Source organism: Enoplosus armatus, chromosome 4 (genome assembly GCF_043641665.1).
Source record: "Enoplosus armatus isolate fEnoArm2 chromosome 4, fEnoArm2.hap1, whole genome shotgun sequence".
NCBI classification, from domain to species: domain Eukaryota; kingdom Metazoa; phylum Chordata; class Actinopteri; order Centrarchiformes; family Enoplosidae; genus Enoplosus; species Enoplosus armatus.
Genome location: NC_092183.1, coordinates 11259901 through 11330483, shown reverse-complemented (window position 1 = coordinate 11330483; position 70583 = coordinate 11259901). Strand labels below are relative to the sequence as shown.

At 41.3% G+C, this 70583-nt stretch overlaps 6 protein-coding genes across 6 annotated transcripts; 3 read left to right on the top strand and 3 right to left on the bottom strand.

Moving 5' to 3' along the window:
* The first annotated feature begins 12528 nt into the window (after nucleotides 1-12528).
* smarcad1a (SNF2 related chromatin remodeling ATPase with DExD box 1a) lies at nucleotides 12529-23580 on the top strand. The gene is made up of 21 exons (XM_070903819.1): nucleotides 12529-12652; nucleotides 12948-13017; nucleotides 13381-13472; nucleotides 13934-14029; nucleotides 14999-15077; nucleotides 15187-15875; nucleotides 16813-17009; nucleotides 17263-17353; nucleotides 17835-17934; nucleotides 18611-18670; nucleotides 19155-19230; nucleotides 19429-19564; nucleotides 19666-19803; nucleotides 20252-20347; nucleotides 20660-20777; nucleotides 20884-20999; nucleotides 21232-21420; nucleotides 21522-21640; nucleotides 21899-22081; nucleotides 22355-22464; nucleotides 23304-23580. The coding sequence occupies exons 1-21, from the start codon at nucleotides 12599-12601 to the stop codon at nucleotides 23363-23365; spliced, it is 2871 nt and encodes a 956-aa protein (XP_070759920.1). The 5' UTR covers nucleotides 12529-12598; the 3' UTR covers nucleotides 23366-23580.
* Nucleotides 23581-25462: 1882 nt separating this feature from the next.
* On the bottom strand, nucleotides 25463-28051 carry prf1.5 (perforin 1.5). The gene is made up of 4 exons (XM_070904972.1): nucleotides 27791-28051; nucleotides 27299-27570; nucleotides 26537-26678; nucleotides 25463-26350 (listed from the first exon to the last, which is right to left on the bottom strand). The coding sequence occupies exons 1-4, from the start codon at nucleotides 28049-28051 to the stop codon at nucleotides 25463-25465; spliced, it is 1563 nt and encodes a 520-aa protein (XP_070761073.1).
* A 2995-nt stretch (nucleotides 28052-31046) lies between these two features.
* mpeg1.1 (macrophage expressed 1, tandem duplicate 1) lies at nucleotides 31047-34014 on the bottom strand. The gene is made up of 2 exons (XM_070903949.1): nucleotides 33565-34014; nucleotides 31047-33327 (listed from the first exon to the last, which is right to left on the bottom strand). Exons 1-2 carry the CDS (start codon nucleotides 34012-34014, stop codon nucleotides 31648-31650), a joined length of 2130 nt encoding a protein of 709 aa, XP_070760050.1. The 3' UTR covers nucleotides 31047-31647.
* A 4016-nt stretch (nucleotides 34015-38030) lies between these two features.
* Nucleotides 38031-38860, bottom strand: LOC139283884 (protamine-like protein). Its single transcript, XM_070903950.1, has one exon. The coding sequence runs from the start codon at nucleotides 38826-38828 to the stop codon at nucleotides 38265-38267; it is 564 nt and encodes a 187-aa protein (XP_070760051.1). The 5' UTR covers nucleotides 38829-38860; the 3' UTR covers nucleotides 38031-38264.
* Nucleotides 38861-41914: 3054 nt separating this feature from the next.
* On the top strand, nucleotides 41915-48694 carry tspan36 (tetraspanin 36). Its single transcript, XM_070903694.1, has 7 exons — nucleotides 41915-42086; nucleotides 45346-45537; nucleotides 45793-45867; nucleotides 46005-46100; nucleotides 46824-46976; nucleotides 47236-47319; nucleotides 47817-48694. Exons 1-7 carry the CDS (start codon nucleotides 42027-42029, stop codon nucleotides 47895-47897), a joined length of 741 nt encoding a protein of 246 aa, XP_070759795.1. The 5' UTR covers nucleotides 41915-42026; the 3' UTR covers nucleotides 47898-48694.
* Nucleotides 48695-57706: 9012 nt separating this feature from the next.
* mapk4 (mitogen-activated protein kinase 4) lies at nucleotides 57707-69652 on the top strand. The gene is made up of 8 exons (XM_070903693.1): nucleotides 57707-58073; nucleotides 58492-58667; nucleotides 64260-64404; nucleotides 66374-66456; nucleotides 66738-66816; nucleotides 67054-67273; nucleotides 67785-67950; nucleotides 68705-69652. The coding sequence occupies exons 1-8, from the start codon at nucleotides 57707-57709 to the stop codon at nucleotides 69650-69652; spliced, it is 2184 nt and encodes a 727-aa protein (XP_070759794.1).
* Nucleotides 69653-70583: the final 931 nt, after the last annotated feature.

Here is a 70583-nt window from a genome sequence, read left to right as displayed (position 1 = left end):
CCAATAGGCACCGTGTCTGTGAATAAACAATAACAGAAAGCTCCTGTTTTAATCACATCCAAACCAAAATCCCTGCTCTTCATTTTCCCACAGGAGAGAAATAAAAGCTCGAACAATAACCAGCACCTACATGTGTCTCGCTCCATAAACTCCACCACACACCGTGAGCTAAATTGATGGAGAGTAACCCCAGAATGAAAATTAAAACACTGTCACCTTGTTTTTGAAGATGAAAGATGCCGAGTAAAAGAAAAGTGAGAGCGGCGCTATTGGATTAGCCGCCGACACAATCGCATCTGTGCAGATTTGCCTCTGTGCTGTAAATGTGATTGTGGGCAATAACATGTCGATTAGGGGGCTGTGGCTGGACTATTGGAGGCGTTGTGTGAGTCTGCAGAGGAGGTGATTAGATTAGTGAGGGCAGGAGTGGGAGGCCTGAGGGAGAGGGAGTGAATGCTGATGAGAAGGTCCAGAAGTAACCACTCCAAAAGTAACACTTTTTGCACGTTATATTGGTTTCTTTCACTTCTCTTCAAAAACATCAGAAGGCACAGACACAATGTAGTGACTTACTGTTGTGTTGGTTTGTTTAGTTTTGGAAAGGATGGACACTAAGTGCGGGAAGATGACAGACATCATAGTTTCTAATAGCTTTTACTCTTTTCATCAAGCAGCAAGCACCATTCTACAGATGGGACAAGGGTCAAAAGAGATCTTGTCTTCGGTAAGTAATACCACTTTCACACATACATATTGTGTTTAACAGGGGTAACAATCCCGCATTTAAACTGTTTGACATACCATTGCTAGATCCAAGTCTGTAATTTAGTTACAACAGCACTATTCCAGAAGATGTATGTTTACAATGCAATGTTTACAGTAGAGATTATTGTGTTGTTTACATAGCAAGTGTGCAATTAACTTGGACAAGCAACACAAAGGTTATGATTTGCGCTTCAGATATTTGTGCTGTTAGTATTTTCAAACATTAGATTTCACTCTCATAACAGAAAAGGCTTCAGGATGAGGACAAACTGAGTTTGACAAGTATCTCAGGTAAACTTTCCCAAATCCACAACAGAGCTATAGTTGCCCTTAACTTTAGCTTCGCTAGCAGCCTCTGGGGCCGATGTTATACCAGCTCCCACAGTGGATGTCTTAGTTCCTAGAGGGGGTTTTTCCCACGTTAACTTGTAGCCCCGCAAAATAAAAATGATAAGTTAGCTATGTGCAAACACTCGCCTTACCTGGAAGTACAGCTAGCAACCACTGTAGTAAGTAATGTGAGTTAAGTAGTTTGCCAGGCATGCTAAATTTAGTGGGTTAAATTAAAGCAAATTCCATTCCTTACACTTTTGTCTTGTGTTTTTGGTTTGAAAAGACAAAAAGAGACACAACCCTACCGAATATCACTCTCACTGCAGCCCAATGTTCACCGCTTCAACATGTGAAGAAATCCTAAGCTTGACACAGTTGCTAATATATAATTGAACAGACTAGGACAGTTGCTGTGTGATGGAGAGATTTAGCGATCAGTCACTTGGACAGTTTTTCAGTTAAAAAACACGTGGCCTCAGCTGAAGACATGAATATTTCCTCTTGGCAGTGATAAAAAAACATCTACCTTTCTTTCTGCATGCTATACCTCTTTCCACCTCATGTTACTTCTTACCCTTCTCCACCTCTCGATCTCCTTCCTCCATCTGTCTCCCTCAGACGACCAAGAAAAGGCCTCTCTGATTTCCACCTGACAAATTGTCTTATCGGTAGCCAATTGGGGCGAATGAAAACATGACCTTTCTCAGACGGGGTCTCTAACAGAGAACTCTGGGTACACTGATCAGGACTGATAAAAGCTCAAGGAAGAGGATACTGCACATTCACACAGAGACTTATCTCCAGGTACACTGATCGGCAATGATAAAGCCAGAGGAGGATAAGGGAGAGCAGTGGAGTGGCAAACAAGCACCATTATAGGGTTATTCTATTCATACTTAGACAGAGAGAGAGAGAGCAGGGGAGGCAGTTAAGTGGCTAACAAGACCCATTAGTACTACTCAGACTTTCAGAGTGATGGTTGGCAGACAGACTGACTGACTGACTAGCTTGCTGATTGACAGGAGAGGATGGGGGACGAAAGGGAGGGGGACAAAAAAGGAAAGACTTGGCAATGGAGCGCGAGAGAGAATAACTTTGCATGCACATAAATAACTCAATCGGTGTGAACGCCTGGTTTAGTATAATTAATGTGACTAAAAGGGAAAATTAAGCTTATGAAAATCATATATACATGAGTACTCTGCAAGTTGATTTTGACTTGCACTGGAAAATAAGGTCAAGTTTTAAAAATATAAACTTGTTTACTGTTCACTATTGCCTATAATGAACATAAAAATGTACCAGTGAGAGCCCAGTTTGAGTATAATGTCCATGAGTTTGAAGGCTTTTCAGACACTGAAACCCTGCAGAGCTATAAAGCAAGATTTTACAACTCTACAAAGATAATTTTCTGTTATCATATCTATGTGTTGATGTGAACCAGGAATGTGCCGATGCAATGCACCTTCAGATGATCACATTGCATTCAACTTTTTTGCTGGACCACACTGCATTTTTTTTTTTTTTTTTGCGAAAGCACTCTGCATCCATGTTGAAATGAAGGAGGGGCTGCATTTACATTTGGGTTTACATTTAGTACTTTTGTTGATCTGAATGCAACCGAAGTCTTTTCATTTCGTTAAACGGATGTCTGACATGAACAAAATGTCTCATGATATGTGGATATCTCTCTTGCAAGCTCATGTTGGCTGCATGCCTCCTGCGCATGATCCTGAAACACATAAAACAAAATTATTAAAATCGAATCTGTCTGAAATGCACAGGAATTAAAGGATCGGGGAGCTGGGTGGAGAAGAAAGGCAGGTGTAGGTGGCAGTGGGAAGAAAGAGAAGGATCGGTGGAGGGAGGAGAGTGCATGGGGATACAGTGCAAAGGGCTGGCTAACCTTTCAGATCCGTCCCATTGTCCCGCATTAAAAGCATCAGCGTCCATTGTGAGAGCACGGGGGCAAGGTCTCCCCACGAGCAGAGGGAAGTTGGACGAAGAAGAGATAGGAAAGACGTAGAGAAAGACAGAAAGTTGGAAAAAGTAAGAGGATGACCTGAGCATAAATCAAGTGGAAACAAAAAGTATGATGGGGAGAAAGGGAGGAAAGAAGAGGGGGGTGAAGGTAAAACAAGTTGGATAAATGGCCCCTCCTCTTTACCTCACGCTTGGCTGCTCCGGGACGGAGAGAGAAGGAAAGAGAGTGGGGGGGATAGAGGGTCACACTAGACAGTGGGGGCTTTGTGGGCACTTATCAGAAACTGATGGCAAAGCAGTGGACCCAGAGAGGAGAGACAGTGAATAGAAAGGGATGTAGGTGTGTGTGTTTCTGTGTGTGTGTTGGACTGGGGAGGTGGAAGAGAATGAGGAATGGAAGAATAGACGGATGATGCAAATAGAGGTGAGACAAGGAACTGTGAAGAGCGAAAAGGGGTAAAATAGAATGGGCGAGAATGGCAAGAACAACAAGTAGCAGCACAGCACCCTGTAGATCACTTTACCAACCTGAAAGCACCTTCAGGGGAGACAGGGGAAGAGAGGGAAGGAGGGAGCACAGGGACACCAACAAAGAGCGAGAAGGTCAAGGAGAGGTATATGATATGGAGGGAGAGAAAATGGAAGGCGGAGGAAGGAAAGGACCTGAGAAGATTGGGTTACACAGCAGGAGAAGTCCAGTGTCATGTCCATCAAGGTGGTGTTTCACAGAGAGAGGGACTCTGCTGTGACTGTCAGAGAAATCAGGGTTTGTGGTGAAAATGTACCGGGACACTGAAAGAAGTTCAGTTCTTTTTTTTGTTGTTGTTGTTGTTGCTGCTCACTTTCTAACTCCATCTCTCTCCTTCACTTTCCCACTTACACACACACACACACACACACACACACACACACACAAACACACTCAGTCAGCGGCAGCTCCCAGCTCCCTGTGGTGCGCCCGCTGAGAGGGGTCATGTCAGACATCAACTCCCGTCGCGTCAGCTCTTTTTCTCCCACAATTCAACACAGCTGAGGCTGTCACCACGCTAACCTCCCTTCCCCCCAAAAAAGGCCCAGACACTGGCCCCTAACATTCACGGAGCCACACACATATTTCTGATGTACACACATAAGTCAAAATGCACGCACACACGCGCACACACACTCATTCACACGCCTTATCAAATACACACATTTAGATGCAGCGGCGTCCCAGAGGAGACAGACCCCCAACTGGTGTCCACCAGCAGGGTTGCTGATCCTGTGCTGACATTCCCATCTCAGTCGTCTCAACCTCCCTGTCAGTTTGCAGAATAGAGAGACCAGGACACACACACACACACACACACACACACACACACACACACACAGAAACACACACAGTCACAGTTGTCTCAGCTAAAAAAAAAAAGCTTAACAAGTTTTTCATTCTCTTCCTGTCCAGCCTCTCTTCTCTTCTTCTCCTCAGATATGCTAACTTTGTGAATGTAACTTTGCACATTGTTGTGCATCTGCATATGCATTTATTAGACCTCCTAAGAAATGTTCATCTACCCTGATTGCAAAGTCTCTAAAACTGCTGTCAGATATGATGATGCAAGCACATGTCAGTATACTCACTGTGACTCCAGATATCTCTGTTCAATGGAATCCCAAATGGAGGAGCTTTTGATGTAGTGGAAGGAGAATAAGAAGCCAAAAACACCTAAAGACTATTTCAGACAGACAGTAATAATTTACCATTGGTGAACAACTGCAGGCAGTGATGTATTGTAAGCCATAAACAAAGCTGTGAAATGTCAAAACAGTCTGGCTAGCCAGCCTGCACACGCTGCAAGTGAATAAAGCCAAATCTTGAGGTAAGTTTGCCATTTTGCCTGTGCTTCAAATTTGAGTTTGAAACACTTCAAACACAAATAAAATTTAGTTACAGTCCACTGGTAGAATTTAAAGTAGCCATTGACTTCAGGTTTGTCAGAGAAGGCATGCATGTCTACATCTCAGGGCCGATCTAAACTGGAAAGACAACAGTGAGAAATGCTAAAGCGAGTAGATATCTTGATTCTCCGTATTTTGAGCATGATTACTCCGAGCAATCCAGATAGGACACGCATGGCACTGTTAACTATATATTTTTTCCAAACCACTTATGTCCCAGACAAAGTAGAATAATGAATCATATAGCTCACAATATTATATGCCTAAATGACAGAGACATAATTGGCATCATTTGATTCAAACAATCGCAGACAGCAGGACAATGCAAAGGCATGCAGCGCCAACAAAGCGCTGTCTGAACAACGTTCTGTAAGGCAGCCTGGGGATCAGTCATTGTCCCCCTGTCTTTCTGCACGTCTCCTTCTCCTTCTCTAATTAAAACACTGTGATAATGTGACAGACCCAACAAAGTTGACTGCAGCCACTGATCTCTGCTGCCATAGAAAAGAGTGACAAACAAAGGGCAACCTTTAGTTAAACCACACTTGAGGCAAATGTCTTTTCAGCCATGATTGTAAATAAAAATGATAAGCCACAATCATAGCTAAGGATGCTACCATGATAAAACAAATGAGCAGTTTACAGCATCAAAACACGAATGCATGAAAGAAACGTAAGCATCACATTAGTGATATAGACAAAATTAACATTGTTTGATTCAGGGGTGCAAACAGGAGGACAAAACAGAGGAATGCAGCGCTAACAAAGCTCAGTTTGACTGATGTTCTGTAAGGCAGCCAGGAGGATCAGTCATTGTCTCTCTGTGATTGGTGGGTTGTCTCGGCTGCTCCGCAGCATCACCTCCAGCAACATGGGAATTCTCCCCTGCTGCTGTTTCTCTTTGCCTGCAGAGAGAGAGAGTGGTTACATGAGTGATGACTAAACAAAAGCGGTACAAAAGAAGTCAAATGAGTAAGTTATCTGACAGCAGATATTGAAGAGGATTTGAGAGTGTTTGAACAATATAAACATGGAAGCGTGTAGATTATGGAGGCATCCAAAGGAAATGTTGCTGCTTCTTTCAACTATATGTACAGTGCATTGCTGCATGCCCCAAACTCTCTGTTGAACAGACTAAAGTCCCTTCGGCCAGCTTTGTGCCCAAAAGTAAATCAATAATCATCCTGTTCATCCGACTCATACATTAGCTATGCATAAACTACTAAACTATTCTTATCAAACACTCACCCCTGTATGCTTGAAAGGTGGATGGTGACAGTTAGTGGTTTCCTTCTTCAGAGAACAGCAGTTGTGATCAGCTTGACTTTTGTCAGTTACAGTGGATTGCAAGTTTTCACAGCAGAACAAAGAGTCACCACATCTATAAAAGCTTCTCACACAGCTCCTGCAGCACTTTTCCACCATTCACCTGTATGCCCAGTATGTTACAAATGCTCACATTTATACTTATTTACTTTCTTCTTTTTAGCAGCCATGTAAGAACAAATGAAGTTGCGAGCAAAAAACGTAAATAGATAAATGTGCAAGCACCAGGTGTAGGATTGTTTTGGCTATGACATAGTATCACTCCTTACTTAAATCTACTGGATCAAAACATAAACAAAGCACACTAAACTCCTGTGGATCAACCGGCTCTGACATAATAATAATAATAATAATAATAATAATAATAATAATGTGTTAGTTTATTTATCTCAGCCAAATTCTTTTTGGTCTCAGTAACAGACCAGCACCACTGGAGCTGCTAGACATGTAGTGACTCTTCAACAGGCTAGATGATCTCCAGCAGCATAGCACTGTGACAACATGGGTACTCTGGCTTCTCAATTTGGAATTCCTCTATATTGTCCAGCAATGTACACTGGTATGTATTTGGAATTTTCAATGTTTAAATTTGGCCAGTGATAGCTTACGTTATATGTTATCTCTATGGTACCTCGTCTGTGTTATTTCTCCTTGGTGTTATATTGAATCACTAGCAAAAAATAACTTTTGGATAACAGTGTTTTGTGTATGCTAATGATCATTTTCTGGGATTAAGTCCATACAATAAAAAGGGAAATATACAAGAACCACTGAGAAAAGTTTTGGGTAAACTTTGCCAGTCTATTTCATATTATTTTCATATGACAGCAGTGGAAAAATGTAGATTTTTGTCGTAATACAAGGGCTCAACAGAATTGGTTGTAGTGGCATCAAAGCAAGTAGATTATTGCAAATTCATGTGAAGCAATGATACTGTGCTCAAACCAATAACATGCCCCCAGGCCTGTAGTGTGGAGTAGGGTTTTGGCATAAATGAAAGTGAAGCTACCAAACTGGATTATGAACTGGTTAATGCTATCTATCTATCTGTCTATCTAGAGTGAATTTCTTTGTCTTTCTCTCACCTCAAAACCATATCGGTCAGAGTCGATGGCTACAATTATTTTGAACATGAAATGTCTTCTGCCCTTAGAAAGAGCCTTCATATGTGTGTGTGTGTGTATGTCTCTCTGTGTATTTCTTGGGGGTGCGGGGGGTGGTTACATCCCAGACGTGTTACCACGGTGACAAGGTGCTCCCTGCCGCCGTCGGGTCTCGGCCAAGTTGGGCGCCATGGTGACTGGGTGGTGACAGACTTTGTGACGAGTCCGCTGGGACACCATAGTTGGGTCAATCTTAAAAGCACACCCATACACAGACACACATGCAATGCATGCACTTACACATGCGCTTGACGCAGGCATTTAATATAAAAAGGTTAGGCGCACATGATTAACACGTAGGATATACAGATGCAAGCTTTTTACATATTGCATGCACACATGTACAGTACAGTATGTACAGTATGAAAAGCGATCACACAGTGCAGTATCTACCAGTACCAGTGTTTGTCTGTGTTAGTGTGGGTGTGTGTGTGTGTGTGTGTGTGTGTGTGTGTGTGTGTGTGCGTGTGTGTGCGCGCATGCATGCATTTTGTGTGACTATTGATGTTAAATTGAAAATGTGTTTTCAAAAACAGCAGAACGTCATATCACCTGCTTCCCTTTCGCAGCAATATCCATTAAAACATCAACAGTACTCATCTACTTTTGTTGATGCTACCACTGTGTGTGTGTGTGTGTCCATGTTAATGACTTGCCTCAGCATTGGGACGGCCTAGTGATTTATATTTCTGTGTTGTTGCGTATGCGCCTGCTTGTCTGTGTGTGTGGGTGTGTGTGTTTCCATACACACATAGACTCCTACATAGTAGACAGACACATACGCAGCAACCCTGACAAAACAAAACAAAGGGGGGAAAAAGTAAACGTCTATCCTAATGCAGATGTAAGACACACACACACACACACAGACACACACACACACACATATATATACACACAAAACCTTGACCAGGAGGACAGGAGAAGGCAAGGAGCCACAGTTTGAGCTTCCTGCTGTGAGGGGTCATGACCCCTATCAGACTCTGTGTCAGTCTGCCTATTGTGCCCTGTGTAGAGCACAAACACACACACACATACACACATGCATTAACTTACATGGTCTCCATGGCGATGGTGGGGGCGACAGTAAGGCGGCAGGATGGCGCTGTGGTGTTCTGATGACAGGACCCAACCTAATCATCATAATATATTCACTGTATCTGAGCAAAATCTACAGGTGTAAGTACATTAGTGATGAAGTGTTTACACATCTGTGAAAAGTGGGTTAGGACAACATGCAAATAGTGTGATATATATACAGTACATTATATATACATTTTGTGCATTTTGTGTTTTTAAATTAATCACTGTGCAAATAAAGTTGGCTTTTCCAATTATTCCAGAGAAGTGGATATCAAAAGATTTAAGTTTGTGTACAGATAAGCACAAGTAAGCAAGTAAACTTTTTTCAAGCTTTGTTCCAGGTCAGAAACAAATCAGTTTTACAGTTTACATTTCTGATTCTGAAATACAAAAAGGCTTAAAAATCAGCGACCAAACCACCAGTGAAAATAATTGCTTTTTTTTTTTTTTTTTTATTATTTTGGAAATCTTGAGAAATGTCACTAATACTGAGGAATAAGAAGTTCAAGGCAGTCAAGATGTGGTGAATGTCTGCTTGTGTGTGTGTGCGTGTTTGTGTGCGTGTGTGTGTGTGTGTGTGTGTGTGTGTGTGCGTGCGTGCGTGCGTGCGTGCGTGCGTGCGTGCGTGTGTGTGTGTGTGTGTGTGGCAGGGAAGGGGGGTATCTGCCATTGACTTTGACCATCAAGACCAAATGAAGAAAGGAGATACAATGGCCGTGGTGGCCTCTGAGGGAAGTAATGCATTATTATTATTGTGAGTCCGTTACCATCAACATTGTAACTCTGATATAATCCTGTGTAAGAGAATGCCATTTATTTGAACATGTTATAATCTTATAATATACTAATCTGTGTTTGTGAACACAACTCTTTCCTGAAATTAAGGCTGTACCTTGCAATGGGGTACAGAGACCCAGTACACAAGATTTCTTCTGTATGAGCATGTTATCAACGGAAAGGTACAGGACCTCAGACACAGTGTATAATTATGGTTGTTCTGTATTGGTCCTCACAAAGTGATCATCAAAGAGGGCACACAACACAAACCCACTCACAGATGAAGAAGTTTCAAAAGTCAGTCTTCAATACTTACTGGTAGACCTCGTCACACACCCTTATCCCATCTCAGAGAATGTGTATCTGCTGTCCCCTTTTGATCATTAATTGTATGACAGTCTGTGACTAGAAAAGTATGGTCAGTTTCTCATTTGACTGTGGCATCTAGCAGACAACACACAGATACAGCTGAATTTGACTAAAATAACAAGGAAGAGTAAGGAAGAAAAACTGTAAAACTGATTTGTCAAACAGAGGTGAAACTAATGACATTGTCAATGGCTGCATTCCATTCAGGTGTGCTATTGCTATTATGGTTTACTGGCACACCTAAATGGAATAGAGCCGGTTTGATGAGTCAAAACATGCTGTGAGAACGGTCTATTGAAAGAGATTAGTGACAGCAGAGACTGATGTAAATTGAAATACATTTGAATACAGGAAATGTGCCAGATTGAATGACAAAAATATTAAGAAATCAATGTTAAAATGTAATGACAATTTAAAATGATTTACTTTTATTATCCAAGCTCTATTTTCTGTCTCCCAAGACAAACGTGGGATGCAACTGACTTTTGTTTCCTTGACAAAACCAACCACCCCCTCCGAGGCTGCCAACCAACTTTTTTTTATTATACATCCATGGATGCAACTGATTAAATTCTTACAGATTCAGAACAGTTTACCTTCCCAATCTATAGCTCTTGAAAAAAAATCAATGTTCCTGTTGCTGAGTTGCAGCTCTTTTGTCATGCACCCACAAAGGCTTCATTGTAGCATAGGAAAAAAAGTCATTTTGTGGTTTTTTTTGCAAATTCCACCCTGTTTACTCAACATGGATTTCCTCGCAGGGTGAAGGCAGTTGAGAAGGCCCACTGTTTCTAGATCTCTGTGAAGCCTGAACACTGAATATAGTTTCTGAACACATTTCACGGAAATACAGTACATGTAAATTAAATAATACATTATAATCTCTCCATAATTTGATGTCTTTGCTATGGAAGACCAGTGGGCGTGGCCAAAGTCTCCTGTCATTTAGACGCCACTACTCCAGCATCAGAACCAACACCACGATGAGGGCACCTTACTTTCAGAAAACAACGTACACATACAGTGAATGATCCACAACTACAAGTAACGTGGTTACATCAGGTGTGACCAAGTCCTACAAACTATCTTTGTCTTAATGTAGTTCCTTACATCACCACCTTGCAGGTTTCATAAGCGATGTTGGCTTGACTGTCAAGATAATTCACCTCTTATTCGTATTCTCAGTAGAGAAATATACCGTTTATCACACTGTAACACCATGAGACCACAACACCTTATATATTAGACTACGCTAAGTAAATCACAGGAGTCTTGGGGCAAAAAATACCAGCAATTAATGTATCCCTGGTAACGATTGCGCCTTTAAAAAAGAATGTGAACAGAAACGGAAGTAGACTACAGTGTATTATCTTGAATCAGTCGTGAGTTTCCGCCCACCCCCTATTCTAACCAATAAGCAGAGCCGGCACAGCATCCTCCAGGGCCGCTGGAGTTCGCGGGAAACCGGCTGTAGTCGTGATACAGCAAGCCAAATTGGACTCCGGATTAAACAACTGTTTTTTATACTAAATCACCGTTTCATTGACGACCGACTATTCAGGTTAAAAACGGAGCAGTGACACAGCTTAAAATCGCCGTCTTTTTTAGGACTGCTGTCCTAGCATCCGACGCTAGTTAGCCTGCTAGGTTGTCACATCGGCTAACAGGAACCCTGTGCTTCATACGATAGGACAGAGAAAAATACTGCTGGCTCGAAAGAGACAAAGGGCTGCCCCTGTCAGGCAAGAAACAGACTGTAAAATGAGTGTTTTCAATCTTGACCGTTTTCGTTTTGACAAGAAGGCAGCGACGACAACAAACAAAGACGAGGATAGCGGGTCCAAAAGTCCAGAGTCAGAGAAGGAGAACAAGCCAGGTAACTAGCAGATGTTAAAGCTAGCCCACAATGCTGGTAGCCAGATGTGTCAGGCATGCTATCGTTAGCAGTAGTTAAGTAACATGGTTGTTATAAACATGCTGCAGGTCCGAATGACCGTTCCCCTCAGTAATAGTGGGGTAGACGCTGAGGGAACCAACATCTTTGTTATTATAGTGAGAATATGCGCCTGTGTTGTAGCTAGCTGGGCAGTATTGACAAAATCAAATATTAACACAGTGCTTTGAAGGCAGTGTGTCAGTATCATTAATGTGAAGGTATTTTAGAAGTGGCTGTTGGAGGTTTGAGGCAATGTCACTCTACTCTGCATCCTTTAAGACCAGAAAAAGATTACTCTCATCCTGTATAATAATGAGATCTCCCATGTCAGTATATCACCTACCTGTAATCCAAGAAGGTCGAAAAGGGAAATATATGGGTATATGGCACAATCTAGCAATTGATGCATGACCTAGGTCTCTTACCATCCACCATTTAATTCAGTATTTGAAGGAGGCAGATACCCAATACAATGATGTAATTTAATTACACTGGAATTATTATGCCATTACTTTGAAGTTTGATAGTGACTTGTGAAGACATGGCCATTATTCTCAAATGTCGCTCTACTTGCTGTTATACTTGCCGTGAATGCATCTGCTAACTTGTCTTTACCATTTTGCTTTCCAGCTCAGATGAAACCTGTCAAAGCCCCACCAAAATCCCATGCCCGAGGAGTAGTTTTTGAGGAAGTCCTTACCATTGACTTGGAGGAGGATGAGCTCCTCTCTGATACGAAGACCAAAATATCATTATCCAGGAACTCCAAGTAAGTGTAAACTCATATGGCGAGATTTTCACTTTTTTTTCCTACATTCATGCTGATTGACTGTTGACTTTCTTCTATAGGAATCCCATAGGGAAATCATCCAAGAATGTGGAATCGGATCATACAGAAGACGAGGACAGCGAATTGGAGGAGAAAATGGGCAGACTACTGGAGATGTTTCCTCAGTTATCGAGGACGGAGCTTCTGGAAGTGAGTTGAGATGGAGCAGAGGCTTTGCAACTTTTCAGCACAGAACACATTAGTTTGACTCCAGGGATATCCCTAGCCAATTTTCAGTATCTGTATAACAGGCTTACCTGCTGTCAAACATATTTTGATTGATTTTACTGACTTTGCTGTAGACCAACCTTAGGCTAAATGCCTTGTCATGATAAAATATTTAATTTATATATCATTTGGCTATTATAAGGACACTGTAAGACGTAACTCTTTTAATCTCCTGATTTTCCCTGTTCAAAGCACATTTTTCTGTTTTCGTTTTCAGGTCATTGGGGGCACAACCACATTGGATGGGGCTGTAGCTGCTTGCCTTTTAAAGTTTGGTGATAAAGAAGGTAAATACTTACTAGCATAAAGAAAGCATAGTTTCAAGTTATATAAAAATCATCTGCCTCCCACAAAATCCTGTAAAGTAAGGAAGGAGGAAGAGTTGTTAATTTGCTTTCTTTGTGTTTATGATGTATTCAACAATATTTGGTCTTTTCTCAGGGCCATAAAGCAAATTCAAAACTCGATGCAATAACTTATTAATGAACATGGTGTACAGCTGGAGAACAGTAAGAAGTAATTCCAAATATAGGAAAAATGTTGCAGTAAAAAACTCAGTGCTTTGCATAAACAAATTATACCTGCATAGCTGGCTACTTCTCTCAATCAGAAGGCTACTTTTAAGAACACTGCCTCTTTTGTCTGCTCAGCCTTAAACCAAGGAAGGAAGAGAAAGCAGGATGGATCCAGCAGTTCTCAGTACAGTGATGAGAGTCAACCCAGCAAGAGGAGGAGGCCGTCAGTGGTAAGATTACTTATGGTTTAAAACAACGGCATGACATGTTCACATTTTCAAGATCCTGTCATTTTAATTTAAAGTACAACTAAAGCCATTTTAAGTGATCTATCCAACATACACTGCATAAAAACAGTACTGTTGGTTTGTTGCTCATTATGCACCATAAGCTGTTTGTCTTTTCTTTTTTGCACAGAAAGAAAACACAGATAAATGTTTGCATATATTGATGAGAGAGACACAAATTATTATTAAATGGCGGCTGATGCACAACAGACCAACTGTTAGTTCAGCATAAGGATTATCATAAGGATCATGTTTTGAAGGTGATGATATAAACAATCTGTTTGACTGTCTTGGCTTTCCATTCGCTGCCAAATGCAAATCTCAGTAGGTTTTTGTCGAATTGAAGTGGTGAGGGTTTCCTCTCAGCTTTGTATTTACCTTTCTTCTATTTAAACCGAAAGGTTTCTGGTGAGGACGATAATGAAGAGCCAAGCTGGGAGAAGCAGGAAGCCATGGTCAGAAAGCTGCAGAAAAAGTTTCCTGACCAGGACAAGGAGGTGAAGACACACAGACGCTTTGTCCCTGTCTGTAACACATTAAGCCAAGTCATACAGAGATTCATTTTAGTCCAGTCATCTAAAACTGTATATACTTTACATAACATGATAACACTAAGCTTATGAGTTTGTGATGTTACATGATACAGCATAATGTCATGTTACTCAAGTCCAGAGGAAGGAAAGGGTATGACCGTCCTCTCAGTTTTACCTTTTGCCTTTCAACTTAAAAAACTCACTCAACACATTCAGCTCCATCAGATTTTTGTGACAACTCCCACACTGCTTTTTTTGTTTTCAGTGTGTCATCTGTAGACCATCATAGTCTGTGAGCGACTAAATTATTCAGCAAATGAAAAAATTGTGAGTGTGAGTGTTTGGGCGATGTAATTTGCTGCATCCCAAAAAATCAAAACCTGATTATCAACTATGAAATCTAGACATTGAGGATAAAACGATAAACCATGAATTTCAATCAGCGTGGCCTATTTATATGACAGTATTTGTAGAATATCTGCCTTATCTTTTCAGTTGAATATTGTGAAGCAAAAAAACAATGATGGCCCAAGACGTGTTTGTCCAGTGATGCCGAAGCTAAACAGAGTACTTGTCTATCATAAATGAATGGTAAATTATCTCACTTATATAGCGCTTTTCAACCTTCACGGTTCCCAAAGCTTTATAGCTAAGTCTCATTCACCCATTCACTCACACACCGATGTTGACCAAGCTGCCATGCAAAGTGCTGGTCTCCATCAGGAGCAACTTAGGTTCAGTGACTTGCTCAAGAACACTTCGACATGGTGGGGGGAGCAGGGGATCGAACCCCCAACCTGCTCTAACCAGCTTTACCCCCCGTGCGACAGTGCTAACCACTGCGCCTCCATGCTGCATCTGTATTACAGCACTGTAGAAACCGTGGATCTTGTGTTTTATCTCTGACTCTTGCTCATGTCTGTCTTGTTGTAGGAGCTGCGGATGGTGCTGCAGGAACACGACTGGAATGTTGAGGATGCTCTGCAGGTTCTACAAATGTTCTCAGACCCAGGTGCAAACACAACAGCTGCCATCTTTTCACTGACCTCGTATACTGTATATTGGCTTTCATGTTCTTGACTGATTCAGGCTCAAGTTGTTGTTTTTTTTGTTGTTGTCAGATAATACCAGCTTCAGCTCACCTGAGACGGAAGAAAAGAAGTCCAGTAAATTGAAGAGCAAAGACAAGTCAAGCAGGGACCACAGAAAGTTGAAGCGGCACAAAGATCACAGAGAAAATAAAAACAGGAGAGATCGTAAGGACTCCAAAGACCGTAGAAATATTAGTGAAACAGAGGAGGACAGTATGGATGATACAGACGCTACAAAGGACAGTGAAGACGATTCAGACTTGGAAGACAGCTCCAAAAACAAGAGTAGTAACACTCTGTCTTCATGGCTTAAAAAAAGTTCTGATTCAGTCTCCTCATCGTCCTCTGTCAAGAAAACAACTACCTCTTCCTCCCTGAAGCCGTCGTCCTCTTCCTCTACGGTTCAAGTGCTGTCCAGGTTTGCCAGTGGTACCAGTATAGCCAAGAAGCAGGCAGCAGAGAGAAAGAGGAAGGCGCGTGCCTCAGATGAACATGTCAGTTCTGAGGGAGAAAATGACGAGGAGGACGCAGTCAGCAGCGAGTTTGAGGATTCTGACGAAGAGCTGGACTCTAAAGGTGGCATGACAGATCTGAAGCAGGAGATACTCACTTTCTTCCAGGATGCGTCGATAGATGAGCTGTCGCTGATCCCTGGGTGTTCGGTGAAAAAAGCCCAGAAGATTGTGGAACTGAGACCCTTTGATAGGTGGCAAAGCCTGGTGAGAGAGAGAGAGAGAGAGAGAGAGAGAGAGAGAGAGAGAGAGAGAGAGAGAGAGAGAGAGAGAGAGAGAGAGAGAGAGAGAGAGAGAGAGAGAGAGAGTGTGTGTGTGTGTGTGTGTGTGTGTCTGTGTGTCTGTGTCTGTGTCTGTGTGTGTGTGTGTGTGTGTGTGTGTGTGTGTGTGTGTGTGTGTGTGTGTGTGTGTGTGTGTGATGCAGGTGATTCCTTTGTGTCAAATAAAACAGTTTGCACAAGTTATCAATGGGACAAGTTGTGAAAAATCACCTGTCTGAAATCATCCTACCAAACACCTGGAAAATGACTTTGTGACCTGTTAAGCTTCATTCACATGTATTTACTTATGTATAGAGACAAGACATTCCTTACAATCTATTGAATGGCAGTACTCTTCACCTCCTGACATATCTCACCTCATGCTCTCTTTTATCACATTTTCAACAGTTTTGTTTTCTTTTTCCAAACATCTATCTGTCAACAGAGAGTAAATAACGGTAATGGTGCATAATAATTATGGATGGATGTCGTGTTGGCATGACGGCAGTGGAATATTTAATATCTTTGTATAAACCAAAGTCAATGATAAGGTAGTGTTGTTAGCACTTTTTGTTATGCATGTTTGGTTTTATAAGATGTTCCCCAAGATGGGCTTAAAACCATTTAGAGTCGCACTTAAGATGTGTTTGTTGTGTTAGTTCAGAAAGTCCTCCAACCATATATTTAAGTTAATACAACTGGCTTTTATAACTTTCCAGTTCACAAGAATTATGTGTTTTGTGGCAAGGCATGCTAATGCTACACATTTTTTTGTGCAGATTTACAATGAATGCCATTGAGCTGGATGCCAAGCAAGCATGTAGCCGGTCAGTAGATACTTGACATATTGTGTGTATTATAACCGTATGTTCTGTTCTCTTCAGGTTGATGTCTTCCATAAGAACAATGGGCTGTCAGAGGACTTGCTGCTGGGCTGCAGAGTCGTCCTCAAAGAGCGGAAGGTTGTCCGGGGGCTCATGTCCAAATGTGAGACCATTTCCTCAAAAATGGTCAAACAGGTCACAGAGGTGATGGAGAGGGGCACAGGGGCCATGAAACAGCCCAGCATACTCAACAGCCAGTGAGTGAAATGCACATATACACATATTGTACTTAATGAATAGTCCATCAAATGGTTAAACTAGTAGATTATAAAAAAAAAAAAATAATAGGTGCAATTATATTAACAGTTTCACTGATGTTACAAGGGTAACAGTTTTGCATGTTTGTTGTCATAATTGATGCATCAGGACTTATCAGTGACTTACAGTATGTTTTTACAAACAAATAGGCATCCCATTCTTTTTCTAAGTCTGTTATTGGTTGTCTTTCAGGTTCCAGCTGAAGCCCTATCAGCTGATTGGTTTAAAGTGGCTGCTGCTTCTGCATGAGCACAAACTGAGTGGTATCCTCGCTGATGAAATGGTAAGGCAACCAGCCCAGGACTTGTGGGAAGTGAGTCCAAAGTCAAAAACAAATGAAAGACCCTAAATGTAAACATTTAATAAGCCAAGCACAGGCCAGTAGGCGCTTACAGCTTGTTTAAGTTACCACTCGATGAGTGTTACTGTGTCAAAGAGTGTTTTGTGTGGATATGTAGCCATCCTGCAGGTGAGTAAACAATCAGAAATTAAAGTGAAGAAAGAGACGGAGTAAAAGCAGCAGTGAGTTAAATTTGTTGTTTTAGCCCCAAGACGTTGAGAGAAGTGAGAACTGTGATTTGTATAGTTTAGTAAGGCGGCAGTGCTGTTGAAGTCTGTCAGGATTTTTGCTGTACATGGTCTGAAACGCAGATGTTCAAATATCTGTTTTGTCTGTCCACCTGGCTCTTTCTTTATGCCTTTATCTTTGTGTTTGATATCTGACAGCCTCTGTATCTCTCCACCTCTCTTCCTCTTTCTCTCAGGGTTTAGGGAAAACTATCCAGGCTATAGCGTTTCTGTCCCAGCTGTACCAGAATGGAATAGATGGTCCTCACCTCATCACTGTGCCGTCCTCTACACTGGGTAATGATCTCCACAAAGCACGCACTTTGCTACCTTGTCTCACATTATGCAAGCTAACAACATTCACTTAGATAATAGTGTTTAGCATAGCGGCATGGAGTGTCTGTTGTCTAAGGTCATGTTTACACATAGATATTTTTTGTTTGGAAAAAGCATTTTGTGAGGAGGAAAAAAAAGTAAATTATGGATGCAGGTTCAAGGTTCAGCTTTATTGTCATTATACAAAACAAGACTGCACAATGTATTGCAGTTGTAGCCCCCTCCACGCTACACACACAGTAAATGTATAAAAAGATATTCAAATATTTAAATTAGAATACAATAGAATTATAAAATAGGCAATAAAATAGAACAAAGTATATCAAAGCACTAATGGAAGAAATAAAAAGGAAAACTAAGTTATATTTACAAGGGAGATATACAGTTATGTATACAATATGTATGTGTCTGTATGCATAACAGCAATGCTCTTGTCACCTCACCTGTTGGTCTGGTGTATCTTAACGAATTGCTTAAATTTTCCATAGATAAGTAAGTAAGTGTGCATTCAGACTGCAGTATTTAATTATGTGTTTCTTAAACTTCTTCTCATTTTTTTTTGTTTTGTAAAGTTGGCACTGAGAAAGTCTTTTGTTTATTTGTGTTTCATGCTGATTGCATTGTCTCCGTCTTGTAGATAACTGGGTCAGAGAGCTGAAGCTGTGGAGTCCAAGCCTCAAAGTTCTGGTTTATTATGGTAAGACTCCTCATTCAGTTTTCTTCCTTCTGTTAACCCTGCAATTGATCTGGGAACCTTTTCTAAATGTTCACTGGGATCAAGCGCACAGAGATAGCTGAAGAGGACTCAATGTAGTGTTTGTGCAGAACAATGCCTTAGCCCATGTTCAGAACAACAGTAGCACTCTGGCAAAACCCAGCAAGAGGCTGCGTTAGTATGGGTTCTAGGTAGAAGATGAAACATAAACCAGAAAGTCCAGTTCAGGGAGCCACCACAGTGCAGTTTGTGTTCCTTTGAGGTAATATATTCATCTCTGGAAAGCAAGAATTTTGCCCATATATCAAGTATACTGCCTGATGTGTGTGCTTGAACTTTTTTCATTGTTGGTACCTTCTGTGACTCTGTGAATCCCTTTTTTAATCAATACGAGGGCATGTATTTTTGATGCAGAGCTGTCGGTCCCTTATTCAGGGCATTTTCACTGTTTTTATGTTCTTTACAGGATCTGTGGAGGACCGCCGCTACCTCAGACATGACATCCTCAATAAAGATGTCGAGTTCAACGTCATTGTGACCACGTAAGCAAACACACATGCGCACACACACCGTCTATCGTATTATTTAGATTATTACAACAAAGGTGCTACTGCAAGACTAAATCAGTGCTGGTGAATATAGAGCCACGAAGAGCCTCAAACAACTTGTCACTCGCACCTAAACACAAAGTGAAGGAGTGCTTTTGTCTGATCCTGTTTTGCTTGTGTTTGTTTGTACAGGTATAACTTGGCCATAGGAAACGATAACGACCGCAGCCTTTTCCGTAAGCTGCGTCTGAAGTATGCTATGTTTGATGAAGGTCACATGCTGAAGAATATGAACTCTCTGCGCTACCGCCACCTTATGGCTATTAACGTTAGTTCACTTTAATGTATTTTCTCCCACCACCGCCTCTCTATACTTTACATCCAGAAGTATTGTACATAACAGTTTTTTCTCTCTCTCTTTCCCTGTAGGCAGAGCACCGCTTGCTGCTCACAGGAACTCCTTTACAGAACAACCTCTTAGAGCTTATGTCCCTCCTGAACTTCATTATGCCCTCTATGTTCTCCAGCTCCACTACACAGCTCTCCAAAATGTTTTCTATGGTAAGTGTGTGAGTATGTGTGTTAAAATCATAAACTCAGTTTGTTAAACAGATGGTAGCTATGCCATTTGAAGGGGGATGCCACCAAATAACTGCATGCACACCACTTGGAAATACAAGCCTGTCCTCTTCCTTTTTATCTTCTAAACTGATTTGGTGTGTCAGACATTCTGGTATGAAAACTTGGATTTGAAATGCTGAAACACAGCTCAGATTATAGCAACGCTCCTGGTACTTCTTAAAATAGCACACTGTGAGAAGATGTCTTACTGTGATTGCATCCTGGCCCTCCCCTGTCCTTCAGTCCCTTTAAAATTATTTATTTCATGGGTGTAAAAAACAACAGAAATGTTTTGTCTTGCAAGTTATACAACCTGCCCAGAAAATCTAATAGTTTTGTAGTTGTTTTTTGGCCCATCTGACCAAAGTGTTTAACATTGTGTGTTATGTGTCAGAAATCCCACGAGGAGAAGAGCCGCTTTGAGAGGGATCGTATTTCTCAGGCCAAACTCATCATGAAACCCTTTATCCTCCGAAGAGTCAAGAGCGAGGTGAGTTGATCTGGCAAAGTTACACATTTGTATTGTGTAAATATTATGTATGTAAAGGTGTGTTCTGTAGGAACATTTTATTTGGTTCCCCTGCATCCACTATGTTAAAAACTGTGATAGTAATATATTCCAATGAACATTTGAACAACTTAATTTTTTCAGTTACTCATTTCAGTATTCTGCAGACTTAAACAAGGGTTACACAACATTTTCTAGGGCATGATCATTTGCTAAATAATGGTCATAATGTGAGTAATCATAGTTCCAACCCTGTTATTTTGTAAATAACTAATGGTCTTCCCTTTTTTCCAGGTCCTCAAGCAGCTGCCAATCAAGGAAGAGAAAGTGGAGTTCTGCTCAATGAGTGAGAAACAGCTTGTTCTCTACCAGACCCTCATAAAGAAACTCAAGACTTCCACCAATGGCGAGAGTAAGCCTGATTAACTGCCTCCTATTGTACATCACTGTATTATTTTGTACTGATAACAGAAATGAATGTCTGGCTAGTAATTTTCCCTAATGCCTTTTCTCTGCAGAGCGCGAGTTGTGTAATGTGATGATGCAGTTGAGGAAGATGGCCAACCACCCTCTGCTTCATAGACAGTACTACACCACAGAAAAGCTCAAAGCCATGAGCAAACTCATGCTCAAGGTCAGTCCTAAACACAGTTAAATAACATAAATGAACATGGAACATATTATTAGTGCAAACTTTCCTCCAGCACAACAAGATAGAGATAGCAACGCATTTTTGTTATAATCTGAATTATTCAATGTTTAATTTGTTTGTTATTTCACACTCGTCCCTCTGTAATATTTTTGGGGTATTTCTCTGCCACCTCATGTTAAATGTTTCCTCCATTCTCTTTTCTCTCCCTCCACAGGAGCCAACTCACTATGATGCAGAAGCTGCTCTGATCCAGGAGGACATGGAAGTGATGTCAGACTTTGAGCTGCATCGTTTGTGCCAGCAGTACTCCTCCATCAGCTCCTATCAGCTTGAAACCAATCTCCTGCTTGACTCCGGGAAATTCCACCACCTCTCAGAGCTGCTGGCCTCACTTAAAGACAAGGTACATACAAATGTACAGAACCATCTCTGTGGTTAATGCAGGAGGAGTGCAAACTGCACAGATAAAAGATCATGTTGCATAACTTTCCTTTAATTGTGCAGGGAGACCGAGTGGTGTTATTCAGTCAGTTCACCATGATGCTGGACATTGTGGAAGTGCTGCTGAAACACCTTAAGCACCGTTACGTCAGACTGGATGGATCCACACCCATAGCTGACAGGTCAGAGTTGCACAGTACAGCATTTCATCTTATTAATTCAAAATCTGGTAAAAGTCCTTTTAGTCATCCCAACAGCAAACTGCATCCTTTGCAGTGTGACTATTGCATATGCGTACATTGTGATTTTGATGCTGAAAAGATATATTGGGTAACCCTCAGCTGATTCAATGAGTGTCAAATTGGAAGCAATGTTTGGTATTCAACTTAATCAACTTAACATAAACTGTGTCTGGCTAAAATGATTTCTTTGTCCTGCAGGATTGTGTTGATTGATGAGTTCAACACGGATCCTGACATATTTGTGTTCCTGTTGTCAACACGTGCTGGTGGCCTGGGCATCAACCTCACCTCAGCTAATGTTGTCATCCTACATGACATCGACTGCAATCCCTACAATGACAAACAGGCAGAGGACAGATGTCACCGCGTAGGCCAGACCAAGTAAGACTGAATCTGTAAATATGCTCTGCTCTTATGGGATGAGTTTTACCCGATGAGGTCTTGTAATTGGAGTTCCCTCTTATCATGTCAGCAGTTGGACAGAAACATTTCTGCTATATACATGCAGATTCTGATGGGATTCAAATCTCCGAATAATACACTAGGTATTAATTGCAATCACAGGACATCCTCAGGTAAAAATGCTCCCTTTCAGAACCGTGCTTAACGAATTGATTTACTGTAGTGACTAAAGTACCTCACTGTGGGTGTCAGGACTGTACAGGTGATTAAGCTGATCAGTAAGGACAGCATAGAGGACTGCATACTGCAGCTGGGCCAGAAGAAACTAAAGCTGGAGCAGGACATGACCACTGCTGAACAGGGTAAGGAGATATGTACGCATACATACGCTTTCTTGACTGCATGCACACAATTTCTACTAATTTTACTATGCATTCTAAATTATCAAAACTGCAGTGATGATTTCTTTAGGTAATGCTAGGTATTGTCTGTTATAGCACAGTAAATATTCACCTAGTTAAATGAGAGACTTTTGCAAGACTTCAAGGCACAAGTCAGTGATACAGAGTTCATCAGTGAGGTCAAGCAGATTTCAGCACTGCTTCTTCTGGCACTGTTTATGAGGGTCCACTGCGTCCTAAACCCTGTAGAGATGGCAATAATGACATAATTTTCCTTAACCCATAAACAAGTACTTAAAAAAAGTCAAAAATTGTGTAATGTATATTGTATAAATGTAATATTCAAAATAGTTGACCAAGCAGTTAAACTTGGAAGATCTAATGAAAGTCCCAGGAATTGTAAAAAAAAACAAAAAAAAAAACCAAACCCCAAAACAAATCCTAAGTTAAATAATATCATGAGGAGTTACAAATCAGTTCAGGAAGAGCAAGAAAGGCGGCATCCTTCTTCCAGCACAGACAGGCAATAGATGTTGTGTATACAGAAATAACAGTTGTAAAATTACAATGTGGAGAAACAATTCACAATGTTATGTAGATAAAGTACAGATATGTATGAAGAATAAGGATCGGAGAAGAATAAATCTAAAGCTTACGGGCACTGACCAATCGTATGTAGCGGCAAGTTGGGTTAGCCATATTTCCGGTCACACAGTGTTTGAACCAGTTGACTTGCTTTTACCCTGACCTTCTGAATTATTTACAAATGAAAAAACAATAAAGCATCCTGTGTTCTTTAGGTGATGAGGGGACCATACCTGAAGATATGGCATCTCTGCTGAAAGCCTCACTTGGACTGTAATACGCAAATGCATGAAACTTGAGACTTGAGACGCATTTTTGATGGCATTCCTGTAATTCTGGGCAGACTTGAGTGTTCTGACTGAACACACACACACTCGTGTCAAAACTGGAAAACTACTGAGAACCACTTGCTGCCATGGAAAAAAAAAAGTTCTGATGTTGAGATCTGATTTACTGTGTAGCATGGTAGCTGTGCCTAAAACACTATTTTTACATGCACAGTTTTTGCTCCTACTTTTGATTACGAGACCAATATGTAAAGGCAAAACAAAAGTCTTGCCTGTTTAAATATTATGCACTCCACATGTTACGCAAGGGTCTCAAGCTGTAGAAACTTGAAAGAAAGTGGTATTGTAGAAGTTTAGTATGTATTGGAGTACACATCGAACGTGTTTGACTGAACAAAAGTATCATCATTAAGTTCACATAAACCACGTGGTATTATATTGCTCACATTCAGATAAAGGTAATGTATGCGGGTAAGGAAAATTATGCTTACTGGCAGTCTTTGATGGATAAAATACTCCAAATTCTAGTACGGAAATTGTGCTTACATACCTGAGGAGGTGGTACATGGAGAATGGAAGATTTTTTTACCATTCGTCATACCAGACAGTGTTGCATCTGGCCTGTTGTACATGTCAGTTCTTAAAAAAAGTAGGACAAGTATACTGAAAATGTTGCTATGCTGTCACATCGATTTCCTCTGCTACCTGATCAAACATTTCTGACAGTTGTGGTTGCATCAGAAGGTCAGCCAAGTATCTGGAAAATTGTATTCTCTGTCACTGTAAGCGTAATGTGTTGAGTTTCATCCTGATGCCATGTTTTAAGTCAATTTTTGGGCTAAGGCACGACTGATTGACCTTTGGGTGTGGGTGTAGTCAATGAATACAATACACAAATATTATTTTTTCTAGTGTGTCAAACTAGAAAAACTAAAACTAAAATATGAAACAGAATGTCTTTAATAAATATGGTGCTTGAATTGGTTGCTTCTACTCCTTTAAATATCTAATGCCAAGCAACACAGAGAAGATGGTGATTTGAGGAAGCAGCTGTATAACTATATAAGTGGCTAATGTGTTGTAAGTGTACAAGTGTTACTGTAAAAGCTTTTATGAAGTTGTTTGTATGTTTCTAAGGTTCCTGAACTGAATAATAAAAATTGGAATAAATGTTTGTGGTCATGCCTACAGCGATTCAGCAGGAGGAGCAGTCAATAAGAAACATTTCTCTATTTATTTTGGTCATACATGAACTATTCATCTGCTGCCAAACCACTGGCAGTTAATATTAATATATATTAAGAAATATGTAATGTAAGATTGCCCCTTTTGAGTTTGGTTTTTGAACAGTCTATTAAGAACATAATTAAAAAGTGATTAAAATTTCAACGAACACTAATTTAAAAAAGAGGTCTAAATAATGTAAAACATGAATTACAAATAACTAAAAATGTAATTGTACTCTACATTTTAATAACGTTAAGGGTTAACATTTCGATCTAGAGACTAGAAGATATGAAATGAATTGGACTTAATCCAATTGATCTGAAAGGACCTGTGAATCTGTTCCTTTATGTGAATGGTGGCATGTTTTTTTTAGTATTTCTATTCTCTAAAATTATAAAGTGTTCTCAGTTGCTTTTGTATATGGAAGACATCTGCCACTTCAAAGAAATTAGTACGTTTATAGAAATGGTGAGTGTATGTAGCCCTTGTGGTTATCAGTGCATCATCGATATACATCATTGCATCAGCCTTAAGGTGTCATACAACAGTAAATGTCCCAAATCAAAATCACTTTATTTTGTTTTGTACAATGGATGCACGAGGGCTTTGACTTTGGTTAGCTAATACTAAAACAAGACATTTACATAGATGACAACTATTTTCTTCTCGGATAGACTCTTACAGAATTTTACATTATGAAATTGTATGTGAGAAAAAGGGGGACGAGTTTGTTTGGCTTCCAAAACAAATGTCTCCAGTTAAGGGAAATTACATGATAAAAAAATCAAATACTTGAAAGTTGTAACATTATGTATCAAGAGAATGCTAAAATCTACATTAACACATTGTAATATGACAATCTACTCAGCATTCGGGGAGTATCGTCCACACCTGAAGCCTGTCAAGTGAGCGTCACATTTGATGGTGTAGGTGAAATAGAGAACGCCTTTGCTCAGCTGACAGCTTAGAGAACGAGTTCCTCGCTCAGGAAAGACAACACATCTACCCGCTACGTCATTGTAAAGCACGTCTCTATCCCAGACTTCAAACCTCAATTCCTGACCCAGTTCCACTGATCCAAAGTCATAAGTCGCATTCCACACGGGGTCATTGTTGTCCATCACCGTCTCAGTCTCCTCGTATATGCCATGGTAGAAGATCTTCACGTAGGCGTCTGTTTTCGTGAAGGTGTCTGCCCTCAAACCTGCAGCTCTGTGGATCTCCAGTCTGAGAGTTCCCCTGCCAGAGCGTAGAGGACAGCAGTTATGGTCCAGGTTGGAAGTCGGGGAGCAGTTCTTGAAACCAAGCTGGTCGTCCTTCAGCTGGTTCTCTTTGATATACTCTGTGATAGTGCTTTTTAGATTAGCACTGATCACTGAGTCCTCCACCAAATGATGCAGAGGAAAGATGGCGTAAGAAACCACATCGGGGTTGTCATGGAGGCTGTTCATCCAGCTGTGGTAGGCTTCAGATGGGTCCTGCTGGTAGAGGATGTCAGGGAAGTACCTCTCCCCTCCGATAACCTCGATCTTATGGGTCATGAAGCCTTGGTAGAAGCCCATGCTCATGTTACCCTTCAGGAGGTTGTCACACTTGTTGGAGAAGGATGCATTGGCAGGGAGGAAACCAAGAGCCATTCGGAGTTCAGCATTCAGGCAGTTTTTGACCTCGGACTCGGAGAAGCCCTTCAGTGTGGCCAGGCAGGTCCTGAAGGCAGTGATTCGCCTCACCTTACCACCAAGCTGGACCTAGGAGAAACAAAGAAATAATGAAATGATGGCTGAAAACTCCCTTTTGGCTTATGAGTAACAAGGTTCATCATCCCTCCCAGCGTCATTATCTTCAGCATTATTTTGAACTATTCCAAAAAGACATTCTGCAGCATAAATACTACAGTATAAAACAAAGGAAGTACACTGTTTTAACCACCTGACCTGGTGTATGTAGTGTGTTCCATAGGTGTCTATCAGCCGTCTATATAGGGCTCTGTCCTGGCTTGTATTTAAACTCTGTGGGAGTCTCTTCAGATGCTTTGTGAACTCTGTACTCAGCTGGGGATGATCAGCCAGCCTGTAGCTGAAAAAACAAAAGGCATGTGGAGTTCAACCATAACACAATGAGAAGATAATCTTACTCTTATGTGGCAAACAATAAACAGTCAAGTTCACCGTAAGGTCTCAGCTTAAGATGTTGTAACTTGGAACTTTGCAGAAGTTTATTTTGTGTACCATATTCCTTCATTCATTTAAAAGCTTCCAAAGCAAGTTATCTTTCGAGATTTAACCTATTTTAAGCCGTCACCTATATATATGCTAACAATACATTTGCCTTCTTTACATGCAGGGGATGTCAGGAAAATACTATGAGTATCTGATAGCCATTACTCTAATATTAATTTTGCAACTGGCATCTTTTGAGCCACCTTTGAAATGTATTCCTGTTTTCAATGAATATTGGATTGAGGTTTTCTTAAGCCAATGATAATGATATCCGGATATAACTAAACCAGAATTCCGCACATGCTCCGATATGTATATGGATGTAACAATACTTCATTGCAAGCCATTTGCCATCATTAGAACATATTTTGGTGCTGAATGTCAGTCCGATTTATTTAACCATCCCAGTAATGCTATCAATCAGCAAATGACATATAATTACAAAGCACCATTGTTACCAACCCCACTCCTCTTTACCTGTAGTAGGTGCAACTGATTTCATGGGTGGCAAAAGTGGCCTTGTCCACACTGTGCTGCGAACGAGCAAACTTTGCCAAGTCTGAGCGGCTCCCTCCCAGCACTGTCTTGCCAATATTCTCTAAACTCAAACCCAGGCCCCAGTTGTTGTTAACCAGGGAGCTGGAGCTGCGCAGCAGGGAGTCCACAGAGTGGTGGAGGGCACTAGACAGCTGCTTACTGCAGCGGCTGAAGGGACGCCAGTCGAGCACTGCTGCTGGGAGTCTCTGAATCTGAGGAGGAGAGCATAGGCAGGATGTAGGGTGGGATGCAGATGGAGGAAGAAAATAGTTGAAGGACGTGTGGAATAGTACAAAGGGAGGAAAAACACTGTGCAGGAGGAGTAAAACAAGAGAAATATGGTTTGGATGGAATTAAGTGAAGAGAATTTAGACTGACTGAAGACACCATGGAAAAGAGAGGGAAGAGAAAGCTGAGTTTTACAGTTTTCACCTCTCCTTTTTGGAAGCGGTTTGGACACAGTGTACAGGTGTGGTTGTCAGCCAGATGACCCTTGACATTGATGACATATGCTCCTGTTCGACGCATCCGCACCACATCAAAACCCTCCCCTGCCAGGTTGTGGCCCGGGACAAAAGGGGCTTTCTCACACTCTGACCCTGAGCCAATCCGACAGCCCTGGATCCTGTAAACCTCCAACGTGACCAGTAAAGCCAGGACGAAGTTGCTCCGTTGGTATCCTGCAGCTCGCATGGTTACCTAAATATAAGAACACATGGAGGGTGAGAAAGTCTATGTTTTAATGATTACGTCTTTGCTATGAAATACTTCCTTCAACATGAAAACAGTGTCTGATATGAACCCCTTTTGTGGCGGTTACAGTATTTGCCTTATAATAAAAAACACATTTCTACAGGTTTACCAGTAGGCAGACTACAGGGTTGTTTCTGGTAGCAAACGATCTAATGATGGCAGATGAATTATGTGTGTTACACAGTAAATGCAGATGAGCTTCTAATCCTCCCTGCTTTATAAACTGCAGTAATCCTGCCACAGATGTTGTGTCAACTCTAAAAACGTGCACAACAGACACATACACCATATGAGGACATGCACTCTTACCTTCTACTGTATTCTATTTGTCGTTCTTCAGATTGTGCCCTCGTCCTCCTTTTAGGAGTTGTCAGTCGGTAGCTTTCTTTGTCCACTAAAATTCCTCTCCAGATTTTAACAGCCACGAAAAATACATTTGTTGTGCCGCCCTCTCTTTGCTAACTCCCATGGATGGCACAGCTCACTGTCAATGATGGACTGCAAACTGACTAAATGCTTGATCCTGCTGGAAATTAAATCACGGTTGAGAGAGCTTTGGCTGTGCGGAGAGCCTGCTGGGTGCACTCCTTTTGTCTGTCCGCCGCCTTATGAAAAAGACAGAGGAGGGAGTTGCCCTGCTTCAGGCTTATGAATCTGTCTCTCTATCCCTCTTCCTCTCTCTCTCCCCCTAGGCCTTAACAATTTCCTCAGCATGAGTGGGTTTGTTTTCATGTCCATGACCCAGCTCTATGAATCCCTCACAGCTGTGTATGTGTGTGTGCACATGCATGTGTGGGGGAGGGAGATTCTTGTATCGTGACGAGAGAAAAGATGCACGTTGGTATGAGCACTCTTTATGGGAAATGGCTATGTGTATATGTATGTACGTGCGTGCGAGTGTACAGTGCATATGTGTATGTCTGTTGGAGCGACTGTGTGTGTTTTTGTCTAGATAAAGTCTGAGCCGGCCTGTCTGTGTACTGATAACCTTACCAACACCATGAGGTCAGCTTTGCCATTGTCTATTTATGGATGTGGGTGGAATGTTGGTTTTCTCAGTATGGTCAGTGTGGAAAAAAAGTGTCTCTCTGCACTCTGTGTATGCAGTTTGAGAAAAAGGGAGATTTGTTTTTCAACCCAGCCACTATCTGTGGGGAATATGAGCTGTTTTGCTGTTTTATTTAGAGAACAGTATGTGCTTCTGCGCCACGTTTACAAGTTTATTCATGCTTACATAGTGTGAGTTCACTTCATCTGTGACTTTTGCATTTTGCACTCACCTCAACACTATAGTGTAAAAATATTTTTTGTTATGAAAATCATACACATCATGCAGACCCCTTACAAGGCTGATTACTTTAAGTGACCCGTGGCAAAGGTATTTTTAGAGTCTTTAGGGCGTTTCTAAAGTTTTACATGAACAGAGCCATACTAAGCATGAATAGAATATACAAACGGAGACATGGATCCATTAATTTGTTTATATTACTTCGATCAGTAAATAAGTGCAGTGCAGAAGAGTTTAATTGACATACATTTATAACTCCTGTCAATTTTAGTAGCATGATACAAAAAGTAAAGTACAAAAAGTAATAAATCCTTAATCTAATGATTCTTTTATTCAAATAGAGTCTTTTATCCATAGGATATTTAGAAAAAAAACATGTTTTATGAATGGTACTTGGAAAAGAAAATCATACAAAGCATTCAAGTCCTTGAACGGGGAACAAAATTGCCATTTAGTGATTTCAAAGGCAGATTGCTCTCATATGTTTCTTACACCTAACATAATATGATATTGTCTAAAGTTTGTAAGTGCAAAATACAATGTTTACTTATGCTAAAGAACAGCTTGAAGTAAATAATTGTTAAAACTATTACATTTACCATCTATAGCAGTTGTTAAACATTAAACGTGAACATTTTCCATCATTAACCGTCAGATGCATGATAGCGATTTCTGAGTTGATAATACACAAAGTTAAAAACTAAATCTGTCACACCAGATTAATCTCTCTGGGTGCGAAGCGTCTTATCTGTGTTTTTCTCAAGCCTCATGTTGCTGTGCCTCCCTCTCTTCTTCACCACGTTCAACCTCTCCACTTATTTCATCATAGCCTCTAACTGTCCTAAACCCAGACAGCTTCCTCCTTCTCTTCACCAGGAGCACTGCCACTACCACCAGCAACATCATACCTATCACCCCAAAGGCTACCCCTGCCTTTTGCCTACTAGACATCTGACTCAGCTCCCGTACAATTTCCCTGATTTCCTAAAGTAGTGTAGGGGAAATCCTGACCGATCAATAGCTACCAGGTTGTTCCTGGTACTTTCCTGCCACTTCTGCACAGTGATGCCTGGATAGAAAGGTGTGCCGCCACCATGGCTTTGGATAAGAGAGTACTGAATATTGGACTGATACGTTTGAAGTGAATTATCTTCCAAATGTATGGCTAAGCTTATTTTCTATTACAGAAAAATAACTTAATAGTATAATAGTCATATTTAAAGGCAATATCATAAACCTGCAATGGGAGATTTTTTTTGGTGAGAGCCATAAACCGGTGTTTTATATTTCTGATTCTGATTCTGATTCACTGGAAGAGTTTTGGTAAACTTGCCTGTAATCTACAATATGTTTTGGTCCAGTTTCACACTGTGTCCCCCTCTCATTTTCCCCCCACCCAACACTCAAACTGCAACAATTCAAAAGCTAAGTAACAGAAAAAAATAGATCCATTAAGTCGTTTTACATTACTTTAATCAGTATGTTATGTTATGTGTAAGGCAGAAGAGTTAAATTGACATACCTTTTTAAATCCTGTCAATTTTATTGGAATGATACAAAAAATAAAGTACAAAAAATAATAAATTCTTACTCTAATGGTTCTTTTATTCTTATGTTGAAAGAAGGGCTCCACAAACTGCTAAGCAATTGTCTGTAAAAAATATTTATTAAAAACAAGTTTTATGAATGGCACATTCAAACAATGTCATTCAAAGCATTCAAGTTCTTAAACAGGGAATACAAATGTTTAAATACAACATGGCATTATGCATTTTGGCCTCATGAGGGCAGTATTAGGTCACTGTGACCTTTGGAAATCACTTCTGCTTTGTGCCGTTTTGTGATTTCAAAAGCTCTGGAGTCACATGTTTCTTAGGTCTTACATAATATGATATTGTCAAAAGTTTGTAAGTGCAAAATACAAAGTTTACTTATGCTAAACAACATCTTAAATGCTATCAGGAAAAACCACCTACCAATAAATGTATTGTTAAAAGTATTACATCTACTATCCATAGCAGTTGTAAAAATGTGAATTACTAATTAGTTTCATAGACATTTCAAAAGAATGATAATTAATACAAAGTCCAACTGATTCAAACTAGGAGCCCTTAAACGTGAAAATTTCCCACTTAAGTAAAATGTATGACAGTGATCTCTGAGGTGACAATCAACAAGGAAGTTAAAAACTAAATCTGTCACACCAGATTAATCTCTCTGGGTGCGAAGCGTCTTATCTGTGTTTTCCTCAAGCCTCATGTTGCTGTGCCTCCCTCTCTTCTTCATCACTTTCAATCTCTCCACGTATTGTATCATAGCCTCTAACTGTCCTAAACCCAGACAGCCTCCTCCTTCTCTTCACCAGGAGCACTGCCACTACCACCAGCACCATCATACCTATCACCCCAAAGGCTACCCCTGCCTTTTGTCCACTAGACAACTGACTCATTTCTGGGTTAAGCTTCTGTACAATGTCCTTGATTTCCTCTGGTTTGGCCAGTTTCCACGCCTTTGTCTGCCCCACTCTGACCCAGCTCTTATCTCCTTCAGTCATCACCATAACCGTGTTCGTGGCCTGCATGCTGACAAGTGGAGGTTTACTGAAAGGAGGCAGATGGATCGGAAGCAGCTGTCCACCTGTGAACAGTCCTGACTGGACACAGTAAAGAATTTCACAGCCGTCGCTCACTGTAGCAAGGTGCTGACTGAACTTGGGAGGGCAGCGGCGTTGGGACCCTGCCAGTGGGTTGCTTGACTGACAACTGAAGAGGCCTCCGAATGGTACGGAGTATCTGGTCCCAGTTTCATAGTCTTTACTCACACAGATCACTTGGCCGTCCGAGAGAAACTTGACTGGAATAAAGTTTGGAGGGCAGCTTTTGGCATTGGTGAGGGGGTTCAGGAGAGAGGGAGTGTATAAGCCTCCAAACAGATACCCTGAATTGTCTGGGGCCTTTCCGTTAACAGAGCACCAGTAGGTGTCAATGCGAGCAGAGCGAACGTGGTAGTTGTCCTGACACACTTTACGATGGCAATGTGAAAGCCAAAGAAACCCACACCGATGGCTTTGGTCATAGCAGTCATACGAAGTGTAACCCTGCTGTCTCACTTCTGATCTCAGTAAAGTTGGGGAGTAAGGCGAACGACAAGAGAAGTCACCTGTTTCAGGGTTTTTCTGGGCCAGAGCATCACATAGTGGACCTGCATCTGAGCTGAGCTGAGTACACTCTTGGTACACACCACCAAAACTGAGGTTTGTAGCGGGGCCCTCACAGGATGCATCATCAACATTGGCTTGGAAGTTAAAGTTCGTGGAGTCGATGTTGACACACCCAGGCCGTGTGTTGACCTTGTAGTATCGCTCTATGGCCTGACTCACTGTGAGAGCCACTTTGCCAACTGTAGGCTGTGGCAGATCAGGGATGGTGTTGGTGTTTATAAAGTAGTGTAGGGGAAATCCTGACCGATCAATAGCTACCAGGTTGTTCCTGGTACTTTCCTGCCACTTCTGCAGAGTGATGCCTGGATAGAAAGGTGTGCCGCCACCATGGCTTTGGATAAGAGAGTACTGAATATTGGACTGATACGTTTGAAGTGAAGAGCTCTGTTGGGTATTTTGACTGCTTATGTCAAACTTGAGTTTGTCAAAAAAGTTTAACCCTGCCTGTGCTTTGACAGAGGAACTTTCTGACACGCTGTCCGACACATATGAAGAACGGAGGTAGTCTTCCTGCACCAAAGTAGCCCCGGCATCAACACTAGTGATAACATGGGTTCCATAGTCCAACACCATCTTCTCTGAGAGATAGTCTGCATTCCTTGTTTGGTTGTTTTCAATTGCATCAGCTATCTCTTTGGCTTGTTGAGCAAAGCGTGTGTCCAGCGTGAAGTCTGGATAAGCCTTAACTGTGTAGATGAAGTTACGAACCTTTGAGGAAAAAGATTAAATATCATTATGTTATAGTTTGTTTTTGTTTGGGGAGTTTTAACATCTGCCATACTCATTTCAGCTTTTTACCAAATGTATAAGTACTCTATGGAAGAGTAGTGGTTCTTTTGTACACAAAGTATCTGGGAGATTATTTTAGCTCTTGATCCACAATTGCTGCCTCGGCTATATGTGCTTTTATTGTAAACATCCAAACTATAGTAAATAAAAACTTACTTGCACTCTGGCTGTAGTTGAAGCGTCTTTGACCTGATGGGTTTTCATCCTCTGGTTCTCTGTAGAAAATTTGCCATTCAGCACAGAGAGGAAGGATATGTCGGCATTTATGGTGTGAGAAGTGGAGCTTTTCTGCTCCAGCCAGGAGCTGATTATCTCTGAGTTTGTCTCCACACCCGTCTCCTTGTGAGGGATGACAAACACCTCATCTGGGATGAGGTAGAGCCCGTCCTCCGTGGTCTGGCACTGGAAGTAGCTGAGGTTCATGACTCGACCCATATCCATGTTGCGGAGGTTGTCCCAGCCTCCGCCTGGCAGCACCTCCAGTGCTGTGATGGAGAGGTTGGTGGAGGCACGACATTGTCTGAGCCAGTTGGTGGGGCGGTCGACAGGGACTGAAGAGCAGACATGAAGGAGAGAGAGAGCCAGGAGGGTCACTGCTGCCTTCATGATGGCTGTGTCAGAGAGGGCTAATATGACTGAACATAAGGTTCAAGCCAAGTTCCTCCTCCTCTCACGCAGTTTATCACATGACAAACAGGAACATCTTGTTTAAGAATGCGTGGGGTGGGGTGAAGTTTTACTTTCATTTGAAAGTCATTTGTTTACCAAAAGTATATACTACGATCTTCTTATTAACTGAAAAAATAACTCAGTTGGCCGTGTCGAAGGGTTTAACCTGAATACTCTTCAGACTATGACTTATGACTATGCTTATTTTCTATCACAGAAAAATAACCTCACAGTATAATATAACCACATTTAAGGGCAATATCATGAAACCTACAATAGGAGATGTTTGGGTAGCCATAAACCTGTATTTTATATACTACAATTACTATGATTTATGTTGATCCGTCAAGTGATTAAAATTTTCCAGTCAGTGCATGTTTGGGTGATAAAAGCACAGTGTGTTGAAATGAAGTAAGTAAAGGTAATAAGAAAAGTAAAGTGAAATAAAGTAATAAGTACTAATAATGTAATAAGTCATAAAAACCTGCCTAAACCTGTACATTTTGTAAGTAAATGAAACTACCATGCAGTCTGAAGACGAACACATTAGACGTGTTTTGTGAGAGAAAAAAACAAAATTGCCAAGAGTTTTTTCATGTACACCAGAGCAGTGCACTCACAGGAGGAGTTTGGGTAACTTGCCTGTAATCTACAATATGTTTTGGTCCAGTTTCACACTGTGTCCCCCTCTCATTTTCCCCCCACCCAACACTCAAACTGTTACAATTCAAAAGTATACTTGAATTAGTAGATATGTACTGTGCAGAATAGTTTAATTGACAAACATTTTTAAATCCTGTCAGTTTTATTAGCATGATACAAAACGTTAAGAAAAAAACTATTTATAAATAACTACATGTTTTATGAATGGCACATTCATACAATGTATTCAAGTTCCCCAGGAGCACTGCCACTACCACCAGCACCATCATACCCATCACCCCAAAGGCTACCCCTGCCTTTTGTCCACTAGACAACTGACTAATTTCTGGGTTAAGCTTGGCCAGTTTCTACGCCTTTGTCTACCCCACTCTGACCCAGCTCTTATCTCCTTCCGTCATCACCATAACTGTGATGCCAGGAGGGTCACTGCTACCTTTATGATGGCTGTGTCAGAGAGGGCTAAGACCACTGAATATAAGGTTCATGCCATGTTCGTCCTCGTCTTATGCAGTTTATCATATGACGAACATACAGCAAAATCTTGTTTAAGAATAGGTGGGGCACGATGAAGTTTTGCTTTCATTTGCAATTCCGCATTTTTGTTTACCCCAGCGTATACATACTATAAGCTATATACAGAAAAAAGAACTCAGTTGGCCAAAGTGGGATTACCTGTCAAAGGGTTTACCTGAATACTCTTCCTAAATTAGGACTATGGTTATTTTCTTATAGTGTAATATAACCATGTTTAAAAGCAATATTATGAAACCCTACAATAGGAGGTGTTTTGATAAGAATCATAAATCTGTGTTTTATATACTGTCATTACTATGATTTATGCCAATTTATGTAAAAAAATAACTTGCTCTGCTCTTTACATGCTCCTTTTCACACACATTTTTATACTTGGTATACTTGGTAAGATTGGTAAAGGTAAAGTAAAGGTGTTCACTGACTTCCTCTTAATAAAGGGAACAAAAACCAGACATGAAAACAAGGTCCACTTAATGAAGGGGAAGTGGCTTTGTTTTCTCATGAAACTGTCACATGAGTGTACATCACTTGGAGTGTCCTGAGAGTTTCTGACTGAGTCATCACCTGACCTCACCAACACCCACAAATCAAGTATAAGCTTGAACGTTTGGCAAACTACAAAAGATGAGTAAAAACAATTCATGTAGGAATAAACTGCAGAATTATAAAATAACCAGTTTAACCATATCTACATGTCCTCTATCTGTCTTCATAAAGGAGACAAGTGACTGAATTACTGGTCTAGAAATACTTAAATAACAAAACAGACACTGATTTTTCAGAACAATAAAACAAATTTATCTGCACTACATGTTCTATTATTTAATAACAATTACATTTTTTTTATTAAATAATACTTTTTTCTTATAACTACTCTATATTATAACTTATATATAATAGTAACACTTTATAATACAGCCCGCAATTTATGGTATAATTTCGTTTTATAAATCAGTACATAAACTATACTTACTGGTTCCTCTGGTACCTGGTAAATGTAGGTATAGTGGATGAAAACCAGACAATGGAGAAAGAGCCAGTAACAATTGGGAATTTCAGTTAGTAACAGCAAGGCCCGTGGGCTGGATTATACCAAAATAGCTCATTACAAAGTAGAGCTCCTGTATTTTATGGTCTTTTTTTTTTTTATGGGAAACACCAAGTTAAATTTGAGTTGCATTCAAGGAGAACATCATTTTATAAAAGTAGGTCCAGAGTTTTACTTGTAACAGTAAAATATGACCGTAATGAAAACTGAAATGAGGTGAACCTCCCCGGCTAACAGTCCTTACCGGCTGCGGTTGGTTGCAGAGCCCGACCAGTAGATGGCAACGCGAAACCATACAGCTGATGAACTCCACAGCCGTGTGAGTCACCACATACTGCACAGAAGGCCTTCACTTTACGGGGTTCAAGACCTCATTACTTCAGCATATAGTATCCAAAGGCTAAAGTTGTGTATGAATAGGGACGATAGCTTTTTTTCATGATTTTTCTCACATTTTCTTCATTGATTTGAATCAGCAGTATAGTCGAAATCCCACCTCTCTTTTCACCTCTACTGTTTCTCACGTCAGAATCCCTCAAAGTTACCACCATGTCATCTCCTGTCTCTTGGATGAGATGAGGATGGTATGTCCATACTCATCAGCCGGACATAACTGTCGCTTCAGCCGCACTGAGACCCTGTCGTGTGTTTTTCTGCTGGAGATAAGAGGAAAGTCAACGTTCACGGCTTGTCACGCCCGCCAAACCTCGCTGTTGTTAATGATTATTAGCTGCGTTTGGCAAGCAGCTGGCGAGTGTCACCAGTTGCTGTTTTACTCGCAGTCTGGTCCCGCCCAGAATTCTGCCGATATCAAGCTCCACTTGAAATTGGCGCAAACAAAACAAAACAGAAACTTTTTAAGTTGTATTAGGCTGTTAAGTTTCGAATCCAGGTTATATTTCCACAAACTCTTACCAGCATCTGTCTGTTTCAGACAAAAGTTGTATGCTATTGTATGTCAGATTCACCGGCTCTCTTTCATATACAGACGACAATTCGTGACCACAATAGATGTTTGTGTCCGCCACATCACAACAAACGGCTTGGTCCCCGTGCGTAAACGCTGCGTAAAAGCGCCACTCAGAGACGTTCCGGGCGTTCTCCTGCGTCACTGTGCATCAAGCGAATCAAGACTGTGTCCGAAATCACCTCTTTGTTCACTCAGAAAGTACTCATTATGTAATGGACACTCAACAGTCCACTCAGTGGTGAGCAGACACGTCTTTCCTTTCATCGGGGAATTTTTGAGGACACTAGCTAAAATACTAAAGGCTATAGATTTACACACTCAGAACATGGACACGCAAATAACATGGCGGACAGTAAAAGTAGTGCACTATGTAGTAAATAGGATCATTTAGGACACAGTCAAAACCTTTACTTTTTTGATAGAAATGAACTCTGCCTGTTCAACCACAGAATACTTTTTTTCTGAGATACTGAACTGAACTTAGTGGTGTTGGATGACAAGGTAATGTTTTAGAACCAAAAAATGCACTTTGTCATAAATGTAAACATTGACTGAAACATGTGTGCCTGACAACAATAAAGGCTAAATGAAGTTTGATTTTTCTCAGTTTAATATTGTCTACAGCAGACTGTGCTCTTATCCAGAGTAATTGCACAAACAGGTAATATATAAAATGCTATATATATATTTGTCAAAGTTTTTGTTGTTCAAAACTGAGGTAAAATAACACACAATGTATAAATTAGAATGGGTTTATTGTTTCCAACAATTGCAATTCAATTCTTAATAGACCACAGCAGCTGGTGGCAGTGACAGGCACGTAAAAACAGCAGGTTCAATATTTTGTGTTGTAGAAAAACTGCAAAATAGCTAAAGCAAAGTCAACTTCTTAGGATGAATGCAGTAGTTTAGTCCACACATGAGCCACCAGAAAGATGTTTGGTCAGCATTCAGTGTTCATTAGGAGAGGTTTCACTTCTTGGCAGCAGCCCTGGTCCTGGAAGACTTGGTGACCCTGCGTTTGGCCTTCTTAGGACTCTTTGCCTTCTTGGGCTTCTTGGCCGCAGCAGGTCTCTTTGCTTTCTTGGGACTCTTTGCCTTTCTCTTTTTCTTGGGTGACTTCTTGGCTGCAGGAGTGGCACCTGCGGCTGCTTTCGTGACGCTGGCCCTCTTGACCCTTTTCGCTTTTGGCTTCCTTTTCACCACCTTCTTCTTTCGAGGTGTGGGGGGCTTCTTGTTCAGCTTAAAGGAGCCCGAGGCCCCGGTGCCCTTGGTTTGAACCAGAGATTTGTTTGCCACCAAACGCCTGATGGCGGTGAGGATTCTGGCTTTGTTCTTCACCACGTCGTATCCTCCGGCCTTCAAAGCCTTCTTCAGGGCTGCCAGGGACAGGCCGCCGCGCTCTGTGGATGTGGACGCGACCTTCAGTATCAGGTCTGACACTGTGGGACCCGTCTTCTTCCTCTGAGACTTGGCTCTCTTCTTGGGAGATTTGGCCGAAACCGCCAAGGGCAAAGTAGTCACAGCAGAAGACATTGTAATAGCGCTAATGTCAGGTTCAAGTGAGTGACACCCACAGAGTGATATCTCTGCTTGACAGGTTCAGGTTTTATCAAGCCCTGATGAGAACCGTGTAGAGTGAGCCTTGCCGCCACAGTGCGCCTCTTCTCTCCCTCTCAAACTGGAGAAAGTTTGTGTTTTCTCCAGCTGGATTATTCTGTAAAATTCCTGCGTAAAATGTTGGAAATCCATACAAAAGGCACATCACAAGAATCAGCGTGCTCTTAACTGTGTATATCTATATTTTTATTTGGGGATTTAACAAAATATATTAAAGTTTGTTAAAGTTAAATAACAAGCTGGCAATTGTAAAGAGTACCGTGAGACGTGAATTTTGATCATTTTAACAAAGATACACCCTCTAAACAATCCAGTACCGAATTTTATAATCAAATAAGCGTAAATAATAATGTGTCTGATATACTGGCTCCAAAACTCCGTTTTATTTCAGCCGTTTTTGCTAATTAAATTAATTTAAAGATGACCAAAGAAACACAGCTGCCTTGCAGACCCAAAATATAGTGACCTCAACATAGATATGAATTCCTGAAACACAGAAGCAGGACAGTTTTAATGAGACTGTGAGGTGAAAAACGTTAAATAACAAAACATGTTTTATGTCATTATATGTTATAGCGAAAATATTATTGTAGGCTACTGTATGTCTCTTCTGTGTGGAGGGAGATGGACCTCAGCCAGAATAAGAGTTATCAGCCTGTAAGGATGGGCGGCAGGAGAAACGAATTTAAGATTAATTTCCCCGGTCTTTTTGAACTTTTTGATTCTTTATAAAAACAAGTGAGGGATGCCCTCACATTAGTATGCATGTATGTATATTCTAAACCAGTTTCTGTCTTGTTAAAGTGCCAGTCTATGGTTTGACAACCACTTTAATCATTTTATAGGACACAATGCCATAAAAAAACTTCATAATTCCATTAAGAGCTGTGTCTTCTGCGTATAAATAGATTAATTCAATCAAGTGCAAAGGAATGAAGCAATGGCATCACACTGCACTGAATATTCCTCCGACTGCATTTCTTCAATCTGCAGTGCTTTTGGAACATGAACAGCACAAAATGCTCTAATGTTCGGTATAGTAGGTTAGTATAGTGTAGAGGACTATTTGAAATATGAAGTTCAGTCAGATTTTAAACATAAAACAGTTTTTACTTTATATTTTTTGTAACCATTTTTGTGTTCTTTCACATGTTTGTCATGTCATCAGTAATATCATTTTGATCGAATTGTCATAGATTATATGATTCAATGGTTTGACTTATTGGTGAGAAATAATTATGAATGATTATAAATGCAGGTCTGTTTTCTGATGTGTTTACAAACATTATGTATGAGAACAAATCTTTAACAACAGAATAAAACAGTCGTAACTTAGATTCATTTGTTGTGGTAGTCCTTAAAGGTCACAGATTGCGCCTTCAATGCACTTTGAATTTCATTTGCATCGAGCTTGAGATACGATTTGACATTGTTTAAACTGGAGGCGATTAGTGGACACATGGAGTGGAATATCAGTTTTGGACATACAGTATGCTGCTTCGAGAATACTTGAATAAATTGCTCAAAACATAGAGAATTTATCTCTGTCTCTCTTTCACGCTTTCTCCGTCTTTTTCTTTTTTCTTTTTATCAATATGAGATAATGTGTGCATTAGTGTGTGTGAGGGAGAAGATTGGCAAATGTAGTCCTGCCTTCTGTGGTGCACTGATAGCACGGCCTCCTGTTACACACATATACAAACACACACAAGCACACTACATATTACAACAGAGTGAGTAAAACTTGTTTAAATATAAATCCAGTTGGCCTGTCACTGGCAAGTTAGTGTCCTCTTAAGTAGACCCACATTTGAAAGTCCACTGAAGGTCATGTGTGTTTGGCACCCATTAAAAAGTATCTGTAATCTTTTCTCTGTAGATGAGGAGGAACCTTTAAATCCATCCTGAGACTGGGCTGAAGTGGAGACCAGAGAATGAAACAGACACATCAGATCAGATAAAGTTGTAATAATCTAATCTGATAGGGAACTTGAATCGCCCCTTTACCTTCTTTAACACTATACTGTATACAGCTTGGATTCAATTTTGTTGATTTTAATTGGTTTAATTTAATAATTAAACCAAAACTTTTACTTCCTCGAGCAAATAATTACTGAAACTGTTCAGGGTTCAGGGTTACATCTACAGGAAAAAGTAAGGAATTTATTTCTTATAAGTGACTCCTTTTAGATTATGTGCTGTTGTGATTTGGAAAGTATCTTTGTATGTGTCATGGTCAGAAGAGCAGCTGTTACCTTGTGTTGTGCTCCCTCGAACTTCCAGTGACCAGTATTCAGCCTACCGGTACCTCTGAGATACAACTAAGGTATTCACTTGAGCAGATAAAAGGCCTCCACCGCCCCCCCACCCCCTTTGAAACTGTGCTAATGAAGCCATTGTTTAATAGCAGTAAATGCCCACTGTGATTTATTTCCACTTTGTGTCAAATTAGATCATAATAATTTCTGTCACTGCTATTAACTGCTGAGGAGCCGAAGAGCGGGCTGTCATTGTTATCCAGTGACCTTTTTTGACTTTTTTGAATGGATCCACAGATTCATGACAGCCTGGCAACTCCTGTGAAAACATTACTCAATCACGTAGTCGATAAGTGCACATATACAGTAGCTTTGTGGCATGATTGTTGTGTCATGGATAACTTCTGAATAACTGTAAAAAAAAAAAAAAAAAGTTCAGTTTCCAAATCAAAGTGGATCCCAAGGTTAAGGCTATGAAATTAAACGCCAGAATAAAGTCCCTTCAATACTGAACAATAGCCTCAGTTTTACTTTTCTTATGAAGTCTTTCGTACATCTTTGTAATGTCTCTGTGGGGATTTCCCCCTCCTCTTTGAGTTAGTGGTGCGTGATGTGACGCAGCTTCCCAGCGGGGGGGGGGGCTGGAAGGCTGGAGGACTCGCTCTGTTTCATCTCTCTCCTCCCCGAAACATGTGACCATGTGATCACAGTCACCGCAGTCGGACAGATTGAGAAAACTTGTGACCGAAGCAGCAGCAGCAGCAGCAGCAGGACCAGCTCAGCGCCCTGCGAGATCAAAACAGGACCGCAGCAACTCCACAATCCTCCTTCAGTCCCCTCGGCTCCGTCAGACAACATGGACTGCGGGATCTTCACGTCCAAGACCGTCCTCCTCTTCCTCAGCTTGATATTTTGGGTGAGTCGCGGCGTTATTTCTCCACCTGCAGAGATTTGACTTCATCTTTACGGCTTTCTAGGGTGGAGAAAGGGGAAATGAAACGCTCATTTGATGGCTTTGAAGGAGTACAGCTTTGCCTTTTTCTGCGAATCATCGCTATTTGTTGTTATTCTGCAGTAGTTTTGAGTCCTGTGTGCTTTAAGGTTTACACCCTGTTAATCAGAGTAATGACTTGATAAACATCTTGGTAGTCTACCCCAGATCTCTGGCTAGTCACCATCACTGTAGGTAGCCAACTGTACTTCCTCATTCCTACCCCACCTTAATATAGGCCCAGCTCAAATCTGCGTAGTTCTTTTAAAGAAAGCCAAGTGATTCCAGAAACATTATGAGTGACATTTCCCAGTAATGTGAATTTCAGCGGAACACTGACTCGCTGGATTTTGCTGTAACATTGTCAGCCAGCCAGCTTGAACTTTGACCCATTCAAAGTTTGCAAGGGTTCATTGTTTCTTTCCATTTGGCCTCGCTGGCAAACAGATATCAGGGTTGTGAAGGGACTGAGTAAACTGTGTAATTTGATTACTGTTAGGGGGGAACTGGCCTGTTTGTGTGTGTGTGTGTGTGTGTGTGTGTGTGTTTGCACGGGAAAACACAGGCATGGTTTATATCTTTGATTCAAACATCCACATCCACTTTTTTACTTCCTTATCTTCCATCTTCTTCCACTTTGTCTTTCTCTTTGCTTGATAGGAGTTTGATTGATCTGTCTGTCCTGAATGATTTTTCAATGTGTGTAGGGTCGATTGAATTCCTCCGTCCATCATCATATTCCAAAAATCCAGAAAGTCTTTTCTGGTTTTTCTCACCAGCTAGGCATTACACACAACATATCCCTATATGAATTCACCTCTCATTTATAAAACTCATATGTCAAAGCGTCACACAACAGCTGAAGTTCAGTTATGTAGTCTGTCACGCCTGCTAAGCTAAACAAGCTACATTTTTCCTCTGATTCCTGCCCAGAGTCTTAAACAGCGGTGTGAGTTATATTCCCACACAATGTCCCTGCTGTTCGTCTTTTTGGGACGTTTCTTTCATCTTCGCTGCCATCATTATTATTGACTATCCTGATATTTCAAGAGGACCAGTGGTGGTTTACGCTATGAGAAAGTGCACATTTTGAGCAAGATTAAAGCTAACATAGGAGAGTCAAAAAAATCATAATTCAGTCAAAATTATCCTTTTATACTCTGCCTGACCCACTTGTAGGTCTGTCTTTACAAAATCATATTGTGCAGCTAAACATTGTACAAACCCACAAAAGTTTATTTAAAGCCTTTTGAAGATCCCAAAGTTTCAAAAGGCAGATATTTTGTAGTGAATTTAGTGAAAATATATTGAAAATCCACCTAACAATTAGAATATTTCCATTTGATGTATTTGGAAGCACATGAGCAGACACCTCATGGCTGCTTTCTGTCCCAGTTTGCAAAACTTGCATCATGTCTGCCCCCTGGAACCTGGTCTAAGATACTGTACTAGTGTGTTTCGCGTGCGGGGACTAAAATCCTCCCCACAAGTCAGGAAACATCGCCCCAGAGGCTTCTCGCATTCCAGAGAGGTGGCACCGTGCATGGACGCTATATGTTGTGTAAGCCTCTTTGTGCTGCTTCTTAGGCACAAGATCAGAATTTCTGGAAAGATTAAGGGGTGAGCGGTTGGGGTGGGGGGGGGGGTGGGGGGGGGGGGGTGAGTAACTACCCCACAGGGATCCCGTGACTATGGAGTGATCAAGAGAAGTAAGTCATGAGGCTGAAGTGGAGGATGAATGATTGTTAGGCCACACATAGCTCACACATGAACAAAGACAAGCACACAAGCTATAACTCAACTCAATACAGGGGAAGTAATACTGAGAATGATGCAAATCACAGACACACATTTCTTTCTTCTGATTTTCCAGCCGGCCGTGCCACCGGCATATATAAACAGGATTTACACAAACAGCTTTATTTGAGTGTAATCTCATTAGCTTCTGAGGTGTTATTTATGTGGCTCTCATCTCTCAGCAGTTGATTTTGTTTTGTGCACTTCCCCCCCACACACTATTGGGCTTCTTTTACAGCAGACTTGACTTGTCAAATGTGATACAGCGAGTTTCAAAGGTCAAAGAGAAGTCAGGAGTGCTGATAATGAGATAAATACTTTAGAGCCATTGTTTTCTTGACAGTTGTCTCTGTTGAAGTTTCTACAGTTTTGACCCTCCAGACTTTTGGGTTTTTAGACCAGATGGTTAAACAGATACGGCGTAATTTTACAATAATATGAGAAATCATTTTTAAAGTGGTCCATATACATGCAGTCTTATGATTGATGAGCTCACTATAAGCATGACTTGTAGAAGACTCATGATGATGGTGTGACTTAAGGCTTAATCCACATCTTACTCCACCAGGACAGACCATCAGTGACCTTCTCAGCCTGTGTTCATCACATGGGCGGATAATTACAGGAGACCAAATCTCTTTGTGCTTTATCTAACAGTGTTATAACAAGCAGCTCTCTTCTCACTTCATATTTGATGGTGCACATGACTATACGTATATTGTTGTTGACAGAACATGACCGAACTGACTGACTCTGATCTTACATCTGTGTTCATGACTGGGAGGTTAAAAAACAGCTGTCCTCTCAGTTTATGGCTGTTTAATGTACAGAATGTGAACATGACGCTTTCAAGTGCAGCACAGAGAGAAAAAAATCAATGTATGTTCATTTCTGCAGCACCTTGATTTGTTAAAGGCAAAGTCTAAGTATGCCGAGGTTTTAAAAGCGGAATGATCTATGATTCATGATTGTTGACTCTTTTGGCACAGACCTAAATAACTCGAGCGGAGAGTGTGCCATAGTTTAGCTCTTATCTCTGTACCTAGCACTTAGTGGAGAATGATCTGTTAAATTAAAAAATGTCAGCAGTTCAGTAGTGTTCATTTCAGTAGGATCCTTATTTTTTGTTTATTCTAGGAATAATAATTACATTAAACATACAGAAAAATGAGAAGACTAATGTCTTCTAATGATTTAAAAAAATAAAATGTCCTTACTTTTACTCTCTACTCTTCATTGAACATCTATGTAATGATAAAAGCATTCTGATCTGTGTGCAGACATGTTAAATGTTTATTCTCACCATAACCATATTGCTAACTTGTCTATTGTGAATGAACTCCTTGATGTGTGACATGATGATGTTGACGTCTTCTCCTCCCCGCAGGCTGCAGGAGCGGCGTTGGCCTACGTCGGTGCCTATGTGATCAGGAGCTATGACAACTTTGACAACTTCATTCAGGACAAGTACACGTTGATTCCAGCAGCTATCATCATCGGCGTCAGCGTGGTGATGTTCATTTTTGGCCTGGTGGGATGCTGCGCCACAATCCGGGAGTCCAAAGTTGGCCTTAGCTTTGTAAGTGTGTGTGTGTGGCAGGAGAGAGGAGGTGTAGGCCATGATTTGTGCTTCAGTCATCCTCTCTGTTCCCGAACACCTGTTAGTTTGTCAGACTCCGCAGCTGAACATGCAGCTTCAACTGCAAACATTTATTATGTCTGTTACAAATGTTTAATTTTGGTTTCCCCCTGAGCTTTTGTTTTATCACTCTATATTATGTCTATTTTATTGACTAAATGCCTTCTTAACTTGTCTCATTTTCTTCTTCTCCAGTTCTTTCTGATCATCATGGTGATCTTTGCAGCTGAAGTGGCTGCATTAGTGTTTAGCTTCATCTACCAAGGCAAGGTGAGTCTCAGATACGTGTTCTCTGTCACACAGTGTTTGCTGCTGACGGTAAACTATATCAGGAATTTAGAGTTCATTAGTAAAGTAAGTGGCTGCCAAAATTTTTCTTTTTTTTTCTTTTTCTTGTGCCTGTCCAGATAAGCGGAGACCTGGAGCGCTCAATGAGCAACGTCTTCACAAAGTATGATGGACAGGACCCTGAGACCAAAGCTGTGGACTACCTGCAGACTCAGGTTGGTGTTATATTCTGCTGTATATTAATAGCTTTGTTTTCTCACATGCACTTTCATTCTTTTCAACCTCTTCTGCTTTGCTTGCATTCTCTCTCGCATGCTTGCTTTCATTTCCCTCTCTGGTTCTTTCAATTTACTCCTCAGTCTGTCTTTTAAGAAAAAAAGCCATCTTAGAACAGCAACATCTAAAACACAGTAAACTGTATATTTGGTTTGTATTGTTCCTGTGGATAACCGGTCAGATGACAATATATTATATTGGGCAGAGCTGATAGAACTCATATTACTGTAATTTTATATAAAAATCCTTCTACTTTTTATATAAACTTGCCTTTAAGCCTGGATGATATTTAAATGAGACTAATTTCTGGGCCTCAACCTGTTAGGTCATCATCTTTTTCAAAATGTTCTTGTCAATGCAAGTTTTCAACAACATGGACAAATAAAAATAATGTCCATAAACGAGTACTGCGCTCTCCACCTACATGCTCTTAATGCACCAAATTCACACCTCTGGGTCAGTTTAAAGTCATTCTGGGAAATGCAGGAAATTGCTCACAGAAGTAGAAGATAAAGCAGGTAGACTGAAAGTGTGCAAGTTAGAAAATAAACAAGACTTCACACACTCCTAAATAACCACAGAATAACCTGATGATACTTTTTTTTTGACTCCTCTTGAGTTCTGTATTAACTCCTGTCTGTTCTTTCTTTGTCTCTGTGCAGTTGCAGTGCTGTGGTGTCAGAAATTACACCAACTGGTCCAACACCACCTGGTTTACCAGCCACAACAACACGGTGCCTCTGTCCTGCTGTAAAAACAGCACCGCCACACAGTGCACTGGCCGACTAGACCAGCTAGACCTGCTTAACGTAGATGTGAGTCATACAGACATAAACACTGTGTACATGCAGTTACATGTGTTTATGTCTTTGTTGTGCTTGGGATTGCAAGCTGTGCATTTGGTAGTGCTTTATAAGTGCTTTTAACTGCTTTTATGACTCAAAATATATGAAGCCTGCAAAATCAAATTATCTCCCACGTCTGAGGCAATAAAGCAAGAGCTACACTTCAGGCAGACACTTCCGATGTGCATGTCCAATATGTGCACTCACTGTACTTGCGCATGTATTTCAGGGTTGTGAGCCCAAGCTGGATCGCCTCCTACAGGATGTGTTGGGTTATGCCATGCTGGTCATTCTGGGCTTCGCCATCATCAAGGTAAAGACAGCAGTGAATGGGCATTACTGCACATCCCACTATCTATTATTATCCTATTATCTCAATGCTGTGAGCTGAGTTGAGATAATACATGTCAATCAGTGGAGTACTGTTGAATGAAATTACTCAAAGAGAAGATGACATGTCTTCATATCTACTCATGTAAAAGTACAATGATAGCTCTGTTAAGGGTTACTCCTTGAAACAGAAGAGGGTCAGTGTGATTTACTGATTCAGTTGTGCTTTGTAAGAAATCTGAACTCAGAGAATACCTTACAAGGGGAAACTGTCTGAATGCCATGACCTGATTATCCTGTAGACTACAGTACAGTATTGTATATCTGCTTCAGCAAAACATTTGTACAGATGCAAGAATAACCTATTCAAATATAGCAATGAAAGTTCCTGAGCTCGTCCCATCATATAACACGTGAAGTTCTAAAAGAAAACACATTTTAAGAGCTTGTGTCTGATTAGCTTTGTCTTTCCTGTTGCAGTTCTTCGGGATGCTGAGCGTATGTGTGATCACCTGTAAAACTGGCAGCCGGAGGAATGGCTACCAGCCCCTCTATGCCTGAACCACTTCCCGCAACCACCTACCACCTTCTCATTTTGCTCGACTAGGTTTGCTGACCACTTAACTCAGCAGTGTACAGAAGCATCCAGGCCGATCTTTGTACAAATCTACGTTTTATTTAAATAATGGTATATAAAGTGTACGCGTGTGGCAAACGTTTTGTCTAAAGGGGATCATAGCAGAGCATTCCTCCACAGAGGAATTCAGTATAAACGTTCCTCTGACTTGTTAAATCATTTTTGCTGAATGTGGACATGGCTTTCAATTTTGAGTTGTTGTCTAAATTTCCTTCTTTGGAGATTTTTATGTTAAAGTTTCCGTAAGGATCCTGTACTGTCTCAGCCCAACTATGGCCTTTCATTTGGGCTAACACATGTGACAATAGCACAAGGTACCATTTTGAAGTAATTAAATAATAGAAAATGTTGACCCCTGTTGGAGTTTGTTTGCTGAAAGTCTTACTCTCTAAAGCATCTTTTAGTTTCTAATGCTGACTGTAAACCTAGTGCAGCCGCCATGACATCACAGGAGAGAAAAGAAAACTTTTTTGGACATTAAGGCTTCTATTGGTAAATCTTGCGAGCCTCCTCACTCTGCTGCATCATGTAGATACTCTATCAAAGTACCTCATTCTTTGGAATGTACTATAATGAAGAACTTCTAAGTATATTTTAAGCTTTTTGTGATTGTGAATGAAAGGACAGCAGTTTAATGCCTTATTTAGAGTATTTAGGTATATATATACATATATAGAATTTTATGGTCAGTTAACTGTATTACAGTTCAGCATAGTTTGACTTTGGTTGTGTTTATTATGTTTCTAAATTAAAAAATTTCCCAATAATTTGGAGTTTGGTGCAGTTTTATCTCATCATTGTATCGCCTTGTCTTCTGTGTTATTAACTTTTTGTAATTTGTAATCTTTATACATAGGACACATGCTGACAGTTGCGTGTTGTTATGAAATTAGAGGGAAACAACAAACAGTTATGTCTAATCCTGTGGTAATTTTTGTGCCAAAACACCTTTTTAGCTTGTTATTTTCCAGCACCAGCACCAGTTATTTTTGGTGGTTATCTCTCTCCTTCTTACATTCTGACTCTGCTGATAAAGAGGCCCATAGAGCCTCACATACAGGAGATGGGAGTGTTCATCTTACATAAGCCTTGTCACTGTGAAAAAGATAAATGAAAATATAAAGCTATGTCCATGGGGTATCATAGTCCTCAATCATCACAGAGCACAGATTAAAGGATAGGTCACCCATTGTTGAGGCTGTATACAACTGATTAAAATTAAAGCTCAAATTATCCCTTGACCTTTTTTTTTTTATTAACGATTCATTCAAACCAGCTATGCTTCAACTTCAGTTTCTCCCCCTTTGCCAGCCCCAACCCCTGTAATAAACAAATATCCATTAGCATCAACTGCAACCCTTTAACATGCATTATCACATTTGTTTCTGTTGCACGCTTAGTTGCAGTAACAAAGAAAATCCTGCAGGTGGTGTTAGAGAACCTGCTCTCTAAAGTCTAAACCAGCAGATGTGGTGGCGCAGGGACGTTCTCTCTATAGGGGTAGTAGAAGATATTTTCAGTTCATATTTTGTCATTCAGTTATTATATTTATATATTAAAGAATGCAGGAAGTCTGTTTTTTTTTTAAATGGTATGAATATGATTTCCAGATGTTTTAGAGCTTGAAGAGACTCTTTATTTTCTCTCTTTATCAACAATTTTTTATCAACACTTTCATGTAAGTTTCAATGAATTGCTCTACATGTGATTAACATCTGTGTGTGTGTGTGTGTGTGTGTGTGTGTGTGTGTGTGTGTGCGCGCTGCTGATGTAAATGACCCTGCTGCCCCGTCTCAGTCTGTGTCCCTCTCATATCTCCCCACTGCATATCGTATTCAGTGCATATCCTCGCTGCTCCGGGCTCTGTTGACATTTAGACAGGCCGGTCCTTTTCAGAGAGAACTGTTGGCACACGCACGGCTCGATAACCTTGTCGGCTCTTAGACCTGTTTTCCTCCCTCCTTCCTCAAACTGTCTGTCTCTCTTTCACTCTCATGGCTGTTTATCTCTGTGTGCTTGCGTCTGTTTCTCGGCTCACCTTTCCTCTCTTTGTCGCGCATCTCTCTCTCTGCCTGTTTCTGTTTTACATCCGAGGTGTATTTGCATCTCTATCTCCTACCAAGACCACCCAGCGGGCTTTCTGTCCCGTGCTCTTGTTTTTCTGCTCTGTGGTATCTCCAGAGTTAACCCTTGACATCAGGCGGTGCGGCAAGTAAGATAGTGCTCTTTCTCAGTAATGCTGTCAATAGCACAGAGCAGCTGTCTTCTGAAGCAAATGATCAGTAAATTATGCAAGAGCAGAAACCAAGAAGATTTACACTGATCATTATATTCTGTTCTCAAACATTAGCAGCTTGACAGGCCAGCCTGGAGAAGGCTTTGACAATAAATGGAGGTATCCCACCACAAACAGGGAGATGTTTTTTTGTTTGTTTGCTCTAATTACTTTTAATTTAATCTGGGTGGGTTATGGGCATGGATGTGATGCTATGTTTTGATGTTTATTTGGTTCGTTATATAACTGGAAAGATATAAATAAGATTGTCAAAAAATGATAGAGTAAAGCAAGCTCGTCAGAGTCTTTGATTATTGGGGTATTCCAGTGATATTCCAGTTGGGGAATTCACAGATCACTAGTATTGGTCAAGCTCCCAAAACACTGGATCCTATATTTCCCATAATGCTGGATGCACATTTAAACATTATACAACAGGCTTAGCAGTACTCCTTGTGACGAGTAGATTAAGCTTCATATGTAAAATCAATGGGGTGCACCTTTTAAATATTGGATTTGTAGACCTTCAGGGAAAATAGTAGACTGGGACAGTGTGAGGTCAGATTTTCTTCCCTGTTTTATAACAACCACTGTATTCAGTCTTCACTTTCTGTCTCCTTAAAGGTAAAAACAAAGAAGTGAAAAGTGTTGAATTCACTGGGGAACTGCTTGTGCGTATGATTTGGCCTTGTAGCATGTGCTATTCCCTCATGAGTCATCTTTGCACACCTACAGATGTGCCCTCGTCTGTCTGTCTCTCACTTCTTTGGGCCGTCACCTCTCTGGAAAAAAAAACATTCTAAGCCAGATGTTGTCACAGAGAAATTTCAGCATGACCTCTAATTTATTTATCTCCTTTCCTACTTAGACAGGGATCTGTTGGAGGGAGGTAATTTGAGGAGGAGTGCTGCTCACTCTGTGCTGAAGGCAGATCAGCAGAAGGGCAGGCAGGCAGTTTCTGGACTCCTGTTGGGTGAATTCCTCCATGACTCTCGTAACATATCTAATACTAAATGCATTTTCTGGATTTGCTTTCTTTTGTTACATATCTGCCAGCTTTTACATCAAACAAGAACCCTGATCACCACAGACAGTTTGCTTTTGAACTGTATCACATGGTAGATAATAGGGAATGTTTGCTTTCGTATAGATATGATGAAAAAAAAGAGGAATTTTCTTTCTCCTTTTTATGAAACAATAATCCAAACAAAAAGGGGAACCAGTACGGTGTCATGGTTTTATTTGAATTTCTCTACTTTACCTTTCTTCTCAGGCCAGACTCATAAATAATGACCACACATTGTCACGACCAGGAGCAGGTGCTGCTGACGACATACGTGCCTGTGTGTGTGTGTGTGTGTGTGTTTCTGTAAATATCCACCCACCACCGACACTGTGATGTCTCCATTTGTCAGATGCTATCAGTGTTAATTAGAGGGGGCAGAATACAGAAGAGGAACAGAAACAGACACAGAGAACAAAGAATCAAAAGAAGCAATTGAGCAGCAGCATATCATAGAATTATCCATATATTCTGTAATGTTCTAAACTTAACCTTTACAGTTTAAGTCTTTACAGGAGATAACCAAGTAGCCTGACTGCTCTTTTCTACCATTCATCTTCTTCTCCGTCTCTTTCCTTTCCTCTTTTTCTGTATGCACATTTCTCTTTTTTCTGGTTTACTTTTGTAGTGTTTCTTGTGAGCAGTATTATTTACAAGGTGCCAGGGATTTCATCTAGGTTTTGGCTCGCCTTTAGCGCCTAATGACTTTCCCTCATCCCCCAGCTACTATTGCATTTGTAGTACTTACACGATAACCTGTGTTCCTGAAATGGCTTCAGGAATTTAAATCGCAGATGTCCCAAAAGACTCAGAATTTGTTAACAAGAGGTTATTTTTGTACCTTTAGCTGGCACATCAGAGGACAGTTTTATTTCCTGCCTTCTCATCTTTCTCTTGTGAATAACGGCAGGTTGTGATGTTTCAGAAGCTGTGTCAGCCTTTGTGCTTGTGGATACACTTTTGAACTGCACCACTGTTTGTCCCATTCATGACAGAAGCATATCACAACATCAAAACACTGACGTAGAGACTGAAGACTGAGTGATGAGTCTACTGTGATATTTTGATGTGAGCTCATTGATGATGATGAAATAGCTATAAGCCAGTGGTATGTCATTTTAAGAGCACTGAGCTATTTTGAAAAGCACAGAAAAGATTATATCTTTTATTGCAAAATGGCCTTCATTACATTTTCTGACAGCTTCTCTGCTACCGAATAAAAACATCTGGAAAAAGACTTTGCTCTGACGCAAAAACAACAAAAGTATTTGACAATTTCCTCTTCACTACGTTCCATTTGTAGCTCCGTCCTATCTTGCCAACACACAGGAGAAGCAGCAGATACAGGAAGATCTAAAGCTAAAAGTCTCTTTGAGCACTTTAGGTGCGTCTAACAGGCGGTGCAGGACTTGTTGTTTGGGAAAGGGATGAGCATTTCTCTGTCACTTTCATTTTTCCAACCGCACCAGCTCTCTAATTACAGCCTCCCCTCTGTAATCACAAAGGAACCACTGATCCGTCATCTAATGGCTTGCATTAAGCAAATGATTCATCAGATTTCTGCATCACACTCTTCAAAAAAATTCAACCAGAAGTGTCCGATGAAATAAAGAAAAAAGCCTGTGACCTCTGGGGGTTGGTGGGAGATGAGAGAGACACCTTTAACACTACTGTCAAGGTCGCAGGATGCCGTGGATTCCAGTTCCCGTAGGCGTCTCCCATTATGTGTTTCATTTTCACCTCTACTCTTCTCATTGATGGAGCCATAAGATCAGTGTGTGTCGCTTTACACTGGGTTCATTACATTTGGTGGCTCTCGGGTCTCTGTTCTCTCTCCAGCCTCTCTGTTAATCCTGCCGCACCTCTGTATAATCATTATTCCATTCACCATGACCTGCCCTCTGTTTCTTTCTCTCTCTGCACTGACTCTCATAAGAACCCTAACCACCCTCTACTAACCACAGGCTATGGGACTTTGTAGGTCAACAGACTAATAATACATTAGAGCCACAAGACTTTGCAAACATCTGAGAAACTTTTGTTTTTGCGATGCTCCTGCTGTGCTCTTTCCATCTTTATGAGGGCCTCCATCCCACACAGTGCATCAAGTTCACACTGTTTTCGGGGGTTTGCAGAAGTGGTGGGAAAGTTAAGAAATCACAAACACGGCATATTTTACCACACACGGTCATTTCTGGTGAAATCAGGCTCCTGTTTTCAAGTAGAAGCATGTCATCTCTACTTTCACCGAGATGACATGCTTCTACAAGCTTCTACATTACATTTCATTTTCCCTTCCTGTATCTCCCTACAGTGTAGACTTTCTTCAGATCTCTTTTACTGGAACAAACGATTATTCCTCATTGGGGGTCCTTGACATGCGGTGGCATCCTTGCTGCTGTAAAACTATTCATTCACTCATGAACAAAGGCTCCTCTCTAGATTCCTGTCTAGGGAAATCTCAAACACACTAATCCTGAATCCTGATGTCAGGATGGTAGATGACTGCAGTAATAATCAAACTGGAATAAGCTGGAGGCTGTCCTCAAATTGGAGACCAGCAATTCCAGCATCCCTGCAAAACCGACCCAGGTTTAACTGAGGTCAGAGTGCTGCTGGGCAGTGGTGGAATCTAACTGAATACATTAACTAGTACAATTTTGAGGTACTTGTACTTTGAATATTTCCATGTTATGCTACTTTATACTTCTACTCCACTACATTTATCTGATAACTAATTAATGGTTACTTGGCAGATTCAGATTGTTACTACAAAATGTAAATAAATAACCATTTATTACTAAAAGCTACCCAGCAGTACATGAAGTAGTTGAAAGTAGCTCCACCTTTTGGTACTTTAATTATATTTTGATACTGATACTTTTGTACTTTTAGTTAAGTAAGAATGTGAATGCTGGACTTTTACCTGTAACAGAGTATTTGCTTTTTTTTGCTGCTTTTACTGAAGTAAAAGATCTGAGTACCTCCACCGCTGCTGCTGGGAGTCCTCGAGACAGAGAGAGAGAGAGACAGAGAGAGAGAGAGAGAGAGAGAGAGACAGAGAGAGAGAGACAGAGAGAGAGAGAGACAGAGAGAGACAGAGAGAGAGAGACAGAGAGAGAGAGACAGAGAGAGACAGAGAGAGAGAGAGAGACAGAGAGAGAGACAGAGAGAGAGAGAGACAGAGAGAGAGAGACAGAGAGAGAGAGAGAGAGAGAGAGAGAGAGAGATGGGTACTTAATCATCCATGGCGCAGTGTGTGTGAGAGAGTGTGTGTGAAGCCACTCGGCTCGGGTCTGGTAGATGTGTCTGAATCGGGGTGATCGCTCCTCTCCTCCTTCTCTCAGAGAGCTGCCAGTCGCCCACAATAACCGGCTCTCTAGCAGCCTCCGGCTTATCTCATCTCGGCTGCTCGCCCCCGGTGCCGACCTGTACCGGCTGCCCCCCCCCCCCCCCCCCCCCCCACCGGTATCATCTGAATCACACAAAAGAAGAGAGATGCGGTCGTGTTTCACTTTCTTTGCTTCCAAGGACCCGTATCTCTCACATCTGTTCCCCGGATCTTTGTTTCTGGACGACAGGCTGCGGCTGCGTGAGTACTGATGCTTGCTGTTATCTTTGCGTGTATTTCTCTGTCTTCTTCCTCTTGTTATTGCTCACTGAGCGCATACTGAGATAGATAAGATAACGCGAAGCTTTGCTGAGGAGGGAAAAGAAGCACAGGCCTGTTTGTCGTTGGTATACTTTTTCTTTTTTATTAGATGCACTTCGATCTCACTGTTTTTGTTCTGTCGGAGGGGCGTTTCTGGAGTCTATGTAGACACACAAAGGCAGCTGCATGAAGCATGTGTGCAGAGAGGATGCAGCATTTCCCACCTGAACTTAAAGCCTGTTAGGAAGTAAATAGAGTAAAAAGAGAGAGAGAGAGAAAACAGAGTCAGGGACACAGAGGCAGCTGCACAAAGCCAGAGTACAACAGGATGTACCCTCGTCTGCTCCCATCTACCATCACCTGCACATTTGTTAACATCATATTGGCTCCATGTAGAGTATAGTTTAATTTCCCACTTAGCCGAAGTTAATGGATATTTTAAGCCAAGTGTGATATTTCCAAGGATGTTGACAATGGACTTCATAATTGCAAATTTAGACATTTTACTGCACTGCATCAAGAAACTGCTAATGATTCTTATTTATAATATGTATTCTGGTTGCATAACCTGAAGAAGCATGGAGAATGAACGCACAGAGAGAACGTCAAGCGCCATCTCCAGTGCTTATGCATTATATATTAAGTTAGCCCAGTGCTGCACCTCCCACCCAGCAACACTGTCAACGCTCCCTCTCTCTCAGTCTCTCTGTTCTCACCTTACACTCTTACAGCCTTTGACAGTCAGCCCTGACTGAGGGTAACATGAACACGGAGTGTGTGTTTGTAAGTATTTTCAAGGCTGTTAAAGAGCAGTTGTAGTCCCGTTATTGAGTGCACATCCCCCACATCTTGAAAGAAAGGGAGGGAGGGAGGTAATACTCTGCCTGCCCTCAGGCCTTTGACAGCAAAGAGATTTGTTTTATGGATTGATGGATTGTTTGAGTTCTTGCAGCCCAGGGATCTAGGGGTGCGAGACAGTCAATGCTTTTGTTTTCTATCACTATATGACTTTCAAGGGGTAAAATGTCAGGTAGATTGATTCACTTTTAATTTGCTTAACTTTACATTAGACAGAATAAAGTTATAATGTGTGATGCAACAAGAAGAGCAGACTTTTCCATTGAAAAAAAAGAATGCTGCCATGATAATCCCTTCCGTCCTGTCGAATTGTCTCTCTGCTCTGAAATGTGAACAGGGTCATATAGCCGATATTAAAGCATCATTGAATTTATGTGATTATCCTCTCTAAGCATATTAAGTTGCTGATGTAGATTAGGTTACACTGCCATTCAGTGTTATGTAATGGTAACTCTCTTGCGACGCAGACCCTGCTAACACACTGGCTCTGTTGCTGTGGAACTTTCATCTTTGTCTTCCGTGTGTCTCTCTATTCTGTTCTCCCCATCTCCTCTTTTCCTCCCCACCAGCAGCGGCGGCGGCAGCAGATGTGATGAGCGACGCAGCTCACAGCAGTATCTTTCCACAGTGAGCACGACCTGATGCTGAAATCCCTACATTCATGAGAAGGCAACAGGAAGCAGATTACTGAGGGATTAAACGCAAGCACACGTATGCCCATGCACATACACAGAGTGCCACAGTTCCAGGATTTGACCGCTGTCCAACTGTGGATCTCACACTGAATGAACTTGTCTGACTGACTGACTGAGACTCTCTCTCTGGTGTCATGGAAGAAGAGGAGGAGCCGACAGAGTCTCATTGAATTTAACTCGCATAACCCCACCTCCTTTCTCCCGCCTCACTATCGAAGGCTTTGGCTGGTCGATGAGGATTACAGACTTATAGCAAACACAGCGGAGCGTGCAGAAAGAGAGAGAGAGAGGAGAGCCAACCGTCCGCCCGCTGCTGTCCCATGATGCATCTACACATGTAAGAGCAGGATCAGCCACACAGAGGGCTGTTTCTATGGATACCCCTGCCCTGGGTAGTATTAATAAGACTCACTGATATTCTGACTATCTGCGCGTGAAGGAAATACAGTGAGATATTAGAAGTGCATCCCTGCAGCCTGACTACAGCATCAAATAACACCTTTGGAGCAGAGAAAGACATCATCATCAAGTGGAAATTTTATTTTTAAACATGTACTGTAGATGCTTTACCAACACATGTTTAAACCTGTAGCTGCAAGTTCCCTGACTAAACCAAATGTTAGATTTCTTTCCACTTAGTTTCATTTATTTCGATCCTTTCTGAGGTTCCTTGTGTTGCTCAGACAGTCTTTGTCCTAAACACCTCAAAGGTTGCGTTAACAACAGCTGGTTCAGTAAAAGGTTGATTTAATAAGAATCTGCCCACACAGTACCAGAAGAGGAGGTGAAGATGATGCATAAAGACACTTTTTAGGCCTGAAGGAAATAACTCCTTTTATAACCTGCTTGCAATACTGAGTACAGCTCCAAATTCTGGGCTCCAATTCTGGATAAAATAATCGTATTGGAACTTTTGTGGGCCCCTAAAAACTGCTGCCACCTTTCACCAGACTACTTGTGGTACTGAATTTGGGTCTTGTCTACACGAGAAGAGACATCTAGCATGCACCAGCTACCTAGAGAATAATCAGGTCTCTAGTTAAGGTTTTGGACTCACCAGCAAGATGTAACATTATGTGCAAAAGACAATAACAAAGCACTTTTCATCTAGATATTGTGGGGATCCATCAAGCTTGAAGTATCTGGAATCCATCTATCATCTGTCCCTAACACCCCCAGACTGAGCTGTCATGGCCAGACAAGACACCCCCCTCTTCCCCCATGGTTTTGACCTGGGTGGTCACTTTGTTGACCTTCGACCTCTTGGCATGGGTGTCACGGGCCTGGTCCTCTCAGCTGTGGACCAGCGCACTGGACAGCGCGTGGCAATTAAAAAGCTGGTGATGCGCGATGCCGTGACAGTGAAACACGCTCTGCGGGAGGTCAAAATCACCCGGCGGCTGCAGCATGAAAATGTGGTGAGCGTTCATGAGGTTTTGGCGCCGTATGGACGACCGCTGCCCCGAGACCCAACCCAGCTGAGTGCCCTGTACATCGTCCAGGAGTGCATGGAGACGGATCTTGCTCGGCTGCTGGAACAAGGACCACTACACACAGGTAATGGGAAAAAAAGGGACAAACATTATGGTGCTTCCTGCTTTGTTGCCGCACTGCTGGCTTTGTTTACGTTATGATTTATTGGATTTAGTGGCAGACACTCTTTTACTGAGACAGCACTTTGTCATCCACATCCACAATTCACACATTTGAAAATCACATTATATTCTTTCATCCATGGCTTTGCTTGTTTGTTTCCTCTTTATAAACATGCTCGGTAAGTAGCAGAGTGATACAAACCATCATTTTGACGTGCCAAAATAGTTTTGCCCATATCCACAAGTCACACATTAGAAGATCAGCATTTTACCCAAAATCCATCCACTGAGTTAGAAATGAGCAGTGTTATGGTAATTACAAGAGTCAGAATAGAAGCAGTGCAGTATATCCTGATATCTGACTTTCTGCCCTTGAACAGGTCACGCTACTCTGCTGTTCTACCAGCTGCTGAGGGGACTGAAGTTCATCCACTCAGCTAACGTCCTGCACAGAGACCTGAAGCCTGCCAACATATTCATCAACACAGACCAACTGCTGCTCAAGATTGGAGACTTCGGTCTGGCCAGGATAGTCGACCCTCACTATTCTCATAAGGTAAGACACACACACACACACACACACACACACACACACACACTCACACAAATTTTTTTTTACTGCATTTACACTCACATTTACAGAGTGTTACCTCTCGCCATTTCCATTGGGCCTACACACAGTGGTTTACAAACAATGTGTGTTTACATGCGCTGCAGAGTCTGTGATTTTATGTCCATGTAAACACAAAAATCCTTTCTCAGGTTTAGAAATTCCAATGGTTTGCTTGGTTGTAATAACCTGGCTAGTAGTTATATGTCTTATTTATTATTGTCTTAAGTGCTCAAATTCAAGGAAAAGACTGATGACCGAACATGACACATAAGCTGGAAGTTTGTAATAATCAGCAACACACTACAAACATTTCCAGCCATAACCTATTTTACGCTTAATGATATTTTTTGGGGCATGTTAATGTAGCAAATGTGCCAAGCGTTCTTTTGACTAGAGGCCAATAAATGCCTGTGATCATTATTCTCTTTAGGCTCCTGCTCTTAACTTAAGTTTTATATGAATTTTATAAATCCATAATCTTCAGAGGACAAGCCAGCATAAAGTTTAGACCTCTGTCCACAGAGTATTGGCTGCATTGATTTTGTCTTGTTAGAAAGTGGTACTTTTTTAAACTTGTTCTACCAAAATGAATCATATTATAAATGTTCAAGTCAGCAAAGTTGATAAAGTTTGGAGGATTTATCACTCTCCTCTTTGCTCTGAAGCAGTGTGAATCGTTCTGCTGCTGATGGACGACTCTAGGGAGAGTATTGTAATATTAAATATTATCTATGCTCCCTCTCATTGAGGTAGAACTGTTATCAGGGAAGAGATAGCAACTCTTTAAGCACTGGCCCTGTGTTGTTATCAGACAGCAGTGCACAAACCCCTTGTCTTTGTGTAGCAATGGATACACTATAGGATGGGACACTGTTGCAAAAGAATCCTCCTATAGAAAATCAGTAAATTTCCGCCTCACAATTGAAGCGCAGAGTAATCTGTCTGTCTGTCCGATGTCTTCTCGATGTAGCATCTCAGGTGTCATTGTAGACATCACTGGTGTGATTCTGACAAAGATCTAAATACTAAATAAATACATCCAGAGTTTCAAAATCTCAAACTTTGAAAACTGTGTAACTGCTATACCTCTTAGAGGGATTCTACATGTTGCGACTGCAGTGCAGCCAAGCCGTCTTTTTTTCAATGACTGGCATCTCCGATTACACATCCTTGATGTGTTGTCTGATATTGCCGACCTGTGTCTTTCACATTGGGCCTCCTCCCCAGCCCAAACCCTGCTATTAACGTCTTCTTCCCAAACCTGGTGTCAGGTTTTGTGCTAATCAAAGCCTGTGATTAGCCTGTCCATTGTAGATGAAGGCTTCAGAGAGATTAATGTGACTATTTACTGCTGCATTGTGCTGCTCTATTATGCACGAAGATCCCACAGCAATACTGTAACACTAGCAGGGCAGGATGTGTGTGTGTGTGTTGTTTTGGATCTGTGCATGTGGAGAGGAGCTCTTGTGAAAGGCGATCTTTGTCAGCTCTGAACACGGGACTGGGGATCAGCTGGGTGCAGACACAGGGGGTGAGTTTGGAGGGGAGGATGGGGGGGGGGGCAGAGAACAGATGAGGAGCAAGGGTGAGGAAGATTGAGTCATGGAAGGGTGAAATAAGGAGAGGTGAAAAGTACAAAGGCAGAGAAAGGGAGAGAAAAAGGAGGAGGGTGAGCAAAAGTGCAAAGAGGAGAAACAAGGAAAGGGGGCATGAAAAAAGAGATCAAATCGAGAAAAAGTGAGAGAGATGAAGGTAGTTTTTGGTCGTGATGAACAGAAGAAGCAGGGTTTACTTCTATCTCACTCTGTACCCCACTCTGTGTGTGTGTTTGGGTGCTTATCTTTGCTCTCACACCGTGTACCTGCAGAAACTGCTCTCTCTGTCAGAGAACACAATGTTCAGGCTTTAACTACTGAACTGTCTCAATGTAGATAGATAGATAGATAGACAGATAGATAGATAGACAGATAGATAGATAGACAGATAGATAGATAGATAGATAGATAGATAGACAGATAGATAGATAGACAGATAGATAGATAGACAGATAGATAGATAGATAGATAGATAGATAGATAGATAGATAGATAGATAGATAGATAGATAGATAGATAGATAGATAGATGTCACAACAAGTTCAGCTCCTACAGATAGTATTTTCCCTTTTCTGGTGCTGCAGCATCAGCCTCTTCCTTTACAGTCTCAAAGCTTTGATAGCAGGGATGCATTAATAACCAATAAGAGTGCTGGCTGCACATCACACTCCAATTTTAAACGGACTGCTGACATGGTTTGAATTGTTGGGCTGAGTAGGACAGTGGGAGTTAGTTGGGAGCCTGTCCCAGTTGTTAGTCAGCAGAACATCAGTTTGTCATTGTTCATTAGCATAAGATTGTATCACAGTTATTTGTGTGTGTGTGTGTGTGTGTGTGTGTGTGTGTGTGTGTGTGTGTGTGTGCTTGTGCGTATGAAGATGATGCTGGGCTATTTGTGATGCAGTGTTGACACCAAAGCAGATGCCTGCAGTGAATGTGCTAGCATCTTCTCTTATTTAATAATGCAGAGCCAAAGCGCTGCTTTTTCAAACATTTTGTGGTGATGGACGTGAGCAGTATTGACTTCAGCTGTGATGGAAATTCACTAATAGTAACTTTCATATTGGACCATAAAGCAAGACTCTTCGCTCTGGTTTTTATGTCTCATTTATGTTGCTTTCAAATAGGGACCTTGTATCACCTTAATCAGGTTTTATAGTATGTCATGTTGGACTGCAAGATTGACTAGTTTAGATTTCTCATTCTCACCACTGAATGGCGGGCCCTCTTTTCAATTATTCAACTATAATCGCTCCAAAGAAATACCTTTTCTTAGCGCTACACTATCTCACGTGGTCTGTGTGTTATCGCAGTGGTTTTGTCGGCACACTGTGACTCTGCAGCGCATCGAAGTGTTTGACGAGCTGTCTCTATGTGCGCCTCTGACTACACAGACAAACATTTACTCAGGCAAAGAGAGATGACAGAAAGGTTGAGAGGAGAGAGGAGGGAAACGGAGGCCCGAGAAAACATTATTTGTGATGTTGTTTACAGTCTACGCCAGAAGGAACTTGGTGTTTCTGAGAGTGTGTGTGTGCGACTGTCACCTGCTGAGGCAGCGCTGAATCGGCCCAGAAATTATTCATGACCTGGATGAAGGACAGAGAGAAAGATAGGTAAAAATAAGCAAAGTGGAACTGTAACTGACAAGGAGAGAAGGGGGGATGAAACAGGTGAGGAAGGAGGTGAAGCGAGGAGGGGTGGCGAAGAGAGAGATGGGGTGAAGCGTGAAGAAAAGAGGAAAGGTAGAGGGAAAAGTTGCTGCTGCTGATGGTGACGTAAAAGAAAAGAGAAGGTGGGCAAGGAAGGAGTGAAGAAAGCCAACAAACATTTTATAATGATGAAAACCTGAAAACAAGTGTAAATATAGTTCCAAAATGAAAAAAAAACTTTCTTTTTCTGTTCAAAGCTATTTCCAAAGCTCAGTGTAGAGAATGATCAGCAAAGAGGGGAGAGAGGGACAGATAGATAAGAGGACAAGGCGAGTGTATATTTGTCAGGCCATCATTGAGCATTCGGCATCAGTTTCTGCTCTGTCATCTGCTGGCACACGGGGGAGAACAGGCAGTGATGAGGGAGGACATGGAGGGGAAGGAGAGGCAGTAAGTAAGGTGCAGTGAGGGCAGGGAGTAGAGAGGGAGTAGAGAGCATGATGTAAGGGTAAAGAGGAGAGGAAGGAGAGGAAAGGAGTGGTGGCACAGGAGGAGCGAAGAGTAGAGAGTAGACAAACAGCAAGGCTGAAGATGGGCTGTATGAAGTTACTTCCCAGTTCATACCTCCTTAATAGTGCTGTGCAACCAGGCTACTTCTAAAAGTAATGTAATGTAATGTTAGAAAGCTGGCCCGAAAAAAATAAAAGAGCCATTTTCAAGTTTAAAAACCATTTCGGCCAGGCTGAATTGTATGTAGGGACACATTGCTGAAAGGGATGTATAAGTGGGAGCATTTGCGGGGGTGGCCCACAATGAATAAAGGCTCTGAGTCATGAACTAAACCTGGCGATCGAGATAGAATTCACTATAATTCTTTTTTACCATCTTCAAATATGAAGAGGGAACTCACTTTTCAGGTGTCAAGTGAAATGTAAAATCATTTTGGGCCAGACCTCGAACACAATCCTCAGAGGGGCTTAGTGTGATATTATGCTGGTGTTACAGGTGGCCCACGATAATTTAACTGCTGTGAAAAAGCTCACAGAGCAATTTCTGACATCCATTTTGAGCATGAAAACTCATCTTGGCCAGGATAAATCCCATGCTGTCTATATGGCATAAGGCTAAATAGAGTAATTCTGCAAGAAGTACCAGATGGAGATGAAGACTGGAAACAGTATACTTTAGGAGAGGGGTGATGGGAGAGCCGAAGGGGAGGAGAGCAGCGAGGATAGAGGAAATGGGGTAGAAAGATGATGGAAATGATAGGTGAAGGGTGCTTAGAGGCAGATCAGACACTCTAACAAGGACCCCTGCCTAACCATAAAAGTTAGTTAAAATGTTTGGGGGACAAAAGTGAACAAAAATAGTCAAGTCAAATGGCAAAGTATTTAAACAAATTAGCCATCAGCTGCCAAGGAATAAAAACACGTGTGAGAATGTGTAAGTCTAATTATAAGCATATTTGGTTGTGCATTCTAATATCATGGCTGTCAAGTTTAACAGCCTGGCGCAGTAAAATGTGGCTCAGGAGAGATACGAGGCCTGAAAATGAACAGAAATATAGAAAGTAAAGATTTTGAGATTTGATGAGATTTTGTAAGGTCGGAGAGTGGAGCGATTACAGAGTGAGAGGCGGCGTGATATAAAAGAGGCGACAAGAGTATTAATGATAGTATCAGGCAAAAAACACCTCATTATAAATAAATCTGGTTTGTATGTGAATGCGCTTGCCCGTGTGGCTCATCTCCATACACGGCACATCAGTGTTATTCACAAGGTGAACATTTACAAAAGTAAAAGGCAGAAGGGAGCCTTGTCAGAGCAGCCCTAATGAGAAGACGTGTTTTGTTATATAGCAGAGCATCAAAGGCTCTGTGAAACTCAGCGACTGCAGGTAGAGATTCAGTGGAATATTTTCTACTTGATACGTATTCCAGTGAAGACATATGACACAAAAATGATGAAGTCTCTGGGTGTAAATCAAAATATGCTGTGTGAACTCAAGTTTCCTTTTTGTAGCTGACATCTCTGACTTCACGATGCTTCCACTCCAACAAAAATAACTACCAACAAGCTTCCAGCGGGATTCTAATGAATATGAGCAACTTGAACACTTCATATACACATGCATGTGTGCATGCAGTCTTACAAGTATTACAATTACTGAATGGTAACAAGCCAGTCTGTTGCATGCTCATCACTAATATAACTACTATTATAACTACTACTCTTTCTCTCTCTTCCTCCTGTTTGTCTCTCACTCACCCCTTCACCTGCTTCTCCAGGGTTACCTGTCAGAGGGTCTGGTAACTAAGTGGTATTGCTCCCCCCGTCTGCTCCTGTCCCCCAACAACTATACCAAGGCCATAGACATGTGGGCCGCTGGCTGTATACTGGCTGAGATGCTCACTGGACGCATGCTGTTTGCAGGTACCTTAACTGTTTGTCTTTCAGTCTCCACCGAAACACCGTCATCATGACCTTGAAGTCCTGCAGAAACACAGTGAAATATGATCACATCATTAGTATTCAGCAGAAACATCTTATTACTGAAAGTCCTGCAAGATGTTTCTGCTACATGTGACATGTGCATGTTAAAGATAAGATGCACAGCCTTTATTGTTATGTGAAAATAAATATAAACATGCAGAGTTTTTAAGGGTGAATTTAGTACTCTTGCATCCACATCCGTAGTATTGGTATCTACAGTATTACTAGTATAAGAAAGTGACACCAGGCCATCTTAGCAACACCAGCCTAAATAAGATAGAACATTTGAGTTTCTTTGAGTGGCTAAGTGAATACGGTAGCACAATTATGTAAATCATTTGCTTTCAAACACATCTTTTGTGTCCTTTGTTAACTTATGTAATGTTCTCTAGCAGAGATGCAAAAAAGATGCTGAAAGACTACATCACAAGGTGGCATCAAGTGAGAGTTAAGGAGAGTTTTTCTTTCCAGAGTGTCCTCCACCAAAGATACTTTATTCTCTTTCTGCAGGCTACTTCTTTGCCTGACCAGAATAACAATGATGATAGAGAAATTCTCGCTGTCTGAAGCAGATGTAGTTCCTCCTGACAGGCTGATTTGACCTCCACCAGCCCTCTACACCACAGGAGAGATGGTGCCATAAACTCAATAGCGTCATCTGTTCCCTTGGTGTTCTCTCTGCTAGACTCTCACACATCGACTGTTAGAGATGCTTGTCTTGCTTTTTACGTAACCACCAGAGTGTACATGGCACAATATATTTTAGTTAACCACAGGGGAAGCAATGCACTCTCATCCAAATACACAGCCACTGCTTGCTTATTTCTTAGAGCTGTGAATGTGTAGATATAGCACCACCTGCTGGTGTCCATTAGCTTGATGGAAACATTTAAAGGGCAAATCCACGCTGGAAAAATACTACTGCACTGAGCTGAAAAGTTCAAGCACGTTGCACTCCTGGTTACACCACAGTCAGTGACTTCAAAATATTTGTTCTCCATCAGTAAAATGCACTTTGGGGACTTTTAGAGTTGAGTTTGATAGAATCAGAATCAGAATCAGAATCAGAAACTGTTTATTGCCAAGTAACCTACATTACAAGGAATTTGCCGTGGTCTGATGGTGCTACATTTTTTAACATATAACATATAATCTGACAGACAAAAAACATGTAAAAATATAAAGGTAAAATAATGAGATAAGATAAATAACAAACAGTGCAAACAGTGCAGTGACCAAAATAAAGTGTCCAGGTAAAGTGTCCAGTATTGTCCAGTAGGGGGTGCGTGCGTTAATGTAACGCAGGGGGGACAGGGCGGTGTACGTTAATATAACATATAACTTGTGTTTGTGTGTGTGTGTGTGTGTGTGTGTGTGTGTGGGGATACAAGACTAGCATCAGATTCCTCCTGGATTGTGTACGACCCCCAATAAACTCAGCAAGACATTTTTTAGGTTTAGTGTTTTAACATTAGGATTGGGTCATAGATGGGATAAATGTCAATGTTAGATTAGGATTTTTACACAACCTACAAAGAAGTGCTGCCCAACAGGTTGCACTGTGGAAACAACATTTCCTGGTGCACAAAATCCTGTACCTAGCGTGGCATCACACTTGAAAAACATGTCTGAAATTTCAATTACTATTCCAGTTTTAGAGTTTAAGTACTCTTAAACAGGTTAATAATTAGAGGGAGAAGAAGAAAACATATTTTCATAGTTGCCTGCAGAGTGTTCCATCCTATCTGCATCATTTTTATTGAACCTCTTTACCTTACAGTTTCTCTCACTTGACAGCTCACACCTCCTAGTTATTCCTGTTTGACTCCTAATTGGTCACCTCCTGCTTATGTAACTGATCCTCAGTCTCTTCTCTGCTTGTCTCTGATTGGTCGGTTCTGTCTCCCAGGAGCTCACGAGCTGGAGCAGATGCAGCTGATTCTTGACACCGTGCCAGTGCTGAGAGAGGAGGACAGGCAGGACCTGCTACAGGTGACGCCTCAGTGTCTGCAAGCTGATTATTTAAATATGGAACAGGGTGTCATTGTCATCTTATGTTTGCAGCTTTAGACTAAAATGATTCACAAGGTTAAACGTGTCCACAACTCTTTCCAACAAGGGCCCTGCCTGTGTGTTGCTTTCATCTAGCATCTGCTTTATAGTCAGAATTAAATTGGTGGAGAATCTCGAATACTCTAAAGAGATGTACAAAAATGAATAACCACAGCAGAATTATGTACATAGTTTAACCCCACATTTCAATCCTTTCCCAGGTGATGCCTTCATATGTCAGTCATGGATGGAGAGTCAAGAAACCCTTTTCTGAATTGCTGCCTGAAGTGGATGCTCAGGGTGAGTGGAGGAAAGTAGTTGTAGTGGGAAGAAGGGGACGGTTCAAGCAGTCATCCTTCACAGCAGCATCTCTGAGCTGTGAAGGATGAAGTGATGATAGAGTAGGTTGTAGAGGTTTGGAGGTCTAACATATAATTTAGCCCTTTGCTTTTTTAAAGAACACACTTGATGGACACTACGTTTTGTTTCTCCTCCTCTTCCTCCCTCAACGATCCCTTCTTCTTCTTCTCCGCTCAGCTGTGGACTTCCTCGAGCGTATCTTGACCTTTAACCCCATGGATCGGCTGACTGCTGAAGCAGCGCTGTCCCATCCCTTCCTCCAGCAGTACTCCTGTCCAGAGGACGAGCCCACCTCATCGCATCCCTTCCACATCGAGGACGAACTGGAGGACAGTCTCATCAGCGAGCAGAGCCTCAGTAACAGCAACAGTCAGGCCTCCAGCATCCACTGGGAGAGGTATGTAGATTTACGTTTTTTTATATGCTAGTGGGGAAGGTCATTTTTCCATTCATGTTTTAATCAGACTATTATATTGCTCCTTTTCAGGTTATACACTATGTTTACACATTACCTCTGACTTGAGGCTATAATCCACAATTAGAGCTGTTGTCACAAAATGTAGTTCTGCTACAATATGAGAAGAAATGTCTTCTTGTTGTAATCCTGCTAATCTGCGTTTCACAGAAAAATTTAACTTTCACTGACATGAAATGAATTAAACCTCTAACATCGAAGGCTGAGTGCTCATAAGTTTTGCATGGAGACACTCTGAGCTTCCAGAATATTTCGATTACTTTACTACATGGTACCATAATTGAATCCATCAAACATTTGCCGAAAAGTCTGGCAAAGCATAACGAGATAGAAGAAACTACCTAAACTTCCTTCTGTAAATACACATATCAGGCTGACTGCACAGTGAAGTTATTAAGACTAATATAAATGCTTAATCTCTGCCTTCCTGCAGGTACGAGAACAGTTTATCAACAGATGTGTCCTGGCAGCAGTCAGGCGGGAGGTGTCGCTGCATGCCCCCTGACCACATTACCTCTGACCTGGGAGACACCACAGAGGATGAGGAGGTGCAGCGAGACCCCCGCGCCAGTTCCACCTCACTATTAGAGGAGGCCCAGGTTGGATATGCTTTGTCATTTTCCCGCATACTGACTGATTTATACTTTAGTATAACCATTGTTTTATTTTAGTTTTTAGTTCAAAGAGAGTTGTGAAGAAGTTGGTAACGCTGGTTTTTGGTTTTTTGGTTAAAGGTGCTATGTCAACAAATCAGCTCATGGCTGAGATATTGTGTAGCCTCAGTTTCACAGCAGTGGTGCTGTAAGTGATGGTGTTTTTGAAATGTAACCACATTTGTCATAAACCCTGTTGTTTCCTGACATTGCTATTTTACCCCTGTTGCCCTCGTTAACGTCTTCCCTTGCACATTTGTTTTCTCCCACTCTTCTTATGTGAAAAATTACAATGACCTTCCCATAAGCTCACCACCTGCTATTTGGCAAAATTAAAATTTCATCAAATAGCAAATTGTTTGTGATGGATGAAGTCCCTTTGTCCCTGATTTTGTCTTCTTTTTTTGCCATAAAGTAATCCTGCATATTTCCTGCAACATTCAGTCTGGTAGTAAATGCACTGTATCTGTTAAGGATGACATCACTGTCTTATTATATAGTATTTATGAACTTTTAGTATTGTTGAAATCTAGGTGTTAATTTTATTGCTGTTACAATTCAACATGTACAGGATATTTAGTTACAAATAAGAATGAGTCAAAGCAGCTCAACACATAATAGAACTGAAATTAATTAAATATCTTCTATATCTTTGCTATCCCCATTCATCACCTTCTCCCTCCCCATCTATCTTATGTAGGTCGACCCACGCAAATATTCCCACAGCAGCTCAGCTGAGCGCTTCCTGGAGAACTCTCACTCCTCTCTGGAACGGGTCTGTGGTTTGGGGTATGGGGAACTGGACTGTGGCCGCTCCTGTGACTACAAAGTGGGCTCTCCTTCATATCTGGATAAAATTGCCTGGAGGGAGGGCAAGCCTCAGCACTACTCTGAACCTAAGCTGATCCTGGATCTGTCTCATTGGAAGCGTAACATTAACAGCATCCCTGTGCCTGCTGAGCCTATTGGTGGCAGTGTGGAAGACCTGGGAGAGAAGAAGGAGGAAGAAGCAGAAGAGGAGGAGACGGGGGATTTATTCCAGGAGATCTCTCGCTGGGTGGAGAGCACCCAGTCTCGTCTGCACTCGCCCAGTCCCAGTCCTTCTTTGGAGCCACGTTCACCCTCCCACTTCACCTCCTCTCCCCCTCTTCCTATCTCCCCGACTGACCTCCCAACTCCAGTCTTCCACTACACAGAAGTTGTGCGGCAACCATCAGCTGAATATAATGAAGACAGACTAAGCCCACTTCCACATGTCAAATCTTTCTCTAATTCCCTTCCCTCACTTCTCCCCTCGTCTCCCACCTATCCATTTCCTCCTCTGTCACCTCAAATAGTGTCTCCCCCCACCTCGCCGCTTTTTCCTCCCTCAGAATCTCAACCCCTTTCGTCTACTTCCTCCATTTCTCAGCCAGTAAATGATGACTCCTTGGAATCACTTCCAGTCAAGCAAAAAGAGCGGCTGTTCGACCTGGACATGTTCATATCCCGAGCGCTGAAACTGTGCAGGCAGACTAAGGAGAAAGCAGAGGGAAAGAGAGGAAAAGAGGGAGGATGGAGGGAAGAAAGCAAACAGCCGAACATCAACCGAAAGGTGCCCAGGCTTCCAGAGCACAGGACTCCACCACCACAGACTCCCAACTCTTGATGTTGAATTTCAACTTCAGGTCCACCGCAGTATAGCATCATAATGGGTAGCACTTCCAAATGCTCATAGTGCTTTACATAGTGAGGGGTGTCCATGGTTGAATATGCTGCTTAAAAACATTTGACCTTAGTGTTAGCAGCAGTTGTCTTTTTGTCACTATTGCAATGACACGCTACACGCTGTGACTAAAACCCTCACTTAAACAAGCAATCCTGCAGCTTTTGTCAAGAGGTGCTCTCAGGCAATAAGAGGTCATGAAGCATTTAGGTTAAATATAATTAACCATGCTTAGTATTGCAAATATCAAGGTTGTTCTACATGGGAATATTTAGAAATAATCAGCTAATTAATGATTGTGGTATTTGTGGTTTGCTGGCATTTGTCAAGTCACAGATTGACTTGATAGCGACAAATGACAAAGAGGGAACAGTCAGCCTGTTGACAAGAGTTACCCAGGTTAATGTGTGTCTGGATGACATTAACCTACTGGAGAGGGATCACTTGGTTTGTTTTAAGTTTGCTTTGGATTTGTGTTTCCATACATGATCCCTTGCTGTGTGTCAGTCAGTCTGTACTATTTTAAAAACTACAGACAGTCTTCCAAAGGTGATGTTCACTGAATAATGAAAGGGACACAGGAAATGCTTTTTTCACAAGTTTCTCCGAATGTACTAAACTAAAGAATGATCAGTCAAATTATGCTTCATGGTGAACCATAAGGATTTTATTTGTTGCTGTTTTAACACTCCCACAGTGACTTAATGAGCTCTGTCACATGCCTTGTAAACTTGTATAAAAACTGTTGTCATATTTACTTCTATAGAATATTTCTCAAGACTGTTGTTATTGATATTCTTGTGTCTAAAATATTCTTGTATTCTTTGTTGAAGGCTAGAGCACAATTTTAAGTTAATTTGGAGTGAGTTGTATT

Bases quoted from the DNA above. Each gene is read 5' to 3' on its own strand.
- smarcad1a (XM_070903819.1), top strand. From the start codon at position 12,599: ATGGGCAGACTACTGGAGATGTTTCCTCAGTTATCGAGGACGGAGCTT. The intron at 12,653-12,947 runs GTGAGTTGAGAT...TTTCGTTTTCAG, and splicing joins CGAGGACGGAGCTTCTGGAA to GTCATTGGGGGCACAACCAC. The intron at 13,018-13,380 runs GTAAATACTTAC...TTGTCTGCTCAG, and splicing joins AAAGTTTGGTGATAAAGAAG to CCTTAAACCAAGGAAGGAAG.
- mapk4 (XM_070903693.1), top strand. From the start codon at position 57,707: ATGGCCAGACAAGACACCCCCCTCTTCCCCCATGGTTTTGACCTGGGT. The intron at 58,668-64,259 runs GTAAGACACACA...CTGCTTCTCCAG, and splicing joins ACCCTCACTATTCTCATAAG to GGTTACCTGTCAGAGGGTCT. The intron at 64,405-66,373 runs GTACCTTAACTG...TCTGTCTCCCAG, and splicing joins TGGACGCATGCTGTTTGCAG to GAGCTCACGAGCTGGAGCAG.
- mpeg1.1 (XM_070903949.1), bottom strand. From the start codon at position 34,014: ATGAAGGCAGCAGTGACCCTCCTGGCTCTCTCTCTCCTTCATGTCTGC. The intron at 33,328-33,564 runs GTAAGTTTTTAT...TTTTCCTCAAAG, and splicing joins CAACTACAGCCAGAGTGCAA to GTTCGTAACTTCATCTACAC.
- tspan36 (XM_070903694.1), top strand. From the start codon at position 42,027: ATGGACTGCGGGATCTTCACGTCCAAGACCGTCCTCCTCTTCCTCAGC. The intron at 42,087-45,345 runs GTGAGTCGCGGC...TCCTCCCCGCAG, and splicing joins TCCTCAGCTTGATATTTTGG to GCTGCAGGAGCGGCGTTGGC. The intron at 45,538-45,792 runs GTAAGTGTGTGT...CTTCTTCTCCAG, and splicing joins CCAAAGTTGGCCTTAGCTTT to TTCTTTCTGATCATCATGGT.
- LOC139283884 (XM_070903950.1), bottom strand. From the start codon at position 38,828: ATGTCTTCTGCTGTGACTACTTTGCCCTTGGCGGTTTCGGCCAAATCT.
- prf1.5 (XM_070904972.1), bottom strand. From the start codon at position 28,051: ATGCGAGCTGCAGGATACCAACGGAGCAACTTCGTCCTGGCTTTACTG. The intron at 27,571-27,790 runs GTGAAAACTGTA...TCTCCTCCTCAG, and splicing joins ACCGCTTCCAAAAAGGAGAG to ATTCAGAGACTCCCAGCAGC. The intron at 26,351-26,536 runs GTCAGGTGGTTA...TGTTTCTCCTAG, and splicing joins GAACACACTACATACACCAG to GTCCAGCTTGGTGGTAAGGT.